Source organism: Ambystoma mexicanum, chromosome 1q (genome assembly GCF_040938575.1).
Source record: "Ambystoma mexicanum isolate Mex_15411 chromosome 1q, UKY_AmexF1_1, whole genome shotgun sequence".
In the NCBI taxonomy this organism is placed as follows: domain Eukaryota; kingdom Metazoa; phylum Chordata; class Amphibia; order Caudata; family Ambystomatidae; genus Ambystoma; species Ambystoma mexicanum.
This window is the reverse complement of record NC_090922.1, coordinates 403,631,817-403,703,905: the sequence shown is the minus strand read 5'-3', so window position 1 is coordinate 403,703,905 and position 72,089 is coordinate 403,631,817.

The following is a 72,089-nucleotide window of genomic DNA, read 5'->3' as shown; positions in this document are numbered from 1 at the left end:
GAAACGTACACATTGCTAAACCACTGGACTCACCGACGTTATCAAGCAGAGATGGTCTGTCTTTCAGTGTTCATATGCTTCTTCCCTGCAACCTGCCCTTAACCAGATGTGTGCGCGGTTCGGTGCACATGCATGAGTATACACCATTCTTCTTGGCGACTGTAGACTATGGAAGGTGCTCCAAACATTGTTAGTCGCCACCTCGGTGGTTTATGACAGTAAATTAAATGAAATGATATTTTATTTATATCGCGCTTGTAAACAAACAAGTGTTCCAGAGAGCAAAGGTACCCCTCTGCAATGCCTGAGCCTGAGCCCTGCAAGGGTGACTAGAGTTAGAAAGCAGAAAATAGAACAACAAACATGGACCATGTATGTTCTACTGGTTCCCACATACATTCCCCTGGGCCATGTCCTTTCAATTCAGTATCCTTCATATGTCTAAGATGCTCTGAACTCCATATTCTTCCGCACCATTTACCTGAATGGTACCAGGGTGTGGGTTTAAACAAATATGCAGTATGTCTGTTTTGATCAGGGATGTGTTGAATACTGAATGATTTTTCCAAGAGTTTGGCAAAGCTATTTTGGTGAATTTGTATGGGTCCACATACCAGGGTAATACAGTATGGATGGACGAAATACTCAGATGTCTACATGTTTTGCGTAGAGCCACACCTGCATACCATACCAGTATTCATTTTCCAGCCTGTTTATCATGGGCTGTCCTGGGAGTAGATACATTTTCTTTGTTGTCATTGTGAATGCAGAGTAATCAGAACCTACTGTCATTTGCCGCTGGTACCGGTGCAGGATCAGGTACCTGAATAGGAAACATACATGGATGATATCCTTAACAAGCAGAGAATTGCAAAATACCTACTGAGGAATGGTAACAATTACTGTGAGCAAATTCCACGGAGGTGGGTAATAAGCTCCAATCCTGTTGGTTTTTCATACAAAATATTATAGGCACTGTTCAAGTGTCTGATCTAAGCGTTCAGTCAGCCCCTCAGTCGTAGGCTGGCAAGCTGACGATAGTCAATCGTCAATGCCCAACAGGTTGTTTTGGGCCTGCCAAAAATGAGCTGTGAATTGAGGCCCATGATAGAAATCAGGACTGGGTGGAGGCGTGGAGGCAGTGTAGATTACGAAAAAGGGTATCAAGTATAGTGAAGTGAACACAGTGGCTGACAGTACTGCCTGCTAGACGAAGAAATGACCCTTCGTAGTAAAGGTGTCAACCGCCACCAAAATTATGTCACAATGCTTGACAGCAAATCCATAATGAACTCAATAAACATATGCCATGGATTCGGAGGTGTAGGAAGAGGGCGTTGAAGGCCCTTTGGCCTGCCATCCAATAGTTTACACTGGACACATCCGTCTTCATAGTACTCCACCCACACCAACTAGAGAGGCGGTCTGCTGGCATCCTGGATGCCCTGCCAATATGGAGTCATGGCACCATTGCAAAGCTAACCATTGTGACTATTCGGCAGGAAACCCATGGGCATGTTCACATAGTGGAGATCAACAAGCATCTCAATCTAATCAGAAGAGACTGTGTAGAGATTTTAAATAACGCCCTGGCATCACTCTTCCAGTAGCATAGCAGGTATGTCACACACACATATTATTAGAATATCAATGAAACCATATAACGATATGGTCATATCCTTGTATCTCTTACTATACAGGCAAACCTCAGAATGGCCCATCTTAGAGGAAGTGTATCACTGCCTGGACTGTGACCAGTAGAGGCATAGGCAATGTGCATAGACTGACAGGTTGGGGTGAGATTTGCACAACAAACACTAAGAAGATGAGGACCAAACACTTGCACACAAGGGCCTCATTACGAGGAGGGCGGTAAGGGGTTAACAGTGCCGGTAAAGGTGCTGTAGCCATTAACCCCTAACCGCCCTATTATGAGGTCCGCTCACGGGACCTGCTCAGGACGCCTGGTTTTACCAGACGTCCTTAGCGGGTCCCACGAGCGGCCCAGCATGCTAACAACGGGCCCGTCATTTACGGGCCCATTGTTAGCATGCTCACCATGCTCCCCATGGGATGGTCAAGGTCCGGGTTCCCTGAATGGGGAAATACCGGGCCCTCCAAGGTCGGAATGACCCGGTATTTCCCCATTCAGAGAACCTGGACCCAGACCCGAGTTTGTGGGTAGCCATGGCCTTATTAAGGGCATGGCTACCTCCAAACCCGTAATGAGGCCAAGGTCTGGGACATAGAGTCATGCCATTAACCGACTTGAGAAGTCTCACACACTGAATGCCATAGAGAAGAGGGCAGAACATACCTGCCTCCAAGACCTGGGCCAAAGTAGTCATGTCACCCCCTAAATAAGAACTGGATAGGATACGGGCAGCCTATCTGTTGTGTGCATAATGATGTTGGTCTGAGGATTTGTTGGAGAATTCGGTCCTGACCACTTGACCCTGCTCCTGGCAGCTCAACCTGATAAATCTGTTTATGCCCTCTGCATTATTAGTAGTAGTTCTTATATAGCGCTACTCGCCCGTGGGCCTCAAAGCGCATGTTTAAACCTGTTTCTTCCCTTTCCATGGAGAGCAGGACAAATACCTGCACTGCCACACACCACATGGACTTCAGGTATTATCAGAGCCTGTGCAGGATCTTTTTCCTCTGTACATATGTGAGAGTGTGTTTGCCTTTACACAGGCCAAGACGGTAAGTAATGATGAAATGATATGCAGAAAAGAAACAAGTGCCAAAGGGCTTGTCAGCAATTTGTACATGTGGTTGTGCTAAGAGACACCAGATTAGAATCGCTAGAAGGCACAGTGATGATGAGATGATCCCCTAGATGGTGGCCCATACCGCAAGCAGGTATTTATCTATCATGTATGTGAATGTGCAGGAATAGAAGGCAATAGGATGCAGGGCCTGTGTTTGGGGCCAACACTGAGAGTGGACGGCTCATGTGGCACTGTCAGAGGCATCAGCCTCTATTATACTCGGTAGTTTAGGCTTAATATGCTTCAGAACTGGAGACAAAGCAAAGGCCGCTTTTAAACAGTCACCATCCTCCTGGGTTTCAGGAGTGCAATGAAAAGGAAAACTGTTGTGGGTAAGGGGCCGCTGTGGAAGAGAAGCACTTGATAAGCCAGTGGTAAAGGTTATCACACTCCAGGAATTCTTGAATTGCCTTGACATTGGCAGGAGTTTCCAGCATTCATCTGTAACGGTGGGGCAGATAACTGATACCCTAAGAACTCTGTTGATGGGAACTGGAAGCAACGCTTTTCTAAGTTTTTGCAAAGATGATGCTCACATACTTATTGAAACACCATTTTGGCATGTATTATGTGATGGTCCAAGAAAATGTAATCGATCTAACTATTGTCTAAATATACTACTATGAATTGGTCAACTATATCTCGAAACACATCATTTGCAAAGTACTGAAATGTTGCAGGTGCATTTCGCAACCCAAAAGGCGTAACATCATAATGAAAGATGCTGTAACAAAGTGCTGAATTCTGTGCTCCACTCATCGCTTGCCTCATCCCCACCAAGTGGTATTTCCATGCAGATCTAACTTTGTGAAGATGGTAGTAGAATGAAACTGCTCGAGGAGTATGTTCATCTAAATAAGTTGGTACAGGTCGTTTAATGTGAAGTTGTTTTGACACAGTAAGGAAAGAAAATCTTAAGTTCCCTTCGTTGTTTGGGTTAAACAAACAACAGGTTAACAAAACAAAGGAGAGGCTGCAGGTGATTTCACTATGAATCCAGACTGTAAGTATTCGTTCAGATACTGTTGTGAATGGCAGACTTCCACCTGAGTTAGGTGACACATCCTCCCATGTGGGATACAGGAACCAGGGCCGAAATCTATTAAATAATCAAAAGTCTAGTGAGATGGAAGAGAATGATCATTTTGCTGGTCCAACACAGAGCATCACTCTCGGGGATGATGGAGGCCAATGACAGTCTGGATCGTCCTGGTGAGAAGATTTCCTCACACAACCCAAGGCATGTTAGAAGGCAATGGGCCTCATTACGACCCAGGCGGTAAGTTACCGCCTGGGCCGTGACTTTACCACATGGCGTAAACTACGTTTACGCCATGGTGGTTGGCGGACTTACCGCCCCATTCCGACCTTGGCGGGGCGGTAAGTCCCCAATCCCCATTTACCCTTCCCCATTCCCATTTTTGCCCCATAGGGCATAATGGGAGTGGGGAAGGCGTTAATTACGCCACCGTAAATTACGGTGGCGTAATTAACTCCATGGTCCCTTAGCGCCATGGATTTTAACACCTGCTAAAAGCAGGTGTTAAAAGCTCCATGGCGCTAAGGGACCTCGTACTCAGGCGGTAAGGGTCGGCGCTGTTTACGCCGCCGTAAAACCCTTACCGCCTGGGTCGTAATGAGGCCCAATATGTGAACAGTGGAACTAATGGTCTAATTGATCACAGGGTAATCTAGCTTCAACCAGAGCATCTCTAGGCTACTTCCATAGTTGTAGAGATATGTTGCGAGACCACCCTTAACCTGGGGATTTCCTCCACCCCACCAATCAAGGAGTCCCACAACAATTTGCTGAAGTTTTTTAGCGCCAGCACTATTGATGACTCATATAGAGTCACATAAATCCCCCCACCCCCTGTGCCAACAGTAAGCCAACAACCTGGCCGGGGTATAGAAAGAATATATATTTATTTAAATTATAAGCTCAACAAATAATAAGTTGGTTTAATCACGCACACCACCTTCTTTGTGGCACAAAACAAAGCTTCAATTATAAAACATATTTTTTAAGATGTTACTTTTAAATGTACTTCTTCTGCATTCACTTTTTATCTCACAAACATGGAACACAGGCTAAATAACTGGTTCAACCCTCTTGTCCCATGAGCACCTTTTGTCACATTAAAGAATACGTAGTAAAATGACTAGAACATAAACATCAGCACTTTTTGATAAGGCTATACTTTTTAATCACATACACGTTTCAATTTTCAAGCAATCTTACAGCAACATTTGTTAGGTTAATTTTTCTGCCCGCTTGAAATTGCTTGCAGTTTTGGAAAAATAGATTTGAACAAATGCATGTGACAAACAAAAACCTGTTTACTTTTCACCCAAAAGCAGTGCAAAACTCTTCCGCTATCAGTTTCACTTATTCACTCCCAGGAGAGAGTGTATATTGTTCACTGGAAATTACACTTGTTTCACTTTTCAACCCCCTCCCTCCCCAGCACCAAAACTTGTGCAAAACCTGTGCAGCAGTGATACGCAACACCCCTCTGTTTAAAGCCCGGGTCTAAGGAATGGAAATAGTTTAGAAGTTTTGTTTGAAGATCAGTACACATTTATTTAAATGCAAGTTTTTGAAAATGGGGTTCAGTGGGGAATTTCGTTTTAGGAACAAGTACCTTTTGGAGTGAAAGGAAAAGTTTTTGAATGGACCAAACACCATTTTTGTTTTGAAGTCAAGATTTGGGATGGTGACAATTATCAATTTAATTTTGGTGGCAAGTATATCTTTTGGTTAAAAACAAGTTTTGGTAAGGCGTATCAATTGGACATTTTGTTTCAAGGAATGTCACTCCTTTTCCTTAGAGAAGTCAGGTTTGAACAGGAAAATTCAAGTCACCCCAATTACTTTAAATTACTATCTTGCATCTTCTCCCTAGGAAAGAGGGTGAAACTTTCAAATTCTTCCGGGCTACCCCTTGTGTCAATCTATTTGGGAGTTAATTAAATTAATAAACAGTCAAATATGCTAAGGCTCTAAAAACTTTAACCCCACATCCACTAAAGGAAGAGAAGCCACTAATGAAAGAATTAAATACATCCCTGCACTGACATTTTGTCGGACAATCTACTTATTTTGGAAATCGGTGGGCTTGGCACACATGGAGACTGAGCAGGGTTTTGCTTTTTATGAAAAACAAGATTCTGGTCAGCACTTCAGTCAATGTGATACCTTGGAAATCCGTCCTCTATGGATTCTCCAGATAAGTATTACAACCTCTGGTTTCTGGTTTCCACAGCAATGGGAATCTCCAGCCCTCTTCAAATATTTCCACCAAGATGATATTTCAGCAGATCACCTTTTTGTGATTTTTGACAGCTCTTCCCTTTTCCATAGTGAAATATCTTTTTATTCTCTAAGCCCCTCCCATGGAAAAAGAATATTAGGCAGTGCCAATTTATGAACTCACAACCAGGATTGGATATTTACCTTTCTCTCCACCCCCTATGTCCAGCCCCTCTCTAAGGATCGGCTCAAGAGTCTAGGACAGAAATATTGCAACTCCCCTTTGGGATTCACATTTTTTTCCATGTCCAATTTTATCAAAAAGTCCCTACATGGGAAATATTGCAATTTACTAATAAATGCCATAATATATAGATATTAATATTCCTTTCCACATGCCGGATCAGTGAAGCTTGTTTTCAAGGTGTCACCTCATTGCACAGGTGCAGTATGATTATTTGCCATTTTCACAAAAATTATAATAGTTATGAAAATGAAATGTATTCTCTAGATAGCTAATTTTGTCACCCATCAGCTCACCAATACTTAAATTTAGGACATTTTCAGTGCAGTCAGAAACATATTTTAGCTTGCTATTACAGTTCCATAAGTCACATGTGGATACATTTTATTTTAACACATTTTCCATGAACCTATCTTTAAAATGACATGTGAATGGACACAGTGTGAATTATCGCTGCTGACAAAATCACTAGTTATGATAGTCCATTTAAATGTATGGGAAATATTCAGCATGTATGCAAATCCTAACACTCAATTCTCCATGTAAGTTTAATTTCTCTGCAAGCATGTGACCAGAGCCTCTTGGGCTGAATGTTAGTTTAAGGCCAGGGTAAAAGCAATTCGCCTTTTGTTCTTTGAGAGTTGATGGGCTGAGGAGATCCTTATCATGCAGCAGACAGTTCACCTCTGCCCTGTGATTCCAAGAGACCTTGCTGACATCTGGCATTTTGTCCTGCAACCTGCAGTTGACTGCAATTTTGATCTAAAACCTTATATTTCTAAGCATTTTCCCCATCCAGGGCTGTGTTTGTGTTGATCTGGCCTGGCCGTAAACACTTTGTTGAACATCAGCTTCACAGAGATTTCCCTACCAGATAAGGAGCCAGGCAAGCTTTGAAAATCTGCCCAACAAAACGAAACACGGGCTATCTCAGGCATAAATGAGATTTACATATGGCCTATGTGAACAAAATAGCCTTTTTCAATTGGGACTGGTATTTTGCATGTGAAACATATTATGCATTTTAATACCTTGAATCTTGCCGGCATGCAGCAAGTTTTTTCCCTGATATCTTTATTTGTGCAGTGGAAATTTCTTTTTTTTCATGTCTTGATTTGAAACACACATGAAAGGCCATTTTAATTTCAATGCTTGAAAACCATGCTTTTCATGTAGAAGTGGCCCTTAATTTCATCTTGAAAATGCAAATTAAAGGCTGCTTTTTCAGTCCTACCTTTTCCTTTGTGATGAAAGATAGGCCTATTCATTTCCAGTCCTTGGCCATTCGAATAGCATTTCCATTTTATCACAACTCTTCCTTGTATTACTTGTAGAAACACACACAGGGCCTCATTACAAGTGTGGCAGTCTGGAAACAGGGGTGCCGGTAAGGTTATCAGCACCCTTGTTTCCGCACTGCCACACTACGAGTCTGCCTGCCACGGCTGTCACACCCGGCAGGTCTGACCTGCCGAGAGCAGCAACGCCGGTAGGCAGACATGTCACATACGCACCAGCACTGTTAGCATTGGTGCCAGTGCTTCCGTCTCCCCACTCCTATGGGAATGGAGAGTTACAACATCTGATGCTTGACTTCCCACGCCGCCTGGGCTTGTAATGTCCCGCTGGCACCAGGAAGTCAGGCACTGGATTTGGTGTTACGGGGTTGGCAACAACCCGCCTGTCACACTAGCGGGTTACCGCCAACCTCATAATGAGGCACACAGTCTGCACTATTAGGCCCATTTTCAGTGTGGAAGTTTTTGAAGTCTGGCAGGTAATTTTTCCAGTGGGCCTTTCAGTTATATTTGTTTGGCCTTGATTATACCCCATATAGGGTTTGTCATCAATGAGATCACAATGTATATTTCGTGATGGTTGCTATCAAAAATCAGTGTCAAGTTTATAGGCACTGAACTTAATTTCTTTTCTTTGAAAAGCAAACATTGGTTCTGGTTGATGTTTAATGAGCATAGGAACTGGCATCCAGTAGGCTAATGCTCTTTCCATAAACCTGTCAGCAGAACACAAGTCAATATAATCTAGCATCTATGTTAATTTGTTTCAGTAGATGGGATGGGATCTGCAGGAGAGGGGTAGAGATGGATAGACCACTTGAGGAGTCAGAATCAATGCAACATTTGGCTCCTCTTATGGATGAGTCACCACATTTCTTGACCCCCTTAGTAGGTAGCCTGAGCATTCTTATATAAAATGTCATAATTGTCAAGAATATTGGTAGGAAAAAGAAGGGAAGAGTAGCCTGCACCAGAGTAATTTGGAGCCCAGGTAGATGGTGGCTCTGGTGCGGGACTTCATACCCAGGTGTCCCGGTTCTGAAGTCAGGCACAGGGCTACCTTGATAAGCAAGTGGTGTGCTTCAGCTGGTGCCCCTGTGTTAGAACACTGGGCAGGCGTTTCTTTGTTCCACTGACTGCCGCAATCCTCGGCTGCAGTGGTGAAATCTTCAGACCCCCTGGCTGCAGTGGTGATTCTTCAGGCCCTCGGGTTGCAGCAGTGATGCTGCTCAATGTATTACAAGGCACCAGAGGAATGTTTCATTGACTCCAGGGCTGCCGCTGGGATTCCACATTGCAGCAATTGGAGGCCGACCTCCAGCTGTTCAGGCTGATTCATCTTCACCCCTGGACCCACGCGTTAAGTGGCCTTGCATTCTGTGCACAATTATGCTTTTGTTTTGTAGCAGGGGGCAAAGTATGACCATTCTACTTTGATTTTCTTGCAGTCACTGGTGGAACTATTCTGAACTGTGAATCTTTTGTGTGAATCCTCAGTGTAAAATGTGCTGCCCTTGTAGGGTGGGGCCATATTGGTGGAATTGGGGACTGTGGGGTGGCGTGATTGGACTTTGATTGCTGACTCAGGAGAAGTTTTCATTTATACTCTGGGAATGTGCATGCGGCTCATAGCAGAGTCTGTTTAATTATGGTCAAGAGTATTCAAGGACAGCAATGTGTTTGGATGTCAGGAAGGGTTGGAAAAGAATGGGACAAGTAATGTGTTCTGGGTACAGGAAGGTCTGGAAATAAATGGGACAAGCAATGTGTGTTTGGTCGATCAGAGAGGTTTGGAAATAAATGGGACAAGTAATGTGTTTGGTCTCAGGAAGGTATGGAAATAAGTAAGGCAACAGAGTGAATAAGACAGGGTTTTAGGGTGTTCATGTTTGTTCTCTATATATTTCCCCTACTTTTCCCTCTACCTATCCAATCATTATTCCTAACCCTCTTTCCATTTTTTTTAACCCCCGTACTCATCCACAACCCTTACCTAACCCTCTTCCCCACATTGGCTGCTTGGAGGGCGCATGGACTTTTAAAGTTGGCATCTCAAGTCAATGTGGGAGGGTCGTGTACATGCGGCTTCCGTGGTTTGGTTGAGAGTGCGGATATGTTGCTCTGACAAAAATGAGCACACATTGTCCTTCTGTCTCCTCTAACTCTTCTACTTGATGAGTGGACCTCAAATATCCCCTAGATACAAAGGTTCCACTGATATAGCTGTTGTTCATGAGACATCAGTCACAGAAACCTGTGCCTCCTTTGTTAGATGTAAGTCAGAATATTTATTTCTGCCCTCCTTTCCACTTGGTGGGAATCTACCTATAACACCAAATCGAACAAGGTAGTATACGTGGTTAGCTGGGACAAAATGACTGACCGAGCATTCTTGAAATTGTCTCACAGCCCTTTTTAGAATAAGGTCGCCATCTTCTCTTTGGGCCAAGACGTTTCAGCAACTAATTAATTGAATCAGGCCACATAGCTTCTGATAACCTGGTTGCCTGGTGATAATTGCAATAATTCCAGTTCCGAAGCTGGGCCCTTGTGTTGGGAACCCAAAACCTGGTTCATCTCAGCTCTAAGGGCTTCATAGTTATATGGATTGGAGTTGTTCTTTATCATTGGGTACATGGGTTAGCCCATAATGCTAGCTGCTCCACCCAAATATGACAGAACAAAAGATGTTTTAGCCATGACATCTGGAAGGCTGCAGCAAAATGTAACACATGAAGACTGTACTGGTTAATAAATATGTGGTAACTACAAGGATCCACATTGAACTGCTCAGTCCAATCGGGAAAGGCATGCAATCTACCAGCTGAGGAACTGGAAGGCCGCTGTCACTTAGGGAGCAGCACCCCTTATAGGTGTCAGGGATCCAGCCCTTACTGAGAGATCCTCCTCATGCTGGGGAAAGAGGCACCTTTTGGTGTGCAATGCATCTAACCTAGCATGGATGTGTGCATAGCTGTTGTGAACTCCATGAGCAAGTCAATTACTCCCCGTATAAGGGCAGCAACAAGATAAGCAACTGCGTCTTAGGTATTAGGGACGTGAACATCTGTCAGGTTATCCAAGGAGTGCTGATGATTTGTGTCTGTGTAGCAAGCTCCAGCCACCCCTCAGATGGCAATTCCACTTAGTAACTAATGCCTCTTGAGCTGAATGGCCACCACAAAATATGATCACAAATCAAATATCCCACATATCTGGCTGCATGGAAGAAAGAGAAGTTTCAATGAGTACCAGTGTGTAACACCTAAACCTCACCCTCAAACCTGAACACCCTCAATATCTGGTAACTCGAAAACTGAATTGCAAATCATCTTAAGGATGAAACTAAGGGACAGTAGGTCCAACAAAGATTATGATCTAGGCACAGTTCAGACAATTGCCACAGAAAAGAAGACCAAGGCACACTTTATATTGCAAAGGACAAATCCCACATAGAATAGAGGTCACAGAGAAGAGAGGCAGTGCTCCAGAAAACTTCCAACAAGACTCACAGGACAGAACAATCCAAAAGAGAATAATGAATCAGGAGATAAACTGGGGCACCAAAACCAAATCAGTATGTCCAGAGGGCCCGAGAAAAGAGGCAGAGCACAGAGGAAGCAATGCATCGGTGGAAACACAACAGTATGAGCAGGCAAACACAACCCAGCCAAGCTGAGCATAGGGTAGAACATCCTAAAACCATGTGATGCTAAACAACCACACTCCACACTCACAAATGTTGCCAAGCTGTCTTTTAGCGTTCATATGCATCTTCCATGCTAACTGTTCTTACCCAGACATAAACGTGGGATGTTGCACTGCACCATGTATATCCGTGAGCATGCACCATTCTTCTTGTGGATTGTAGTCTTTCACTTTTGGGGCATCGAAGGCCCAAACTTCAGAGTGGCCCCAACACCCTAAAATGATGCCAATCACTGCGTCAGTGGTTCATGACATTAGCACAGTTTATTTATGTATTTGTCTATGTATGTATTGTGTATTAGTTTGTTAAACCTAGCTCAACATTTAACAATGTCATTTAACTACTCAGGTTTTTATTTCGCTTCTCCAGAAGCCTTTTCCTCCACACACACAGTATACACAACTGAATAAAACAAGCTTCAAGGTACACCCCAACACCACATGCAATTTTAGACTGTGCTGTTTTTCCTTAGCATGTGTGTCTATGTTTGCTTTGCCAGAATACCAACTACCCAAAAACCCTGATTCTATGCATGCCTTGGTGACATAACATTCCCTTTGTGTCATAGATTATCCACCCTGGCTAACACAAAATCATTGGACCTGTTTATGTCATTCTGGACCAATGACATTATTTAAGAAATGGAACCTGAGGAGGGGCAGGAGCATTAACGGTCTGGTAATGACCTGGATTGTCAGTTATGAAAGCCCTGGAGCATTACCAAACCAGTAATGCACCCCCTACGAGGGCTCTATTGCTATTAGTACCCGAGCACTTTGTACCAGGGTACTAAAATTGTTTTTAGCACAACTTGAGAGATGGTGTTTTTGGCATTTCTCAGCTTGTACTGAAAAATACAAAACAAATGATGGCCACCATAGATCAGGGAGAAGGAACTACACGCAGTCCCTTCTCCCTTTCCATGTGTATGTTCCTAGCCAGAACATGTTCATTGATAAACCTTTGGTATTGTTCAAAAAACAGCTACTGCTCAAGCAGTATATTTCAAGCAAGAGAGCACAATATGGAATCAAGGTTTATATGTTGTGTGAAAGTACCACTGGGTATGCCTACAACATGAAAGTCCACACTGGAAAAGACTCGAGCATAAACCCTCCCGGCTGCCCAGCCCATTTCGGGACCAGTGAGAGAATTGTGTGGGATCTTGCCACATCATTGTTCCACAAGCGTCACCAATTGTATGTGGACAATTTATACACCGGAATACCACTGTTCAAGGAATTGTACAATGTGGGCACACTGGCATGCGGTAGAATCCGCAGTAACCACAAAGGCTTCCCCAGACAACTTGTGTGTAAGAAGCTGGACAAGGGAGCATGTATGGCATTGCGGCATGATGAACTGTTGGCACTAAAATTCTGCCACCGAAAGGATGTGCACATGATGAGTACTATTCATGATGAAAGTACTTCCCTTGTCACTTTACGCGGGCAGGCTCAGCAAGTGCTAAAACCCAAGTGTATTCTGGACAACAACAGGTACATGGGAGGAGTAGACAAAATAGACCAATTACTTGAGTTATACCATGTAGAGCGTAAGACTTGCACGTGGTACAAGAAGTTGGCAGTTTACCCTATGCATCTAGCTACATACAATGCATATGTTGTATATCGTGCAGCCGCTCTAGAAAACAAACAGACATTTTTGAAGTTTGAATTAGCAGTTTTAACTTCGCTGACCGTTGTGCATGTATCAACTCCCAACTTTGCAGAAGTAGAGGATGTAGCCAGATTGCTTGTAGAGAACGACGCTTTGCTGATTATGTGCCTGCCACCCCCAGAAAGACACAACCATACAGAAGATGTAAGGTGTGTACAAAACAAGGAAGGAGGAGGGATACTCGGGTGTACTGTCCCCAATGCCCTTCAAAGCAAGACCTCTGCCTACAGCCTTGCTTTGCTTTGTATCATACAAAGAAAAAATATTGGGAGATCGAGTGATTTCCTGAAATGCCCATCATTCCTACAAAGTGACCCAAAGACTCTCGATTCATGCAACACCCAATTTACTTGTGTCTTGGAAAAGACAACACCATTCAGGCTTCCTCCACTTGAGGCGTGCCTCACCTTCCATCAGCATTAGAATTGCAACTGAAAACTTCTTGATGGCTCTGGCCTTGGAGAACACCAATGAACTAGAACTGAAGTAGATATAATTAGCATTTTCCCTATACATGTGCAAGATCCAAGTCGAAATCATGGGCTCCCAGTGGCATTGATCCAAACAACGATCAGTATGTTTTGTTAGAAATTTTGAAATTGGGAAAAATGGCATGATCTGCTGCCGGTGGGGAAATTATGTGCTCTGTCTTATACTTTATACAGTTTAAGGAAATAGCTTGTAATCATGGTGTTCAGATATCAAACACAAATGCATTGGAATCACTGTATTTTGTTGTTAGGTGTAATTTTTCTTACTTTTATGATGGATGACATATGCATTTGTAATTTGTAATTGAACGTACAAATGTTATGTTTTGTTTTTTTATCTTTTTTATATTATAAAAATATAATCACCTAATCACCCTTTTCTGTGATATAACTTATTTTAATATGGGAGGTATCCTACAACATTTCTACAATGTCAGTACTAACACAGTATATTCTCCTAGTCTAAACATGTCTGTGTCCCTAAAGAATACCTTTGTTTACTTTTATCTAAATCCCACCTCTATTACCCAGTTAACTTTAAACTAACTATATGCCTCAGATAATTTTACAGCCACTATGAGAAATTGAAAGAAGATCACGCTTTGAGGTAACCCACCAGCCCGTTTGTCACACTTTATTCATGTGTGGCTTATACTCAACATTTGTTCCATCGCTCCCATCCCATAACATTTCCTGGTTCCCCATTTGTATTTTTACACATTGATTTCCCTCTCTTCTTTATTCATTGTGTATTTCTTCCACCTGAATCATCTTGGTTTGGACTCCATAGATTGTCTGTCCGGTCGTTTTTGTCCTCTTTTTAGGCATGCTTTGCAGCAAGTTCCTGGGACTTTCACTGCATAGGCCACTTAGTCCATTCAATGATATGGGAGTTTTCACAGGAGTTTGTCCACTGTCAAAACTGCACAGCAGACACATTTGTGTATGGGCATCTGGTTAGGTCCCTTGACACTTCTCTCTGCTCATAGGTTTGAGTGCCACCAATTCTCGGGGTATATATAGGGTTCTCTTTCTCCCCGCCTGTAATATAAAACTGATTGAGTTTCCTTTGAAAAATAAGTGTCTCTATCGTCATTTTTTTTCCTTTCAACCCAACCCTTTAAAACCCATTTAGGTGTTACCTTTAAACATTCCATTCCTTCTACTCCTCAACTATCCAGAAGAGACCACAATACTCCAGTCCTAAAAACACTACACTGGCTCCCAGTAAAACTTTGCATCACCTTCAAAACAATGTGCATAACGCACAGGGCAATCAGTGGACAAGGAGCAGAATTCCTACAAAAGAAAATAACAGTCTACAAACCAACGAGACCCCTCCGATCAAGCAACGAAATCTGCCTGGAACTCAAACCATACCTTAAGAAAAAACTTGGCGGCACCTCCTTCTACCACTTAGCCGCAAAAACCTGGAACAACATCCCAAAAGAAATAAGAAACACTGAAGATCACCTAAAATTCAGGAAATCACTAAAAACCTGGCTCTTCAACACCACAGACTAAATCTGGAAACCAAAACTGGAAAAAGGATGGCCAATCCGGAAAGGGCACGGACATCCCCGACCCGAAAGGGTAGCTCCCACGGCACCTGGATGGGTGACACCGGATAGACTGGAACACAGGTGGTATGCACGATGACTGAGCCAACTCCCCCAGACAATCCCACCAACACTTTGGCCCGTCCCTTAGTTAACCGCCAGGTACCACAGTGGTGTGGAATTGACGAGATATTGGCAATCACCACTCTACCTGAGAGGTTGACATTGGCAGGTGCACTGGCCACAGGAGTATGAAGGGAGGATAAGGGGAGCTATGGGAGAGCATGTTAGAGGTGGGGGCCAGAGGAATAAGGAACCTTGTATGCCAGTCGGACCCAGATCAGGACAGAGCCGCACCAGGGGAGACTGCGCACGCCGAACGCCTGAATTCAGGATAGAGATGCAAACTAACCAACACTACTAACAATTTCCCTTTCTGCATACACCTCTCAAACTCCAAACCAAACACAACCAAAATCTACAGCACAACAAACCGCACAAACTTCACTACATTGCAACAGCAAAACAAAAACACGCATAGTCTTGCACAACATTACACGACGACTACCGGCCGCAAACACCCCAGGCCCAGCCAATGGCCGCCAACAGCACATCACTGCTCTCTTGCACTTTTCCTGCCTCCTCCCCCTGACTCAACCTCTCCTCCTCTTTCAGAGCCGTCAGAGCACCAGGGGACCACTCCGGTGGTGATAGTGCGCGGTACAAATGTCCTTTAACATTAACATTAACATGGTGACCATTCGGACATCGGAGACGGAGCACGAACATTACTGTTCCAGGCACTGGGCGAGGGACTACGAAGCAATAGGTAAGTGGGGAGGCGACAGGGGGCCTAAATGTGTGGAAAAGGGTGGTGGGGGAATGGGATGCAGGGGTGGCCTCCTGCTCTGGTGAGACTCAGAGCGGGGTCTTTTCTGGTGTGCTAAAGACCCTGTTGTAAGCCTCCTCATTGGCTTGGAGGCTGCCACACCCCCCTCACCGGGCAATAATGTGAGTTAGACTGTTCACCATTATCAACACTCCTTCTGGCTGTAACTCTTCCAGATTACAAGTGGTTTGAAGCTAGAGTTACTCCCAATTCATGGAGTCAATTGGGGGTTTGAGTGTTATCTGAGGACTGTAAATCCAAAAATCCTTGAATATTTTGAAGTAATGTAAAGAAGAATCCACCAGCAAATTGATATAGGTTTGTTCTCCGCTCTTCCTCCAAAGTCAGAATTTGGCAGGGTTGTAAAAGTGTCAGTAATTCTGTTACCAAAACTTTTTTTTACGACTCCATCGAACTCATTATGAGTCGCCATGTCTCTTCTTGCAGCATCTATGTTTCAAGACGCAGCAGCCTCATACTCATTTCTCAAGAATTGCCATCAATTCATAATCATAGAATTTCTTTTCAACAGCACAGTCTGCTTCTAATAACCAGTGTATTGGGTGTAGGGCAGTGCTGGTGCATGGTTGAAACAGTGTAAGAATGCATTGGGTTTTATAAGGAGGATAACATCCATTTCATCCATTAGGGTCAGCGATGTTCTTTTGACAAGGTGGTTGAGTGCTTTGTAAATGTGGCTTAGGCGTGCATGTGTAGCAGAGAAAAAATATCCACCAAGCAATAGAATTCATAGCATCAGGCAGTGTACATTTACTAGATACCACATTTGGTTATGTACACCTAGAGGTATTTACTGGCTTTTCGGGTACTCTGACTGAACCCAGTATCTACTACAGCACTGCAGATGGATGCAGAGCTAATATGTCCCCATGCTCTGGATGCTCCCGGCGAACCCATGCCTTTAGAATGTAATTATTTTGGTAGAGGGTAAGGGAAAAGGCAGGTTTACAAGCTGCCGGTATATCACTAGGACGGCAGTAATGGTACATTTCCATTTCTATGGAGTCCCACAGGACTCCATGGAAATGGGGACATGGAAGCACCGGCACCGTTGCGAATGGTGCCGATGCTTCTGTAACAACCATGCCGGTAGGGGCATGAAAAAACCCAGCAGGTCAGGTCTGGCGGGTGATTTGCGACCCCTACCGGCACCCTTATTTACAGACCGCCATACTCGGAATGAGGGCCAAGATCTGGCTTTACCCTGCAAATGCATGTCAGTCATGCATTCTAAAGTTCTGTGGCCTGTACCAAGGAGAAGGTTCCACCGTGACACATCCTTGCAATGGGATGGACCGGAAACATAGCTCAGGGGCAACGTGCTCGCCTTAGAAGCAAGACAACGCGGAGCGGTCCGTGCTGTGCTAAGAAACCTCTGGGTATTAAGCGCATTATAAATACCTATCATATCATAAACCTCATTTTTATAGGGGAAAAGCCTGTGGCAGCAGAACAATCTTCAGAATGCATTACATTGCTGCACGAACACCTTTGCACCAGGTTGCCACTGTGTGCTAATCCACGATGCACGCCAATAAAGCAGTTGTGACTTGTATTCTTTTGCAGGCTATCCGTTTGCGGCACGTAGAGATGACTAATGATGGTCCACTCTAACAATACAAGACGGCTTGTGGAGGATTTTTCCAGAATATCAAGTATTAAAAATTGGACCTACGAGTCCAATTATCAACACCGTATTGGGAAAGAAAAGAAGGGGTGATCTGAATCGATGCTAAAGAATTATGCATTCCTTTGTTTACGTAGCTTCTGTTCCTTTCCAAGTTGGGCTTCTTTGAATTCTCTGATAATGTCATTTTTCTTCGGTCACCATTTTTACATCAAAGTGTGAACAGGATTCATTAGTTAATGCACCGGGCTGCCGGGTACACTTTCTGAAGTGAATAAACATTACGTCATGTTTGTATTTTCATAAACCTTATTTTTTTCTTTTTTTTTGTATTACCTAGTGTGTGCCAGTTTAAGAAAACTATTTATGCTCGTTGCGCTTTTGATGAAGAGCAACGCTTGGGGGAAGGGTCATTAAGAGTAATTGTGTAGGATTTCTTTATTTAACAATTGTTTTAGGATTATGTCTCTAGATCACTTTTTAAAAGTGCTGCTTGTGTAACTTTGCACTTCAATTGAAATGATGTCCATTCTAAGAAACTCAGACCTCGACTAGTGAGTTCTACAGCTTTTTCTTTCGAAATTAAATTGATGTGCGTATTTATGTTGCTCCTCCTTGAAGCAGTGCGCTTGCAGTTGCTCTGTGTTGCTGTACTGCATCGTTACACCGAGCAATAGGCTTGGGCCCTGTCTTCAAAGAACTTGTTAAAAGCGTTAATCTCTAAAAAAAAATGTTATTGAAGATAAGGAACATCAACACGCATAAGGCATTTCTCAAAGGTCGCAGGTGTAGAAAGGTCAAAGTGATATCTTGTTCTTCAAAATATTTCAACAGATAGAGAGAGTTTTGATTGCCGTATCTGCTTTTTTTTTCAAGGCAGGGCACTTTGAACCTGCCGCCTTGTGCAGACCACTTGTGCTTTTTTTCAAAGCAACAAAGGTTGGTCAGCAGATAAGAATTTTCGACCACTGAAGGGCAGCTGCGCTCCTTTCATCTTGCCTCCCTTGTGTACATGAACTGTTTTTATAGCCTGGCCCTGCTAATCATGGCGGCTCCTTGTTCTTAAAGGTACACACGCCCACTTCTAAGGTTCTTGCAGCAAATATGTACGTAAGCGAGTATGACAATTTATAACTCCAGCAGGCAACGCGCATTACCTTGTTATGCATTAGTTATTCTTTCTTTTCCTTTCAGAAAACATGAAAGCTTTGCATCAATATTTGAACTAGTTTTTCTTATCGCAAAAACGTGTTTAATATGGTCCCAGTGTTTACTCTACAGTTAATAAAGGTATGCCACTACCCTTGTGTCTATGGGTGCGGAAAGCAGCGGGGAGGCTGAGAAAACGCCACTTCGCCAGCTGACACTCCTTCAGAAGTTTGCCTGGAAACGAGCAAGGCTGACATTTTGATTATTGCAACTTCTCCATGCTTTGGAAACTCTGGCTCACTTGAAAACAATCCCATTCAGAGTTAGTTTGTATGTCGTAAACAAAGGTGTAACAGCAACGCCTTGCTTTACCGCTCTGGTTCATTTTCAGGCACTTTGGAGGCGGAGGGGGGTTATTAGAAGGTATAAACGTGACTGCCATGATTTGCGCCTACATGTTCAATGTAAAAGTTCATTGAATGCCTGCATGTGATTTCAACAAATGTATTCATTCCTATGGAATCCGCCACCATTTAGCAACTGCTAAAAAGCAGACGGATTCCAAAGGAATCCCTTGTTAATGCGTCTGCGAAGTGTAATTTGCAGGAATTATTTATATATTATTTTTCAAACCGCGGGTGTAAAACGAAAGATCAAGGGCAATTTTGCCTGTTTTTCCTCTTCACTTTTAAAGACTGTTTTGTAAATGTTGAAAATTGCATGCCGGGTACCCAATAGCACAGAAGTGCTAACACTGTCGTCCCCCTGCATGCAACTTACACTTCATATAAGATGATTGCTGCTGGCACGGCCGAATGGGAGTCATTTTGCAATGGCCAAAGCATTATGCCAAGGTGTAAACCCAAGGCAAAACATCGTTATGCCTTGCTTTACTGCCCTGACACATGTTCCTTCCATTTGAAGGCAGAGAAAGGGCCCAAAGCGGTATTAACATTACAGCCTTGCCTTCCTTCTCCAGTTCACGCCGGCATGAGATTGCCATGCAGGCATGACACAAATTAATTCCTATTGAATCTGCCTTAATTTAACACCGTCTAAAAGCATGAAGATTCCCTGAAAATCCATTGTAAATGCAGTGTTCAAAGCTGAATTTTCCGGTGACATTTAAAATCGTTTGTAACATGGAGCTTAACTCGGGACTAAATTAATGTCAGCTGGTTGTATTCTACTTTTCCACCCCATATAGCAAAAGTTGATCTTTTTTGTTTTTTTGCCAGAGACCCGCTCATGTCAGCGGTTCGCTGCTTGCTATACCACTTTTTCTAACATGAGCCCAACTACTTTTTCATGAGCCAAGGAGAGGCAAGGGTGTAGGGAGCGTTCTTATCAGTCCCCATGGGCGGGTAAGGGCGGGCAAGTCTAAAATGCTCATCTAGAATCATGGTTCAAGTCCTTGACAAAACAGAAGGAATGAGCCTGAATCCGTGCACACCAGGTGCCAGATCACAGAAACTTTGCATGGGTGCAAGTGCATTTTTTCACAGTATTAGCAGGGTATTGTCCTAGTGCAAACCACATTAGGGACATTTTAGAAAACATTTGCACCATGAAAACTACAATTTTTCATGGTAAAAGCGGGCTAAAAACCTATTTTGTCAATGCATTTTGGCACTAGTGATAATACGGAATGGTATTGGCACTAGGGCAAACTTTACCCTGATGCAAAAATGCTTTGAAAATTTGTATTTTTTTTTTGTTGCACTAAGTGCTAATAGCATGCAAAATTGCAAGTGCACTGTTACAAAGTTTCTGTAATCTCATCCCAGTAGTACTCTGCTAGTAGGAGGGAAATTCAAACCAAGTTCAAAAGAGCCACTTGTGGGAATGAATAGGCTTATTATATAAGTTTGAATCATTTACTTGTATTTCCACAGAGTTCCTACCTGCTCAAACCCGAACAAAGGACTAACATCAGAGTTAAATAAATAAAATAAAATTTTAAAAAGGAACATCATACCAAATAAAAATCAGAATTTGCATTAAATTTAAGGGGAGTTGGTGACCATGCATAGTTGTATTTCCAAAAGGTTTGGGAGGATGGGAAGGTTAGGTGGGGGTGGTCGTTGCATACTTAATTTAAAGAGAAGGAGGACACAGACCAGTAATTGGTGAATGCGGACAGAAAAGATACAGCAAGGAAACAAATCTAGCTTACATGAAAATGTTAAAGCCCTACTACTAACCACACAAATGGCTCAAAGGCCTTTAAGAACCAATGGCAGATGCCAAGCTTGAAAAGGGCTTTTGAACAGAGGATTGGTTTTGAGAAAACTACACAAAACCTAAAACTCAGGTCTTTTTGGACTAGCTGCGACAGCAGAAATTGCAAAGAATTGTGAGAAATCTACAGGCCAAGAGCATTGGATCATTTTACAAATAGTAATATTTACATTTATTTATTTGCATTTGGTTAGATATAAACCATTGCAAAAATCAAATCAAATACACACATTAATTAAAATACACACATTAAAAATTACATTTAATCACAATTCAAATTCAATTCACAATCAGGTATTGGGGGCTAGGGAGGGTGGGTGAAGTTGTGGGATTGTTATAATGAAATGCCAATAAAGCGTGTTTTAAAAAAAAAAAATCAATTCACAATGAATATATAAATACATTTAGAACAATTAATTCATCAGAATAATTCATATAATTTCATTTCACCTCATAATAGAAAAATATAGGAAGAGTAAACATAAGCAGAATAAGAAGCTTTTCATTTTCTTCTACACAATGCAATCTCCAAAAATCTTTAAATTGTCACATCCAAAGATAATTAATGACTATTGAAAATGTTGGCCCAAAACCACTCTGTATTAATTAAATGTACATCTTGCATGAAGCGCTGAAAAAAGTTAAAACGGGATTCGACCCAGGCAGAGCATTCCAGCGGCTCTTTTCAATATTTTGGGAACAATATCTACATACGCTCAAAGATCGCTTGTCTTGCTCCTCTAACTTCACCAGTCGAGAGGACATTCAGTTTGAAGCATAACGTTTTGCAGCGTTGCTTCCTTGAACGGTGCTTTTTTAAGTACAAAAGTGCATTGTTATATGCTCTTATATATCATATTTAAAATTATTAAATAAATGTCTCAGAGCTCTCTCTACGCCAATCAAAATCAAAGATGCATTTCTTTTTGTGTACATACACTGCTGCCAACTTATACAGGGTTGAAGCCATTCTGTCAAAACTCTCGAGTAATTCAATCTTAAACTCTGCTAATATACAATTCACAGGCGGAAGTAAGAGGGACCTCAATAGTTGCAACTGTTTCCAATCTGCCCTTGCTTGTAAGGATACAATACCTACCTCATGCCTTAACTGGTATAGGCATCCCCTTTGGAAGTGGAAGTAAACATTTCATACCAACGACTCTGCTTTATCCCACGTATTTGCCAGCAAGGCTGGCTCCACTCCATACAAAAGTCATGGGACCATCTTTTGATTATAGTATTTGATCATGGGAATAGCTGAATATCTCCCAAACTTCCTATCAAATGCTAATGTTTCAGTGGTGTTCAACCTGGATTCTTTGGTCAGCTGATCACAATTGTTCTGTTTTTATTTCCTAGAATCAATATCAATGCCCAAATATTTAAATGAATGGACAACTTCCAGTTGTTCCCTAGCTATTGACCACTTACATTTTCTGACCATAATTTAGCACTAGAATTTTAGATTTGTTTACATTTACTTGCAGATCCAGTGCTGCAAAGTATGCATAATCAGTATGAATGCCCTTTGAAGGCCTATGGGTGCCAAATCGAACAGAACAATGTAGTTGGCATATGCCAAATAGTTTATGTGTATGTTTCTTAGCCTTGGGCGGACATTTATAATATTTTTAAATTTTTTTCCTAGAGCACTGGTATATAAACTGTACAAAAAGGTAGCCAACACACAACCCTGGCTCAGCCCACAAAGGCTGCTCACCCAAACTGTATAATTTCCATTTTGGTCCAGACGCACCCTCCCCTTGGAGAATGTAGCGCATTCGATATATCCACCAAGGCTATCAGGCATTCCATCTCAAGTTTTGCCCACAGCCATTTCCGATTTACTCTGTCAAATTTGTGTCAGATATCCAATAAAACACAATAGAGTAGCCTTTTTTCTTGTTTGGCCTATAAAGGATTGATCACAAAAAAGGTATGTGTGGTGCTCAATCCCTGTTGAAAGCCAGATTGAAATTTGTCAATGACATTTTTCTCGTTTGCCCACCTCTGGAATTGAGCCAAGATGATTGTCCCAAAAATCTTGCTGTATGCATCAAGGAGGGAGATAGGGCGATAATTAGATGGAATGGTCCTATCTCCCTTTTTATATATTACAACAATGTTTGATTTTTTCCAGGATGGAGGCAAGAGTTTTGTTTTTACAATTTCACAAAAAAGGACATATAGAAAGGCTGTCCAAAGGTTTGGGTCTGACAAATAGGAATACCAAAAAACAGAACTAGAACAAAGTATTACTGAAGCAAAATGAAAGGAATCTAGAATAGAAATACAATTGAAAATGAAAACTATAGAGAAAAAGGTGGAACCATTAGGCAGAGAAACCAGTGTGCATAAATGGGTGCCTTTTCAATGTCACCTTGAAGGCTAGGAGTATGGGAAGCTGCTGGATGTGAAGGGGTAAGGAATTACAAAGTCTAGAATTAGCTATGAGTGTCCGGAGGGAAACAAAAAACAGACATCAGTAACCATGAAATGCCGTAGTGCAGTAGATCCCTGCAACCAATGGATATTTTCAGAATATCCCACACATGGTGGATAACGGACATTTGTGGGTGGAGTCTTTTTTTTGTTTGGACATTTTGTATTCCAATTAATGAAACATAGCCATATGACATTAATTTGAATTTGAGACATTTATAATCGCACACAAGGACAAACTTAATTGTATAGAGGTGCAGATAATATATAAAGATACAGAGCAGAACATCAACAGTTTAAGGGGCCATGTTTTCAAAACAAGGACATATTGGAGACCTCCAAAAGGGGCAGCCACTATTGGTCCCTTATTTTAACAGAAATGTTTTAAGGGCTCTAATTTCTTGAGGGATCATATTCCAAAATTTAGGGTCGTAAACCTTCTGTCTCCCCTTGTGACACAGCAAGATTGAGGCATTTTCAACACCAGTTTGTTCCCAGAGCATAATGTTCTGGTCAGTTGATACCAACTAAGTTTTTCCCACAAATATCAAGGGATAGAACCCTTCAAACTCTTAAACATCAGATAGGTCACTTCAATAGGGAGTAACAATTATGCATGCAGAAAGGATTAGGTAAACCAACGTAATATTAGAGAACAACTACAGAAAGAACCAAGGCTTATGAGTATACAATAATAGATATATCATATTTTGAATAGGGGTAGAGACATAAGGACGAACAGGACAGACACAAGGGAGGATGGAGTGGGAGGAAGGATACATGGGATAACCTAAACAATAACATGAATGTTTAGTGAGAAGCGACTTCAGTAGAAATAAAATGCAAACAATCTTTCCATGTCAATTCGTGTTTACGCAATAGATATGGAGAGGAGGCAATGCATCTTTCTAATCTGTGAGTGTTACAAATAGAATTCCGCCAGATTTTATGGTTAATATGATCAAGCTTGTTCCAATTAACTGTGATGGTTTGGTGGCAACCAAAATAAAGAGATCAAACAGATAACAAGTATTCATCTCTAAATGGTGGGAGTGACAACAACTCTGTGATGCAGGCGGTATAATGTTTTAGTCAAACTTGCACAGGAGGTGATCAAAGCATTTCTTTTCAAACACATGGCCAAAGTTCTCTTCCATAGTTACAGAATAATCTTGTTGCCAAGCAAGCTGTGACCCCCACTGAGGCTCGAAAAAGGTTTTCACCTAGAGAGTTTTATAAAACATTGAATCAGTAAAATAATGGTTATGCATATGTTGTTGTCTTTCATCGCTTAGAGGAGGTGTGCTTGCCAATAAGGTCTAAAACGTTATCCATCAAAGCATGGATTAAAATAGAGTATTGATGACGAAAGGGAATTGGACTACAGAATTTGCCTCTGAATTCATTAAAGGCAATCATCGAACCACAGATATTGCAAGACAAATTGGGGTGAGTTAGCAGAGTATAAGTACATTCTAATACGTTTGGCTGAGAAGAAAACATTGGTAGATTTGATGAATCTGTTCCTACTTGTAAGAAAATAACATCTGTCTGTAATAAAGGCAACGCCATTTATTTTCCAAACGTACCGAAGTCGGTGTAGTATTGTAGTCCATAGGTGCAAATCATAATTGAGCTTGTCTCAATACAGTAGCAGAATAGTACTTTGTAAAATCTGGGAACCGAACACCCCCATTTTTACCAGGTCTCTTGAGTTTGCCCAGTGAGATTCTATTTCTTTTTATTGCCCCATAGAAATTTGGCCAGACATGAATCGATTGCTTTGTAGGACTTGGAGGTAATATTTAGACGAAGCATACATAGTGTATACCAAACCTATGGGAACATCATCATTTTGATGGTCTGGAGCCACCCCACCTAGACAGCTATAGCGGGGACAATGAGTCAGTAAGGTCACGAATTCCAGACAAAACATTGTTAATATTTTCTTTAACAATATCATTTGTTGAGGATGCTATGTGTATGCCTAAATATTGAATCGCCCCCCCCCCCACACTTGGGCACCATTTCATACAATAGGGTTGGATGTGAAGTTAAGAACAATGGATATTAAGGGGCAATATCACTAATTTATTCATATTAAGCCTGTAGCCAGAGGCTAATGACAAGTGTGTAATAATGAGCAGCAAACTTTGCAAACTTGAATTGGGATTTTTAAGAAGTGGATATTGTGATGCTGGAAATGCATTGGAGGGACAGGGCCTCCCTGTCCTTGTCCTGTAGTCCTTTTTCATTTGTGTTCTGTATTGCTTTCTGCCCAGGAGTCCATATGGGACTCCTGGCAGTGCAGCTCTTCCTGTTATTGGTTTGGGGTACAGACCCATGGGATACCCTTATGGCACCCATGGGTGGGGGTACAACCCTGTCCCCCTAGTGTATGTTTTTGGGCACCTGTGGGTGGCCCGCAGAGCAGGGTATGGGCTAGTGGCAGCTCCATGCTGAATTGATGGGTGCTCTGAGTATCCTCCATTTTGGGATACCCAGGCCCTGCCATTGGAATCGGTTGATTCCTGACAGAAAAAAAGATGGCCTCTGTGGCCTCTTGCTTTCTACTGCCTGTTACCTTGTTTTCCCAAAGTCCTGGGAAGCCCTGACTCTGTCCCTTCCCCCTGACCGGCTGTTGGGTGGAAGTTCCATATATGGTGTTGTTGTGAAGTCCAGTCCAGACTGGCTGGAGCCTTCCCAGTGACTGTATGTTGTGGGTACACCCTGTGGGTGGGACCTGGGTGATTGGAGTGTGTGACCAATATGCACTTCTTGTTGTGGCTGTCTGGTTTCTGGTATGAGAGACAACGACTGAGACAGCCCTGCCCGAAACTGACCTGAATGCAGTGTGTAGTGTTGAATGGCTGGGTACTTGTCCCAATCCGCATTCCTTGTTGTGAGTGTCTGAGTGGGAGGAGGATGGCCTGAATGCACTGTGTGCCTGATTGGCCGACTGACTGCATGAATGCCCTTCTGTATGATTGGCTGCTGAGTGTGACCCAGCAGTGTGGATGAGAGACAGAATAGTATATCTGGGGACCTCTCCCCACTGGAAATTGTTCAGAAGCTGTGCCTACACTTGAAGAGTAACTGGAACTGCTGATCCTCGATGCCCAGCTGGAAGAAGAAGACTTGCTGTTGCATTTGCTTCGACCTGATCTGAAAGCTGCCAAATTCGTTGAAGACTGATCCGAGAGAGGACCTGGTAAGGCGCCCTCTTCCCGTGCTCCAAGGGACCATCGAGCACCGCTAACCTTCGCCGAAGCTCCCTGGAAGTCAGACCCTCGAAAGGCTGCCGACCGGAGATGGGGACCTTTGAGGAGAACGAAGTGAAGCACCAGGACTTTGCCGCTGTCGAAGTCCATTGCCGTCGACCAGGGTTCGCAGGTTTGTGTAACCACTGAAGGCCCATCGAAGTCGTGTTGCCCCAGAAGAGGGGACCGCTTGACGCCGTGCCGCCGACGACCGGAGCCGTCCGCTCCTTTGCCTAAAACTGTTGAATCGAAGGACTCCCTTGTCCGCAATGTCGACTACTTTGTCCTGCCGGAGAAAGTCAAGGCCGCCGACGCACCGAGGAGAATCCGCCAGTGGCTTTCCCGCCACCTGAAGGCCACAAAGACTTTGACGACTCCACGCCCTTGCTGGGCCTCAGTTCTTCAGAAACTCTTTGCGGTCCTGAACAATCAATTGCCAAGGTGCCCCACACACCTCATCCTCGCAGGACGTCGCCGATGAGCACCGCCTGGATCGACGCCATGGTCTCGGCACCCTCGAACTTCTCATAGACTTCGTTGATGCCAAGTTCACCTTCTTCGACGCCACTCGATGATCCGTGGTTCCTGCTTTAAAGGGAGTCACTCAAGAAGGATCTGTCCATGCTTCTTCGAAGAACTCTACTCCACCAGGTACATTTGGGGGTAAAACATTATAGGAGAGAACAAGACTATTGAGCAATATATGGACTGGGCTTCTGCTATATCTTTATTTTACAGGTTGCCCAGGTGGGGGGATCGCCATACAGAACTGTGTCTAGGTAACAGGGCCAGTATTCCGCCAATTGTGTCAACCATCTTGCTTTCCTTCCTATCTCTATTGCTGGTTTCCTTGTTATTGATCTGTTGGCATTATAACAGTATAGTTGATGCACTTTAATGAGATCTGATAATATTGGTGGTACCACTTTAGAATTGTATATATTTACCATAGTTGTTTTCTGAGTACAAAGTGCATTATTGCGATAGTACAGACCTTTGAATATTAATTATATAAAGACTGTGTTTTCAGTAATACAGTTTGTGGACATTCCTTTGTGGGGGTATGGGGACTACACTGTACATAAGAACCAGCCTGCATCACCTCCTGAGAAGCTAGGCCTTGATTGCTCGTCCATTGCTACTGTAATAGAGAATCCTGTCTGGGGTCCTCTGTGCTTCTCCTCTACCATATAGAGAGCAGAAGTACAGACACCCCCTCCAGTCTTTACAGATATCATCAACGTAAACAGCTAATTCAATCTGTACATCCCCGATGTCAATACCCTGAATCGTTGGATCTATTATGGTCTCAAAAATTCTTCAAGGGCTGGAATAAACAAAAGGGGAGCAAGAGGACACCCTTGACTAGTAACTCTGTACAGTGGGATGTAAGAAGACAATTGTCCATTAATGAAGATGGCCATTTTTGGGATAGAGTAGAGCACATTAATCATAGATATTAACGAATCCCCCAAACCATGCCACGTAAGCTCATCAAATATAAAATCCCATCCAACCCTATCAAATGCCTTTCTGCATCAATACCAATAGCTGCAAAGAGGTATTTTGAATTATCTATAGCATCTAGAACATCCCAAAATTCTCTCAAGTTAGAAGAAGATAATCTCCCTTTTACATCACCTACTTGATCACTATTTATTAAATTGGTTAAGCATGGAAGGAGTCAGGCCAGGATCTTAGCAAACATTTTGCAATCAGCATTGATAAGAGAAATTGGTCTATAGCTTTGAGGGAGCTCAGGGTTAGCAGGACCTCTGTAAAGGTGCCTTCAGTCTTACAGAGTGAAATACAGAATGAAATACAATGAGAAAAGAGTTCCTGCAGTTGCAGGATTAGAACATCTTTGAAATGAGTAAAGATATTGATACAGAGCATGTCTGGTTTTGGAGCTTTATCTTTTTTGAGGTCCCGGATTGCATAAAGAATTTCATTTTGAGTGATGGGATTGTTCAACGAGGACAAATCAAGCACAGGGTAGGTTGAGCGAGATAGGTTCCTGAGGAAGTCTTTACTATCGGGATTGCTTGGGTTAGATTCTGAAGTATATATTTTCTGGTAGAATTTGGAAAAAATAGCAATAATATCCTTGTCCAGAAATGTTCTGTTATTAAAGGTATCCTTTATCGCTGCAACTATGGCTCTGTCTCTTTTAATCTTAAAATAGGAGGCTAGTGATTTGCTAGTCTTATTAGAGAATTGATATATCTTAGCTTTGTACTTTAGAAGCGTAGCACAAGAATAGTCAAAAATTAGTTCATTATGTCTAATTCTCAACTGTATGATGCTATTAAGGATATTCTGTGACAGAATTTGGATATATTTCTTCTCAAGGACTTTCAGCTGTTTCAAAATAGTTCTGATTCATGTTTCAGTTTCTTCTTTTTCCTGGCCACATATCAGTTAATTTGTCCTCCAAGTACAGCTTGTAACAACACTATTTGTAACATTACTCATAAAAGAACTGTCCTAGAGGACAATCCGCAGAAAATTAAATACCTGGCTTTTCAATTAACTCTGCTTCTCGTAAGACTCGTCACTGTTCCTAATGCATTTCCCCTTTTTTTCTTTTTCCCCTCAATGTAACTAGCACCTAGATACCCAAGGGTTTTGAGCGATGTAATAAATGCAAAAATAAATAAACAAATCTTCACTTTTATTGTGTGTGAACAAATTGGGATTTGCATTAATAAGGAACAGTGTAAACAAATCCTCTCTCAAAAGTGCACAGCTAAATCTCCATCTGTTTGATTTATAAACTTCATGTGCGATGTCAAGCTTAATGTGAACAGGGGACCGGTCTGATAGGGTGATACAGTTCATACCAGTATCAATCAGGCTAGAAGACATAACATTTGAAAGAAAGATGTAATAAATTCTAGAGAGTGACTCATGCGGGCTGGAGTAAAAAGTAAACTCTAAGTCTGAACAGTGAGTTTTTCACCAAGCATCAATAAGTCCCAAATCAGAAATAAAGTTTAGGAACTGCTTCTGTAATTTGGAGTTTTTGAACCACACCTTTGACTTCCTGTCAAGGAATGGGTCGATAATTTCATTGCAATCACCACATACAATAAGGTTATGAACCTTGGAATGGAACAAGTAGGCTGTTAACCGCAACCAAAAGGCAGGATCAGGTGAGGTGGGACCATAAAGATTCAATAGGTAAAACAACTGAGTTCTTTTTAATTAAGAGAGCACCTTTTACCTTTTTATGGGGTTATGAAGACCCTTAAAATTTCAGGATTTAGCGACATGAGCACAAAAGACTGTAGAAATGAAAAGCATATTGATGCATAATTGAGGTGGGGGAAAGCATCAATCAACTAGCAATATGCCTTGTCATTGAAGAGTGATAAAAAATCAATTTGCGAGGCACAGAAAGATTATCCTGAGGGAAGAACACGAAGGAGGAGAAGAGACAAGAGGGAAAAAGGGAGACACACGACAACATGAGTGTAATCCATACAAAATAGCAGCTTTCAACTAGAAATAGCAATGCAGCTAACATGAAAAAGTCACACCGAATCATGTTGATCCACAATATAGTGGGGTTGGAGAGCCTTTTTGAGATGAGGTGAACTGCAGCACCACTCCAACACATGATCTCCTTTATACCCAATGACGTTTTTCACCATAAATTCCTATACAGTATATTTGGGAGGAGGGATCGAAGTATCGATGTCCTCCATCCTCCTGGATTGAATAAAATGTCTCAGGTCACTGGGATTTTCAACCATAGCTGTATGACCCTTGACGGTCAGCTCCAAGATGCAAGGATGATTAATACCAAATCTTGCATTAAGCTGCCATAGCGGTTGTCTAAAAGCAAGATGTTTTTTTTCTTCTTGCAGCTGTTGCATCAAACACATCTTGTGAAATATAAATCCTTCTGCCATCCCATATGAGTTGTTTAGCTTTTTTCACTTTGTCAATTATGAGATGAATATGAGTGTAATCCAAAAGAGCAAAATGTTCTGGATGAGTTATTGATGTTGCGTTTTGACCTGACACCACCCACACAGTGCGCTCTGAGAATATTTCATTGTAAAGAGATCAGAAGATCCAGGAGCTTCGGGAGTACGGTGGTAAGAAATAAAATAGGGTTGTCTTTCTCAGCTCCCTCCAGAAGACCAACAATGCTTAAGTTATTCATTCTATTTATATTTTCTAAGTTTTCAGATTGTTTCTGCAGAGCTTTAACTGCAGTTTCTCACAACGCTACTCTGTTAGTGACGTCCTCTGCATCACTTACTCACTGCTCGACTTCAGTTATTCTTGACTCATATGCAGACTATTTTGTCATCTAATTGTTGCAGCTTAGTATTGATGGATGCAGAGATTATCAGAGAGGGGAGAGAACAAGACTGAGAGCATATGCAAAGGAGGGACAATACAGGTAGCCCTGGCAGATTGAGAGGAGATGCATCGAATTTTTGTAAATGAAATAAGAAGTTTCCAAAGGCAGCTAATCAAGAGACAATATTAAAATCATTCCATAGAGATACATTGTATTGTGGGACTTAAAGTATAATTTCCCAAAACCATCTGAGAAAGAGACAGAGATGAGAATATTTGCACTTTGGGGATAGAAATCTGACTTCTCAAAACTCTCTGAGAAAGCACTGGAGTGAAAACCCAGTAAGTGGTGAATCTCAAATTGAAAACATTGCACTTTGGGAGTTTCAGTCTGAGGAAGCAATGACTGGAATAATATTGAAGATCGAGAAATGAAATTTGAGTTCCAAAAACCATCCGAGAAAGAGAGTGCGTGGAACTGCATTGCATGCTGAAAATTGAAGTCAGCATTTCAAGAATTCTCTGAGAAAAATACTAACAAGAGCAACATAAAATATTGGGATTTAAAGAATTAGGTCCCAGAATCATTTGGGAAAGATAATGAATGGAGTACACTACATACTGACAAGTGAGTTCACAGAAACTACTGAGCACCCAAGGACAAGTGGGGCCAGCACACTGCATCAGAAGGAGTTTCAGAAAAATGATTAAGGTCTGCAAATTAAGAATGTACACCAAATGGAGAATACATTTAGAATACCCCCAAAGATTATTAATGGGAGCTAATAAGAATGGGCCAAAAGGGTTAGAAGAGTGACAAAATCAGACTAGCTCAAAATATCCTAGTAGAAAAAAGGATTGAGGGCACTAGTTAAAGATAAGTGAAACATTTTAGCTGTGTGGCAAGCCTCAAGAGGGCAATCAAAAGATAGAGTTGATTCAAGATGGCAGCAAGATCTTAAGGGACGTTGCTCTGGATGAGCAGTGACTTTGAAAGGAGAGCAACTCTTGATGGATGCAAACCCAAGGATATGGTGGTTGCAGATCATACATAAAACTAGTGGAAGCAGGCAGTGTGGCTGGGTATTTCCTGGGATTAATCATCTAGTAGTAGGCCTAGAGAAAAACGGATATGACATAGAGGCCCCCAGACCAGAGAAGAAACCCTCATACAGTCTTAAGTATATCCCATACTTCTCTGGCACATGAATAACTCCTTCATCTGTGATCCAGGTGACTTAAAGCATTCCGAACACAGATTGACTGCCCTTTGACTTCAGGCACCTAGAACATCATATGACACTGTACTGAAACTGTATTGAGGACTTCAATGGAAAACCACAATACATAATGCTAGATACTGGAATCTCCAACAGCTAATTAATCAAACTTCATGGTAGCTTGAGGCATCTTTGTGGTGGGTCTTGTGCAGACTCAATGGTCTTCTACACAATCTATATTTTAGGTGATTTAACCTTGTATTGTGACTAAGAGTGTCCAGGCTAGTTTTCTATTCAGTGGATATACAAACAAGTTGATATTTGCTGAAATATTCTGGTAGGAAGTCACAGAAGGCCTAGTATAAAGTCATAAAGATTACATCTGGAAGCGTATATAGGCAACTACCCTTCCCCTCTTCATGAAATGGCCCACATTGCACTACGAAAGTTGCATGGGGGGGTCTGGCTGTTCAGTGTGTAAGTGGTTCGATATTGGGACAGCATAGCACAGATTGCTTAAAGTGCTCACTATAAGCAGTTGTAACATGATTTGCCTAAAGACACAGGAGCCTTTGCATTGCAGCTCAGATCTACTCCACTGCTTGATTTTGTATGGTCATTGATAGGGTCATTCGGGGTAAAGCAGCAGTGTTCCTAGATGCATCCCAAGAGAGCCCCCCAGCTCCCTCCATGTCATGACTCAGAGCTGGTGGAGAACGGCAGACATACTGTTGGCCCCACAATGATGGTGTTTTGTGACCAGAGCGGCAGCCAGTCATGTCAAAGATGAGTTTTGGTATGCATGTTCCCTTTCACTTCCTGTGTGTCTCACTGAGTGCCAAATGCAATGACAAAATGGGACGCTGGGGTGAAGATCTCAAGCTGCTCCACAATAGTGGCTGCCTCTGTACTCCTTCCCCCAATTCTCCGAATCTGCATTGAGAAACAATGGCTAGGAGGAATGCAAATCAAAATAAGACTGTCCACTCACACATTCTGCACCATAGGTGGAATGTCTAGGTTTTTATAGGCTCAAATAGTGGACTGCTAGATCTACTAAATTCTTGCAGCAGGTGCCTTCCTATTGGTCTACATATGATTATTCAACAAAGTTATCTATTCTTGCTACGCTGGAATAATCCACTGAGAACCAGTCCAAAAGTCTTAAGTGTGAGAAAATCCTTTGACAGACCCCACCAATTTTATTAATTCCTGTCTTCAGCCTGACACAGACTCCCTCCCTTTGATTGAATCTGATACCAGTGCTGCTCTAGCTCCTCCCATTGACGTGAATAGGCACTACAAGATATTGTGGAGGCTATAGGCCTTGGCCCAATATGCAGCTCTGGGATGGCCAAACACCACTGGAGAGCTAAAATTAGCTGGATGCACTTTGGAATTACATGGCTATTGTTGAGTGATTCTGTAGACTAGTCGGTGAGCATGTATCTCATAAGTGGTTTGATAAGTAGACTGGCCCAGGAGACAGTAAATCGATATGATTCTTTTTCTCCCTGAATTTAAATGTATTTAACATTAGCCTCATCTGCTGCTTCTGGGTCTGCTGAGCCTAATGTCGAGGAAGAAACCATCCTGCTTGCAATTTATTGAAGCAGGCCCATATAGACCCGACGATTTGAGTCTGCACAAAATTATATTTTTGGAGGTGAATAATCTATTGACTGATTTATTGATTTGCTGTGCTTATGTAGTGCACAATACTCAGAGGGGTCTTTTGGTGCTCACAAGAACAACATGCACACTATTTAATTTTCTTTAACAAAAAGCTGATAAATCAGTCTTTAATGCACAAGTAACTATGGGTCCCTTCCATATGAACAAGTCCTGCTGGAGCTGCGATAACTTTGGTGAACACTTGAGAAACTAACCTCTGGACAAATAGAGCCAGGAACAGATTGTGCTGCCATGCTGCTATGTATCTCAAGAACATCTGAAGACTTCTGGAAATGGCAGCATGTTTCCCTTTCAAGTCAATGAACATCATATACTAGCAACCAATAGAGCAGCTGCACCAAAGATGGAAATGAACACATCTGAATAGATAAGTCTTTCAAAAACATTTTGGAATGCTTAAGATGAAAACTTGTTAAGACACATTACAAGTATGGTGGTCCGGAAATAAGGGTGCCGGTAGCAACCTGCCTGCACCCTTTCCGGACCGCTATACTACAATGATGCTGGTAGGGGCCACAGATCCCCCAGCAGACCTGACCTGCCGGGGGTTCAGGCTACTACCCACATGGCTGTCACGGAAGCAGAGGCACAGTTAGCAATGGTGCTGGTTCTTCCATGTCCCCATTTCCATGAAGTCCTGAAATGGGGAGTATCCATTACCGCCACCACGTCTGATATCCTGGTGGCACTGGGTTATCATGCAGCAGTAATGGTATAAAGAGGCTCATTGTGGTATCCCTTCAGAGAGGCTTGTCTCTTACTTATATATCTATGTGAGGGAGATTTCAAGAGAACCTGAGTTGGGGAGTTTGCAAGAACTCTGATGTATCATTTTACCTCAATTTCCTTCCTGTAATTAATTAGTGGTAAAAAAAAAGAGATTCTGCCGATAGGCTACATAACGGAAGGATTCAAAGCCCAATCTGACACTCGGCCTGCCCACGAAAAGAGGTATGATGCCTCCATAAAGAACTGAAGTTCCCACAGTTGGAACTGAGTTTTTGGGATTGCCACATTTGGTAGGAAAGGGCTTGATTTACATGATCTGCTAAGTGAAACCATGAAGGTTGGTCTTGTTTGTAATACCAATCTTGAAGGATAGCTGCAGGTCTGTGGACAAGTACTTGGATCAAGGGGAAGGCGCTAGGGTGAAGCTAAGAAGGTGCATTTCCTATTGGCAGTACTTGAAGGCAGGTATCCAATCTCATGACGGTATGCATTTCACAAACTATGTGCAACTGTGCTAGTTCTTCAACTGATTAATTCAAAATCATTTCAACTATGTTAACAACAGTGCACATAATGCACGTCTCTGATTAATATGTCATAATATCTGCTCTGAAAATATAAATAGATAATAGGTCAGAAGGAGGAAAGCAAAGACAAAATAGGAAGATGTGGTATTTATGTGTTGATACTAACATAACAGTTGTATCTGCCTGCTGGGCTTTTCAAAAGTATATGACACTTAAATAGTTACCAACGGCTGTCGGCATCACCTAGGTTATGAGGGAAAAGCACTTCAATGAGATTAGAGAAAAATGTGAGAGTCCATCTTCTGAGGATGAACATGGCCTAAATAGCCAACCAACTCATTGGGATCTACAATCACGTTTTAGCCCATTGTGCCTTACCAGCACAGAGGAGAAATATGAATTTGCATATCAGTCACCCACCCCCACAAGGACAACGCAGCACTGATATCCTATGCAATCTTCCTACCTGCAAGAGTACCAGTAAGACGCCTAGATACGTGTGTCTGTCTTTTGGGGCGTCATCAGTGAGGTCAAGCTCTTCCGCTCTAAACAGAAAGAGAAAGGAGTCCACGTCTGGGTTTGTTTGTTTGTTTATTTATTTTGTATAGCGCTCCTGACCCAGAGGTATATGGGCGCTTAAGCATCAGGTTACAGGCATAGGTAAGAACATTTGTACATTTGTGCAGCATATGTATAGTTACAAAAGCAGTTATGAAAGCAGTTACAGTGAATTTTTTAGAACTTAGGCTGAAACCCAAATTCTTTCAACATTGGGCAGATATGTGAGAACCCCTCTACTGGGGATGAACACAATTTTAAAAGAGTGTTCCGGGGAAGGTGCCCACTAAGAAGGGTCTACAATAACGTTTGAGCCCATTGTGCCAGCGAGAAAAGAAACATCCATTTGTGTATCCGTCTGATCTCCTCCACAAGGGCAGTCCAGCGACCAGGATTAAATTCAAAAAAACAAATAAGGTCCTACCCTGTAGCAATTTAAGTTAGACAAAAATCATGTCACCGTTGTTTAAAAAGAATTTAAAAGCATTTATTAAATCATTACGTACAAATATCCTTACAAAACACTATTTCTTAAATCAGATTATCACAAAATCTTAAACGAAAACAATTGAGAGTCAGCTCAGTCATTCCTCTCCCCACACACACTGGACTTCATGCCATTCATACACATCAAACAACAAAGATAAACAAAAAAAATCTATTGTAACAATTTACTGGAGCTATTTTACAATTGGTCTCGAAACGCAAGATCGTAAGCCTCTAATCACTGGGTCAAAATTCAAATGTCTCTATTCCGTGTGCACCGTAGTGTTCATCAAAAACATTGGTACATAAAGAACAATTAATGTCAATCATCGGCTCCTTCAGCACACATTCACTGATGGAAGATTGTCTGTGTGGTTCTTATCGTCGACACGAGTTTCGACTAACGTGGTCTGCTGGAAACCAGCACGACCAGTCTCTTCAGGACGAAAAAGCCAAGGTGGAGTGGGGAGGGCCTCTGGACGCTGTAGCGACAATCCTTGGTTGCGAAGGAAAACCTCAAGTGATGGATGCAGCAGAATGGCTGGAAACGAGGGTGCCACGGTGAATGGAAGCCCTTTATCATTGTGCCGCCACGACAAAACGCACCTTTCTCTGATACTTGGGGTCAGGAATTGCCAATGCGACCCATGGCCAGGGCGGTCCGGCTCGACACTCGCCCGGGCAGGGCAGGCAAGTCAATCGAATTACAGTTCAGTGCTAGCCAATTCTCCTCTAAACCAGAGTAAAAAGAGCAATCTCAAATATATGTTTCTGCATTGTTGGGCGTTGTCTTTGTGGGCTATATGGGGACTCTTCTATTAAGTGCTATGTAGAAATGTGAAGGTGCTTTTGTTAGTAGTAAGTCCCTAATACCTTACAACGGAAACAAGGAGAAAAAAGCCTTCTTGTGCTCGCTAAGTAAAGCATAATAGTGTTGCAGAGATTTTAACGATACACTGAATATAGATGTCATGGGGCTAGGAGCATAGTTCTACGTTTTTCAGGGGTTTGGTCAAGGTTAAATTCAACTGGAAAAAAACATTATAGTGGATCCTCCAGAATCTGCTTTCCCTGGCTCCTCTTCATCGTCATTAGTTAGTGTAGAAACCAGAGACAAAGGTCGATTTATGTAAACTCAGTCTAAAAAAGTAATTAGTGTGCCATATTTTGTCTTCGTAGTTGGAATCAAAATTACCTCCTACAACAGCGCCCGCAATTACTCCCAATGGCCTCACGCTGTACATTCACTAATTGCACTTCACTTCTAGTCACTGCTTTAGCGGAAACCCATACAATGCGTTTGACATGTAATTCTCAATAACAAACATGTAATTGCACTTGTGGCGGCAACTAGGATAGGCTTGATAATCTGTTTATTTATTCATCTCTATGCGGGATCGAAATTTCTTGCATCTGTAATGCAGTGTCCTAAGATATGAATAAGATTTTGATTGAGATATTACAGAGGTTCTAAATAAGCAGGGTACTTTTGATAAAAAGGATACTAGGAAAAATTGGAGAGACATGACCACCAAGCACTAAAGATTACCAAGATGGAGCTGATATTTGTATCCTTGTATTTTATGTGGTCCAATATATTTGGATTAAAGCAGGGATGGGCTTGTCTATCGGGAACTCTGTTGATTTCCCGTGGGTCACTGTATCCTGGACCTCTTTTGTGTGGTAAACTATTTTATTTCCAAATGTTCTCATAGGAAAAGGGTTTGGCTTTCTGAAAATGTGTAATATGGTGCCACTTTGAACACTATTTCCAGGGCTTCTTTTGGTTCCCAGTGCACCCCTGGACTAAGGGCTTTTTTAATCTTTAGAGATAAAAGTGACCTGACAATAAAACAAAATTAAAACGCATAATTGCATCTCTAGTGATTCAAGAAGTGCATTTAAGCATGTGCAAATATATCTGAGCTTGTGCTTTGTTTCAAATTAAGTTTTGGCATGAAATGGTTCATGGTCGGTTTGAAATTCACATTTCTTAGTGCATTGGCGGTTCACAGGGAAAGTACATTCTTGTGCACCTGAGCTCATGGAAAAGTGCAAATAGGACATGGGTCTTTTCTGATCGCTGCCTGCCTTGAGTTTTCAGTTTTCCATTTCCTGTTCAGAGTACCTTGCATTTACTTTATAAAACACGCCATTTAGGTAATGTGCCCTTTAGGGAAAATGTAGTGTCTGGTTATAGTCCTGCTTGTGGGTGCTTGGTCAATACATATGTAAGACTTGAGTACCAACCGACACCTAAATACGCATGGAGGGCATGGCGAAATAGTACCTGTGCTGTCATCCCGATCCTACCACAGTTCACAGGTCTACTTTGTGAATATAGCTATCACCCCTGCGTCTGGAGGTGTACATGGCCGGTAACAGCCCAGCAACCAAGGCAGGGGCTGTGGGCCGTTTCTGGCCATATACCGGACAAGGGGGTGATTGCTATTCGCACAGTGGGGCTCTGTCCGGGGAGCAAATATGTTTTGTTTTGTTTTCATGGAAGAAACGGGCTCCACCCTCATTTCGCTAGACAAATCTCCCAAGAAAACAAACAAAAACAAGATGGCCCCATAGCACAAAGCCCCGGTCCGTCAAGTAAGTTGGAAGGGATGGAGGTTGTTGTTGGGGGAAGGGTACAGGATGTCTCAGACGATTGGGAGGATGGCGGTGGTGTGGGGAGGCAACAGTAACAGGTTCTCAGTTGCCGCCTCACTATCAAGATGGTGCCCTCCGGCCAAGGGCCTTGGGTGGCTGATAAATGCGGGCTGTACACTGTATGTTCCCGCCTGCATTTCCAGCCACCGATTGGCTGAGCACCCTTCCCGAATGTGAATATGGAGATTTGTGTGTTGTGCTCTCAAGATGCAAGAAACGATACGCACTCTGGTCTTTGGATGTTGCTTCCAGAAGGCATTGTCAATCAGGGCCATTATCTACTCATTGACCCCTTCCACCCACCTTTATGCCTACAATGCATATGTGTTCTTTTCCTTAAGCACATCATACACATATAATTCATACTCATGTTTCTAACTGCCCTCTGACATCTAATCCTGATGCCATATGCTGAATAATGTTCAATCCCTCTAAGATTAATAAAATATAATTTCTCTCTTCCATTGAATCAGAATGACTCCAGGAGTCCACTCTCTGGCAACACTTTGACAGCAAAAGTAGGCTCCCTGAATTAATTTCTTTGATTTCCACTACCACCCACTACAAACATTGCAGAATTCACAATCTTCTCTCTGTGGCAGACTATTGTGCAACTACGTATACATCTTCCTCACCCTACTTTGCAAATTTCCTAAGGACGATTTTAACTGCCCTGCCCCATCCCCCTCTCTCTAATTATTTCTCTGTATCTCTCTTTATTATCTACCCACCACCTTTAGTAGCACACCTGGCATTTCATTACATCAATTACCCCACTTCATACCCACCAAAAACAAACTATCTGTCACAGATACTGTAATGTGTCCTCATGCTTATCACGCGGTACCTTTGTCTTCTCTCAAAGGACCCCATGGGCGGCTCAAAATCAAAAACCTTCCCCAAATTCCTAATACTGTATTTTGGATAGTACATTATCCACTCCTAACATATTTGAGAGGGAAAGAATTGACAAATCTAAATTTCTTTCGGATACCATTCCCACTTCAGTTCTATACAAAAAGTTAAAATTAGGCAACTGCAATTGGACCACAAAAACACCATCTGAATCAACCTTAGAGATTCCTCGTCCATTAGCTTTTTTCATAGGGTCATCAAACTCCACCTCTTCCATTTTGAGGCACTCCATATGACATCCTCCTGCACATCTCACAGTAGATATCACTTGGACAAACACATTATTATCGCTATAAGAACTACTCTGTAGCTGAGGAATTATTATGTACCTCCCCACCTTTCATTATCCTCGCCATATCGTTGTCAAAAACTGGACAGTTCTCACGATAATCCCCTCTTAGTCTGGAGCTAATTTGCAACCAGACTTTCCTCACAAGAGCGCGGTCTGTAGGAGTACAGTATACCTAACAGACCAGGGGCTTGGGTGAAAAGTCAGGGGCAGCAGCAACAGAGCTAGAGGAACAACAACAACAGCAGTTCAGTATTGTGATCAAGGATACCAACCTTGCCAGTCACCACCCCCTGTTTCCCACTCTTACCTGCTCCCTGAAGAAAAAGACCTGAAACCTACTTGGCCTCACAGGATGAAGTAGAATGAAAACAAGTAGCACAATCTCAGAAGGAGTCCTGTGATCCCAATAGCACAATTCCACGGCAGTCCTTTATCTTCCTGCACAGCGTCCCGATGTTAGAGGGAGGAGTGACCAATGAAGAAATCAGGAGAGCGTCCACAGTAGTCACCCTTGAGTCCAAACTGAAAGATCCTTGGAGTTCAGCAAAGCGTCCCAAATAATAAACAGGTACGTGAGTCCGTGTATGGGGGTGTGGAGAAAAGTAAAGAAAGGGTAAAAGGCAGAGGGAAGGAGATTGAAGGAGGGGAAACCAAGGTAGGCAAAAAAAACAGTTCAATCAGAAGTCGGGAAGTACCCGACCAGGTTCTAGAAGTTGCGACACCAAGGCACAGGAATCCTAAGTATAGACGTATGCCAGACACTAGGCAAAAAGGGAAATCCAGGTAAGCAATGCAGCATCGGGGGGACCGGGAGTCAATCCAAAGGAGCCGGGCACCAGAAACCAAGGGCAATCCGATAGAGTAGTCCGTAAGAACAGGCCAAGAAGTCGGAAGCAGGATTCAAGACGGGAATATCAGGATACAAAGCGCTACGAAACCGGCAACAATACACAGTTAAGGAGCACCCGATCTGTGTGTGAAGTCAGAACAAATAGACTACTCGCGTACGGACGCGAGCAAACGGTCCGTGATCTCACGTGACCCTAGTGTCCAATTCGACAACTAACAAGGAATGCTGGAAGCTGTAGTCCCCACAGGACCCCTCCGCTTTCGGCGTTGACTAAGACGCCAAGGGATTTTCCAGGTGATAGACGGGGTGTTCATACGCCGCCTTTGCTGCATATGAGGTCGGGGCATGACAATCGTTCTGTTTGTTGTTAGACAGCAGTTGATATAACATCTGTTTGCCACTTCTGTTTTGATTCACACCAATTATATTAACACTAAATTAATGTTCCCTGCATACTTAACAGATCATAAATATATCAGGAGCTGTTTTATATGGCACACATGTCAAAAGAAACATGTGCATAAAATATAAAGCAGTGAGAACAATCAAACGCAGAATACATTTCTGTGAACAAAATGAGAGTATAATGAGTAAGCCTTTACTGGAAACAGTATGAAATCTATATATCAGGGAAGAGCAAAAACTAATCTTTGATATGGGTGAAATGTGACTTATTTCAGGAGTCCTCCATCTCCCTTATGCTGTTCAACATCTTCATGTGACGGTTATCTAAGTCTGTCTAACAACATCGTGCTCACTTCTACAAGTACACCTAAAATTCTCCTTTGCCTAGAAAATTATCTTGGATGCCAGATTAACATCACTGCATGTTTTAAGCACATCTTTCATTAGACAGAAGAGACGAGATTCTGCCTGAACAATTTTATTAGGAGGGAAAAAACAGCGCATCCATTTGACAGGCCTAACAATCTGGGGATACATTCAACTTTCCCCATTGACGACAAAAGCATATAACATAATTGTTGGGTTGTAAGAGATGGCCCCCGCCGCCTTTTACTTAGGCTGTGACATTCTCAATCGATTTGCAATTAATTTGGAACTAATTAATTACAAAGCCGTGTGCTGAATGGGGTGTAACCCCATGGGCTATGACAACACCGAGAAAGCATTTTGGTCAGCTCAATTGCTGCCATGTGTGGTTGAAGTTCAAATGGAAGATGAGGTCACCATCCCAGGACAGGTACAACAATTTACAATTCCCCTTCAAATTAAGCAAGGACAGAACCTCAAAAACAAGGATGCTTATATAAATTTGAATTTTCACCTTAAACAGCAAGGTTTGTATTTACATCCAATACCCCTAGTTGACCTAGAACATGACACCATTTGAATATTGGTGGATAACAGCGACCCTAAAACTATCACTTTGGGCACAGACACCTTTATTGGAATGGCGATTGATCCCCAACATTATTCTAAAGACATAGTTAATGAGATCATGGGGCCAATTCCAAATGACTGTTACAGTTTTGATGACGATATCCCTCCAGAAAAGATTTTCACCTGGCAATGGTGGAATTTCTTGGTGTACTCCTCCTGCTCTTATGGTGGAGAAGAGGTGGCCTGTGACATCAGGAAGGATGAGGTGGTAATTCAAGTCAACAGTGACTACCTCCCATCCTGGAAACCTCATGTCCAGGCCAACAGCATAAAAAGAGATCTCTCCACCCAACTGGAGGATAGCACTGAAATTGCCAAAACCAAGGTCTTTCCAGGCTTTGAGCATATGGACAAAGAATGACTCACCGATGCTTGTGAGACCGAGGAGCAAAAGGAGAAGCTGAAACACAGGTGTTTTTGGATTTTCAGGATATCTTTGCTGTGGATTCATATGACTGTGATCGCATAGAGATACTTTCAACCTCCATACCTATGGACCCTGAGATGGCTCCCGTGTTTGTGAAGCAATACCGGTTGCCTCTGGCATATGTTTAGTCACTCACAGAGATTATAAAAAATTTAGAATCCTGTGGGATAATTCGTCCAGTCCACAGTACCTTTAATAACTCAGTACTGCGGATACTGAAAGCCAATGGCCAATGGAGGCTTCACGCAGACCTTAAGGAGTTAAATAAATGGGTCCACATATCAAGATGGCCCTTCCCTACATCGATCAGTGATGGGCCCAGATCCAAGGGTCAAAGGAGTATACCGTCATTGACCTGACCAATGGTTACTGGACAGTACCTGTGAGTAGGGAAGACCAGTACAAGCTTACCTTCACCTTCGGGGGGTAACAATACACATGGACCCAAACCCCCTTTGGATACATAAACTCTGGCAATTAATTGAACATCTTCCTACATAAGGCCATGCCCGACTTGGGCGAAAAGGGAAAACTACCGTATGTAGATGATGTCTTAATCAAGAGCTCAACTGTGGAGGAACACATAGGTCAAATACGCTATGTTCTGACCCAGTTGCAGAAAGCCAGAGCAAAACCATCCTTTCAGAAAGCGCAGTGGTGAAAGACTCACGTGAACTTCTTAGAGCATAAAATCACCCCTGATGGTCTCAGTCCCCAGACGAAAAAGGTTGAAGCATTATTGAACTTAAAATACCCTATGACTCTGCGAGAACTATGAAGCATTCTGGGACTCACTAATTATATAAGAACATGCTTAGAGGAATATGCAGAGGTCACGCAACCCTTGGTCCATTTATCAAAGGCCGTGGAAAGTGGGAGTGGGGTACTGAACAATCTGAGGCAGTAAAGAGAAGCTTTTTTCAAGTGCCTTGTTTAGCTTAGCCCATAAAGAGCAAGGATTTTTTCTTCGAGACAGGGTTCTCAAATACTTGCTTAACTGCAGTATAATACCAAAAGCATGACAAGATCAACAAAGTAATCTCGTACCCAAGAAAGACTTTGTCCTCTTTGGAAGAAAAATTCAACGATTGCGAAAAGGCACTCCTGGCAATGGTGTGGGCATTGAAGAATTACCGCTGTTCATACAAGGAGAGCAGATCATTGTCGAGACCCCTAACTGCCCTTGCAATATCTCCGAAGTGACCAAATCTGAACAGGGAATGTGAGTAATTCCAGAATTACTTCCGGGATTCTGTCCATGCAAGGATTACCTGTGGAGGTCAGATATGGCCAAAACAAGAAGAGTCCCCTAGCGCAAGGTTTGGCTGACTAGCATGACTGTGCTCAAGAAAACTGTCTTGAGGACGAAAGTCTAAAGACCAAAGACAACATGGAAACGTACCTTATTTCCCCACACACAGTCTATGAGGAAGACATGTGCCAGGGGATACCCACAGTTTATGTGAATGGGTGCTCCTACCATGTTGAAAATCATGGGAAAAAATAACTAGTGGCTGGGTGAATGTTGCCCCAGAGACATCTGCTTGATTCAAAATAGGCCCCCAAAGTCATCAGATGGCAGAGTTGATGGCGGTACATCAAGTTATCCTCACTGCCATGCAACACCAAACTCAAAGAACTGGTCATAATCACTGATTCAGATTATCTCAGGAATGGGTTTGAGAAGCAGCTGGTTAATTCGAAAAATTGAGGCATGCTGTGTGCAGATAACAAACCGCTCAAGCATGGGAAATTAATCCAAGCATATGATAATCTGGTCACCTCTTATGAAATCACCATCTATTGGAAAAAGATCAGCGGTCACTCCAAAATAGAGGGACCAGACAAAACTGGAAATGACTTGGCTGACCAGTTGGCCAAAACGGAGGCATCCACAGGGATCTCATAGAAACCGCATCCCTGTTGTGGGAAATCCAGGTCACTGCTGTCACCAGGTCCCAAACACATGCCCAACATGAACTCTCAACTGCCCAGTGGAGCAAAGAAACCCCAGATGCTGATTTGATTACGGCACAAAAAGGGTACCCAATTATTGGGAAATGTAATCAACATATTGAAGACCCCGTGAATTTTCTTCTGACTGAATCTGATTATATCGGGAAAGAGGATCTCTGGTTGTTGATGACGTTTTACAAAATGTTTCAAATCCAAGATGTTTTGTTGGTACGGAGATCCATATCTGGATGTGACCAGTAGGTGGGACCTACCTCATTTCGAAGCCTGATGTTAAGCCACACCAATGATGTCACAGTGGGTGTCATACCACTTTAGAAATCTTGCAAGAGGTCGCATACTGGTCACAAATGGGTCAGGACCTCGACCTATACTTTAAGGGGTGTCTTGTGTTTGCTCAGTTTATGCCAAGTTCCCTCACACACTGATCTCCCCTACAGAAAAGAGGAATGACACTGCCTTGGTCAGATCTGCAACTTGATTTTATCATGCCAGTGATTTGCTCCTCTAGAGGAAACAAGTACATTTTGACTGTGACATGTTTGTTTACCAAGCAAGTGGAATGTCTTCCAGCCCCAAATTGCAAGGCAGAGACAGCTGCCGCTCTAATGATCAATCACATCTTCTCTCATTTCGGCCTTCTCCAAAGCATTGAGTCAGACAGAGGAAGTAATTTTGCCAGTGAGGTGATGACAAAGATGTGAGAGATACTTGGGGTATACATTGCCTAACGCCACCTCTAGTGGGGGAGTTGAGGGGTACAATAAAATGATTGCGGGCATCTTGAAGAGGTTTGTGGTAGACTCTGGACCTAGTTGGGACATCCAATTACCGCTTGTCCTGATGGCCATCAGGTCTAGACCATCTTCTGCGACAAAAATGTCACCATTCGAGCATATGACTGGACAAAAAATTGTGCTACCTCAGCATCTGCTCTACAGAAGTCAAGAGCAGACCTTGATCAACGTGTCCACGACCCATGAGTGCATTGAGAAATTATGAAAACACATTCAGCATGCTTTTGCTTAGGCTCAGCAAAATTTAGAGAAGTCGGCATAGGGGATGGAAACCCACTATGACTTAAAGACCACCAAGAAAGAGTTCAAAGTAGGAGACAGGGTCTACCTGTACAATTTCCAAAGGAACCAGACCAAGGAGCCAAAGTTCCTAGCCTCCTGGCGCAGTGCTTTTGAAATTTTCGATAAAATCTCACCTGTCGCCTTTAAGATCTGCATCCCTAAGGAGAACAGACAGAAGATAAATGGGTTCATATCAATCAGTTGAAAAGCTGTCATCCCAGACAGAACTTGCGACTGATTGAAGAACCCAATGAGGGTAGAGCCCGAAAACCATCTGAAGAGTAAACATAAAGTATGGGAAACTGGATGGAGAAGGTCACACATGTACAGGGATTAGAACAACTTATACTTATTAGGAAGTTATCAAGAGTAATTGTAATTGTCCAAAAGTGTGATGCCATGAAATGCCATGTATAACTCATTGGGCCTCATTACGACTTTGGAGTTAGCCATGCCCTTAACAAGGGCATGGCTGCCTCCAAAACCGTGTCTGGGTTCCCTGAATGGGGAATTACCAGGCTAATCTGAGTTTGGAGAGCCCAGTAATTCCTCCTTCAGGGAACCCGGGGCCGGACCTTCCCATTCCCACTTGAGCCCCCATAGGGCCCCTAGGGCTTAATGGGAATGGAAGCGGGAGCTAACAACGGGCCGATTACGACCGGCCTGTTGTTAGCTCCCTGGTCCCCTCGCGGGACCCGCTATGGATGTCTGGTGAAACTAGACGTCCAGATCGGGTCCCGCGAGGGGGACTCGTAATATTGCAGAATGGGTTTAACGGCACCGCCACCATTAGCAGCGCCCGTTAACCGATTCCGCAATACTTATAATGAGGCCCCTTGTGTTGTTGTCAGTTTGCATGTTGATCATACTGGGGAAATTAGTGCTGTATGAAATACTTAACCTCTCTTTTGTTCTTGGCAGATTAAATAACCTCAACAGGCAAGAGGTGGAGCTACCCAAAAAAGGGAGGGGTCGAGGACCAAGACCCAAAATCCGAAAAGAGTGGAGTGCAGACCAGAGTGCCCCTCACTCAGGAAAAGGAAAAGAGCAAACATACTCCAAAGAAGTAACCCAGGAACAAAGAAACAGACACCCCACTCTCTACTTGCTCCTCTCTCTGTCTCATTTGTATCAAAGAACCAGGAGGGGGATCTGTGGGGTGAAATATACCACTTGAATGCTAGAAATCAAGAGACCAGAGTGATTTGCAAAAGCCCATTGTATCTAAGGCCAGCACAGAAATGATGATGTCAGACAAGAGGCCTATTGAACAGGAAAGAAAGTGGACTTGAAGTGTCAAAAGTGCGAAGATATGCACAATGCATTTCGGCAAGGAAAAGGAAGACATGTGGCTGACAATCCATGGGGAGCTGCACTGTTACTTAAGGAGACAACAGTGGGTACATTATCTTCAATGGAATTTCAGATTGTGCTCCAGGCAGCTAAAGTGAAATCAAGCTCATTGCATTTACAATAAAAGAATTTGCTTTCATCCTGCATTACCAAGGTATTGGTAATCTTTCTGGGCATATGTTTCTTAGGTTCTAGGTTACCAACCGCTTGTGCACAACTTCCCCCTATCATAAAACAAATGACAGGAAGACACTGTATGCAACAGCGCCAAAACAGTACAATGCCAAGGATCACCATTAGAACTGCAAAGATTGCCCAGCGCCAAGATCGTAACAAGTCCCAGAACCATGTGCCAATATCCCAGTTTCCCTCTGGAACATCTACTTCAGTACTTAAGGTGTGCAATTTCTTAATTGCCTTAAATATGGTGGGGAGGAATTGGGTGCAAAAACACAACACGCAGATCCCAACATTTTGCACACGCCACCATGCTCAGCTAGAATGATGACTAGCGCTCATCCTATTTTGAAGAGTCACTAATCTAATAGCCTTTTGCTCTACTGTCATGTTGTATAGGATGTCAGTGGTTCCATTGATGGTTTTCTCTAAAACCCTTGCCAATTTTCTAATATCTTGGGAATTTATAATCTGTCCCCAAAATGGCACAAAGGATTTAGTGATGCCACCCAGAATCTGTGAGGGAGTGTCACCATCCTCATCCCGCCTGGGACGAGTTCTAGAAACTTCATCAGTGGTGGTAACATATACACCTGGTAACAGTATACCTAAATAACTAGTACCCTCCCAATCTCTTGGCAACCAAAGATATGCCCAATTACCACAAAGTAAACAGGATCTCCAACATATAGAGGTCTATCTTCAATAGTTAGCACAACATTGTTTGTACATCCCTCAAATGTACCCACTGGTTGGGAACCCTCTCTTCGTATGGAACATGGAACAGAGTTTGGACTATGGTTAACAGTATAGGAAGGAGGCATGGCATCCCTATTACCTATGGGGGCCGTTTTAAAGGTAATCATTGATTGGAAAGGTTTGGAAAGTCTATCAGAAGGCCTAACAGAAGCAACATTTAGCCTGCTCCTATTCGCAAACAGAGAACATCCTAAAGGTGCTAAAACCCGTTTTTCAAACTCATTGAGATTAGTCCCTTCAAAATTCCCAGTGACACTATCGTTCCATCGGCCAAAGAATAATGCCCTAAGTGAAGCATAACATGCAGTAGTTAGAGGGAGTGGGTGTATATAACAGCCCAATCCCTTTTCCCCATGTTGTGGCAGATGTGAACATATCCAACAATTGGTCTTATTTAGAATGGCATGGGTTGTGTTCATGATCATCAAGAGGGTGTTGTTATGATAACCCCCTCTATGTTGGAGGTCTTGAGGATGGAGGGTGTGCGAATGCACATAAGGTGGAGACACAGTGGAGACACTTGAATTTGGCGATTAAACATCAAGCGGATGTGTACTTTCCAGATACCAAAACCTGAATACCAATGTAATTACAATAAAAGCTGTTATTGTGATCAGTATCCATTTGGTCCTCAGGGACCATGACCCTTGATGGGTGGACTCCTTATCAGCAAAATGATCAAGATCCTTTTAAGTACGCGTGGCCTCTAAAATAGGCATAGTTTCTCAGCGTCCGTTAAGAAGCCTCACTGTTAGGCTTTTTTTTGTTCATCAGTGGGTGGCACTTGACCATGTGGCCTATCTGGATTTAAGGTAACTTTGCCGGTCACTGCCTCTTATTGTATGCAGCAGAGGAATGACGAGGGACTGGCTCAACGGTGGTTTCTTGTGGGTTTCTTGTGGGCACAGAATCCTAGCTGTACTTTCTATTCTATTACATTAATGTAATGTCAGCAAACTCTAAATCTAAATCCTGTTCCGTGGTCGCAGATCGTACCTTGACACACCAGGTACGGAATGGTCAGTGAACAAAGTGTCGTCATTTCCTGAAGAAGATGGAGAACAGAAACAAGATTGATCGACGGTGAAGAAGAAAATGAAGAAGCAGCAATCTCCCCAGGCCCCGGGGGCTCAGGAAGGACTTTTGTGACACCCTCAGTGTTGATCAAATCATGCTTGTTGTGAGAATCGGGATTATCAATTCCCTTCTCCTCCCCTTCGTTATAGGGCAGAGGAAAAGGAATCCTCTTCACATGTGTCACGTGGATCCAGTGTTTCTTTCCGGTCACTCATACTGCAGTTTGCATAGCCAAAAGGATCTGGTGTGGTCCTTTCCAACGAGGTGCAAGGCAGGTGTCCCTCTCGAAATTCTTCACCAGGACCCACTGATCAGGTTAGAGTTGATGACCTGGATGCTTGTGTTTTACAGGGAGGGCTGCTTGTATCTGTTGGTGAATCAAACGCAAGTTTTGAGTCAACTGATCACAATAGTCAGACTTTTTACAGGGAGGGCTGCTTGTATCTGTTGGTGAATCAAACGCAAGTTTTGAGTCAACTGATCACAATAGTCAGACAAAAGCGGATATTCGATATCTTTCAACTGCTTGGGTCTCGGAGCATTCCATACTTTGGCTGGTCTCCCCATGACAATCTCATAGGGGGAGAGCCCTGTCGTTGATTGTGCAATCATTCACATTGATAGTAAGGCTATTGGCAAAGCATCACGACATTTCAGATTGATGTGCGCACACACCTTGGCAATTTTGTTCTTTAGAATTCTGTAATGGCGTTCCACAAGGCCGGCACTCTGAGCATGTCTGGCCAAGTGGAACCATTTATCAATCTGTAATCCCGCACATACTTGCAGGATGACAGCAGCGATAAAATGTGGAATATTATCGGACCAAATTACTCTCGGCAAGCCAAAACTAGGAAAATATTCATTAAGCATGGTCTTTGCCGTTGATTTTGCTGTGGCATCTTTCAGTGGGAAAGCCTCAACCCATTTGCTAAAGGCAGAGATCACAACTGGGACATATTTATAGTTTTGACAACGTTCCATCTCAATGAAATCAAAATGGATCACCTCAAAAGGCAATGGGGGGGGACCAAAACTGCCCTTCGGTGTCGGTGTTCCCTTCCCAATGTGATGTTACAAGCATATCATGCAACTCTGGACCAGACCTTCAGGAGTTTTCTGGATATTGGTGTTATGTCAGACGGGATCTAACTGTTGGCACATCTTTTTGCCACATATGTGTGTTGGGCCATGAGCCATGGTGACCATAGCAGTGCCATAGGCATTGGGTAGCATCCAACTTTGCTTCTCATTATCCAACCAACAACCCTCATCATCTATACCTGCTGGATCCTGAGCCCACTGTTTGATTTCTGCTGGGGTAGCTTCAGCCTGAATTTCTTTTATGCAGCTAATCCCTTGGTCCATCATACACATCTTGTTGGATCGAGCCTGCCTATCTTTGAGTGCAAATCAATAGCAGCCTGTTTGGCTATTAGGTCAGCAAAAGTGTTCCCTTTTCCAACATAGTTCATCACTTTATGGGTGTGGCACACTTCATTATTGCTAGTTGCGTAGGAAGCGCAAGTGCTGCCAGCAAATGGACTATCAGAGTGCCATGTTGAATGTGAGGTCAAGAATCCTCTCTCAGCCCATAGTTGACTAAAATTATGAACCACCCCAAATGCATACTGACTATCTGTATATATATGTACACTAAGCCCTTCGGAAATTTCACAAGCTCTGGTTACCGCAATAATCTCTGCGACCTGTGCAGAATTATGCAGAATTCGTTTAGTCTCCACAATAGTGCTTAACGTGGTGATTGCATAAGCAATGGTGGATGTACCCTCAGGAAGTTTAAAACAGGAGCCATCACATTGTGGATCCATTATAGGTGTATCAATTAAATCAATTCTGCCCTTAGTTTCTTGTTCTGTATTAAAGATGCAATGATGTGACATTTCATCACTGCAATCCTTCTCTTGTGGAGAAGGCAATAGTTCAGCCGGATTCAATGAACAACATCTCTTAATTTGGATATGGGGAGCAAATAGAGTCAGCTTGTATCTTGTTAATCAAGCTGATGTGAGATGTTGCATTTGCGTTCTGTTTAATAGAACGTCTACGGAATGGGGTACCATCACGGTTAAAGAATTACCTAAAACCATACCCTCACTTTGTTTCACGGATGCAGCAGCAGCAGCTACAGCTCTCAAACATCTTTGCAAAGTGCATGCAACTGGGTCTAACATGGAGCAAAAATAGCTGCACAGCCTATTCTTGCCTCCATGTTCCTGTGTCAAAACAGCCAAAGCACATCCATCACGTTCATTCACATACGAAGCAAAGCCTTTCTTGTAATTTGGTGTGCCCAAAACTGCTGCTGAACACATCGCAGCCCTAAGCAGATCAAAAGCGTTCTGGAAATCCATGTTCCACAGTAAAGGCAAAGAAATGTCCTTCTTTGTCAGTGCCAACATAGGGTTTATCAACAAAGAAAAATTCAGGATCCAATGTCTAAAATATGAGGCCATGCCTACTAAAGCCTTCACCACTTTCTGTTTATTTGAAACAGACATATCAGAGATGCTTTGTATCGTTCAGGTGTCAGTCCTCTTCCCTCCTTCAACAGGAGATAGCCCAAATAGGTGACCTCCTGTCGACAATACTGAAACTTCTTCAACAAAGCCTTATGCCCATGCTCTGCTAAATGAATAAGCAGCAACACGGTACCTTCTTTGCAAGCAGCTTCAGAATCAGCAGCTAGAAGTAGATCATCAACATATTGCAACAACGTGCATGTGGAAGGTAACTCAAACGTATCAAGCTGTTCTTTCAATGCTCTACTATAGATGCTTGGACTCTCAGTGTACCGTTGCGGCGCACGAGTGAATGTGAACGAGCGTCCCCCTAGGGGGAACGTGAACAAATATCTGCTATCAACATGCACAGGGATACTGAAGAAAGCATTTTTCAAATCCACAACACTAAAATGTGTAGCCGTGTCTGGAATCATGGGGCCTCATTACGAGCATGGAGGCATCCACCATACCGGGCTCCAGTACCGGGTTCCTCCAATGAGGATTTACCAGTCTATTCCAACCATGGAGGACCCGGTAAGTCCTCATTGGAAAAACCCATCCCCATTCCCATTTGAGCTCCCATAAGGCTCAATGGGAATGGGGAGGGAGCTAATAACGGGCCCGTTAACCTCATAATAGGGCGTCCCATAATGAAGGGTGACGGTCCCATACCGGCACCCTTCTTTACGGGACTGCCAGGGTCGTAATGAGGCCCATAGTCAGAATTGTGGTGACATTGGGTTCAATCGGAAACTGTGGAGAAAAAACCTTATTAATTGCCGCTAATCAATAATAAAACGAAAAGGAATCGCATTATCCCCTTTTTTATAAACTGGTAAAATCGGACTATTAAACATACTTCCTGCCATTTCCTCAATTACACCACATTGTACGAAATCAGAAATAATACTCTTCAAAGCCTGTTCACCTTCAACCGAAATCTTATACTGCGAAATATGTGGCAATTTAATACCTGGTTTGAACACAATTTTAACAGATTCAATTTGTAAAATTCCAACTACATTATCATTAACTGCCCATAAACATGTAGGAACCTTATTCAATTCAATTGGTAAAGGCTTAGACAAAAATTGTGGAACAGAAGTTTGTTGGGGCGAAATCGTTAAGTATACTCCATCTAGAGAACAGTAAATCACAGCATTCAATTCCTCTTATAAATTCAATCCCAACAAATGTTCGCCTCAATTTGTCGTCAATAGAAATGGACAAGAATCAGTGAAGGGTGCGAGTGAAATTGGTACCGGCAGAGAGACCGGACCTACCGCTGGTGTACCAGAGAAACCTAGAGAAATGTTGTTCTCCCCTGACAGTGGAATATCTGGAACCTGTGAATGATCAATAGAACACTTGTGTGCTCCTGTATGTATAAAAAAGAAATGCTCTCTATTCCCCACCTTCATTTCAACGCAGGGCCCTTTCTGTTTGATGGGAATAAGAATCGGTTCGAGACCCTGCTTCGGTCTTTCCTAACAGAACAGTATATCGTCAGATCCAAAATCCTCAGAAAAATAGACATTCAAAGAATTATCAAAAATATTCCCACTAGTAACACTCTGTTGCTGATTATCTTGTGATGGTGTCTGTTGATTCTGTGCAAACCGACTTCTACCAGGACCCCCTATCCCAGGACGGCCTCTGGATCGTCTACCCATGGCACCATATGTACTATTTGATCTCTGCTGAAGGATCGGGCATTGTGCTCGCCAATGACCCTCCTGTCTACAATATGCACGCTCGTTCATGTGTATGGGACCCAGCTGTGAGCCACCCTGTGGTGTAAATTGACCTCTGAACTGTGTATTCCCACCTCTGGCTCCTCTAGCTATTTGCTGCAATAATATTCTAATTTTCAGATCTCCCTTCTTCTTTTCCACCTTCTCCTTCTCTGTATTAACCCTACTTTCATAATACTGAGTCATGTGTAACAATTCAGATTGTGATTTCACTTGCTGTGCACTCTCAGAAGTCATGATCTGTGATTGGATTTTAGGCAATAATCCACGCACAAACTTATCAACGAACAGCCTCTTTCCTGGCTCTGCACTTATGTCTTGACCACTAAAATCCGAAAATACTTGCTCAAATCTGTTAAAATACTGAGTTGCACCCTCTGGGTCTCATAATGAGTTGGGCAATAGCCCCGGCGCTATTAGCGCGGGGGCTATTAGCGCTAGCGCCAAACCCCCCGGCACTAATAGCACCAGATCACGGGTTTGGCGGAATGGTTGGTTCCCATTCCCCATTGGGCAGATTCGGGAATTCCTCATTCCCCATTGGGCCCAATGGGGAATTTATGCGCTGTTACCACTGGCAGATTTCCCGCCAGTGGTAATAGTGCCGGAAATTGGCAAATTTGCGGCAGATATGCCCCCAGTTCAGAACTGGGGGAAAATCAGCCAAGGCCATGTTCTGGCAGACCCTTAAATGTGGCGCTAATAGCGCTACCGCCACATTTAAGGGTTACCGCCAGACTCATGATGAGGCCCTCTGACTTCAATTGCATGCAATCCGTAGGCTTATCCCATATGATTCTTTTTTCATGAACCAGAATTTTCAATTTAATCACTATTCTATCTGGCAACATCAGTATCACCTGTGGCGGTTTGGCATTCCTTTCCCCATCTACTCGTGCTAAGGCATCACATGTATCACCCATCCCTGCCTGATCGTCTACAGTTCTAATCTGCTTCCACAAATCAGCAGGAAGGATCACGGGAAACAACACATTTATATCAACCAGCAAGAAAACTGACAAATGCAAAACAGATTCAATTTCTTTATACAATCCTCTTGGATTCTTCCTAATATCTGGAATTGATTGCCTAATGGTATTCACTTCCTGTCTAGAATATGGAACATGGACAAACTGTGAGACATAATGTGCTACAATAGTAGTGGCAGGTGTTCCTGCTGCAGCATTAGCAGGAATCTCTACTTTTGGAACAAATGTCCGAGGAACCTCCCTCATTGGCAATTGTAAAGTAGGCAAATCCGAAAGTCTATTAAGCAACAAGTTTAAATCAAGTGACAAAGTAGTCAAAGCAGTATCGGTCGAAAATTCTCTTTTATAAATAACCATCAAATCTGCCGGACAACATTCCTTTCTCTTCATAAATTCATCTTGTAGATACTCTACCATCACCTGTAACAATTTCCTTTGCATTGCCGGAGCATACTGACTAACTGTGTCATGCACTTCAATGGGAGAAATTGAAACATCCGAAATCCATCTAAGAGTGTCTCTTGTGCAAATGCGCATTTCTTCACTCATTGGCTTAAATGGAGGAAGAAATTGCTTCTGCACATATGAAGCTTGCCGTTCATTGCCATCCATTTCATCTTCCTGTATTCGCTCTAGCTCCCTTTGAAACTAAAATACCTTCTCTACATGCTCATATACTGCAGTGTCCCTTGAGCGGGCAAGGACATTCAAATCCCTCAAACCCTGTGGGACATTCATGTCCGTTAAATCACTCCATATATCAACTGAATACGTTCCCATCCGTTCTATCAAAATATTCTGTTCAGGAATACCCTTTTGGTCAGAAATCGCAACTAAAACTGCTGATTCATCACCCTCTTCTATGTACGTTTTAGCCCACGTATACAATTCTCTCTTTCTGACTTTAGATTCTGTGCCATGAGTCACTATTCTCGGATCAGCTCCTGCCCTTTCAACCACTGCAGGTGGAGCAGAAACACCTGGCAAAGAGTCAATAGATAGCGGAAAGGGTGCAGATGCAGGAGGGGGAACAACAACGGGAGGAAGAGGAACAACAATGGGAAGAGAAGGAACAACAACGGGAGGAGGCACATAAGGAGGTGGTGCAGTTGAAACAGTTCTACGTTCATTCAATAATTTATTAAGTAACTCATCTGATGTATGAAAATCCTGAGAGGGATTTATCTTTTGCACATCTAGTTGAAAAGCGCTATCCATACTTCTAATGGATTCTGACTGTACCTGCTGATCATGCAATAATGCTTTATCAGTATTTGTCATGTGTCTACGTGCATGCTTTTATCTAATTTTGAGTTGCTGCATTGCTTCCTTCATCCAATCTCTAACTGCATCAAATGCTGCAGGCCTAGCCTTTTTTCTCAACAATACAGATTCTAAATGCTCTAGGCGGGCAATTTCAAAAATACCATAGACTGGCCACTGAAGTTCAGAAACATATCTGGTCTGTCTGTGCCAAATGTCATTAAATAGGATAGTTCCTAGCAATACTTACAATACATTAAATAAGCCGGTGACCCATTGGGTGGCACCAGTTGGCCTCTTTTTCAAAGATTGTCTCTCTCTGTGGAATATTACCCTGAAACAGGATGACAATTTCCCAGGCATATCAAATTACTGTCTTTACCTGGCGTCGTTTGTATTTGCAAAAACAAAACTGCAACCAATATCAGGACTTTTAAGAATCGGGGCACGACTCACCTGATTGCAAATTTCAAAGAGGTCCGATCGGATTACAAATCGTTGTGGCTGGTGTTTTTGCAAAACAGGTCTCGATATGGGGACCCTCGTCACGATGTCTTACTAAACGCTGCTCGCGGTCCAGGTATTGGGTGTGCAGTACTTCAGAGGAATCGCGTCTCACTTTGTAGGGGCCCCCATCAATCTCTGATACAGGTCCGGCAGCCTCGTCTTCGTCTAGCAATGTGTCATCAATCCTGAGGGTCCCTATTCAGCCGCAATCTGAAAGATTAAAAGAATATCGAGACTTAATACCACATAATAGAAATACGCCAGTCACGAGTACTAAGGTACAAGTACACTCTATTTTAACAGAACAGCTGTCTTGCTCTCAACACCCAGCAATGTGTGCAAGCAGACACTGTGAGATGAGAGAGTGCTGGACATTTAAAAAACATGAGTATTTATACAGTTTTCTCACAATCCCAGACACATCGTCCAGCCCCTCTTCATGTAACACATTTACCTAGGGTACATAGGCTTTCCACATAGCTAATGCATGTTTAAACATCTTTGAATAGCTGGTTGTTTTCTGTTAAACACTTCATATGTTTTTCAAACATTGGACACAAAGGTAACAGTCCTTATTTCATTTACTTATATTTGTCTACCATTTGTTCCTAAGTTTAAAGACAGCTTAGTTTCAAGGAGCGAAAACAATGATTTCTGCAAAAGCACATGTTTAGCTATTCTTCATTCTGTTTCGCTATTTGAACGTGGAAGCCACTGTTTGTACAGATGGCATCTAAATAACTGATTAGCACGTCTCTTGTTTAGCTTCAAGGTTTCCTTAGTGCAAAACAAACAATCCACCTTAGCAGCTTCAGCATGCTTATCTACGTTGACACAGTACAAAGTTAATTTTATTCTGCTGGAGCCGAAAAACACAATTTCTAACATGGGACAGAAAGCAGGAGATAATCAAAATGGCAGATAACTTAAAATGGCAGCATAGTCAACCTATTTCAGGTTCATTCAAATGTGATTTACAGTGCTTACTATCAGGCTGTATTCATGCAAAATATACTTTTACATGGTGTCATCATCAATCAGGGCCATTACTTAAAAATATAAGACAGAAATAAACTGCTTAGATGTAAACCATGGTAATGACTGATAAGTCCAAATGACTGATAAGTCCATGGGCCTCATTACGGCTTTGGCGGTAGCCATGCCGCTATTGGTGGCATGGCTGCCTCCAAAACCGGGTCGTGTTCCCTGAATGGGGAATTGCTGGGCCATTCCGAGTTTGGAGGGCCTGGTAATTCCTCCCTCAGGGAACCCGGGCCTGGACCTTCCCCATTCCCATTCGAGCCCCAATAGGGCTCAATGGGAATGGGTGCAGGGAGCTAACAACGGGCCGATTACGACCGGCCCGTTGTTAGCTCCCTGGTCCCCTCGCGGGACCCGGTAACGACGCCTGGTTTTACCAGGCGTCCTTACCGGGTGCCACGAGGGGACCTCGTAATCAGGCGGAATGGGTTTAACGGGTCCACTTCCATTAGCCACACCCGTTAACCCATTCTGCCAGGGTCGTAATGAGGCCCCATGTCTTTTCTTGCAGCAGAAGTGACCTTGAGGTCCCAATTCCCATAAAAATGTCCATTAAGAGTTGCCTTTGTCAGAATAAAAAGTATATCATGCCTCCTATTGTAATAAATATATTAATATTAGCCTACGCTAAGCTGCTTGAAAGTCATTTGCGAGATCTGTGTTACCTTTAATCTATGTAGGCCACCATTTTAGGTCAAACCGCCATTTTAGGATTTATGTGGAAAAGTCACCCAGTGAGCTAAAATGGTGGACGATGTCATTGCAAAATACAACATGGCCGTCTTGACCTCTGTACATCGCTAATGTGTAATCTGCCTGCAGGCTACTTGATGAGGTCATGAAATGAGACCTCGTCCTAAGTTGACCTATTTGTAAAAGGATTACTCGTGCAAGTAAACCAATCCACGAGTATGTATTATGATAATGTATTTACACATTGGACAAAGAACATCTGTTTTACTGTATTGTATTAATGTTTAAGAAGACCTGCAATACGAAACTTAGAATACACAGTTAATGCATACGCTTATTGTTACATGTAATAAAGAACAAACCAGTTAGATGCGGTTATTTGAGACTCTGCAACAAACCCTAGAATTGGTAACATATAAAGTAGAATATTAACCCGAAGAAGGGTTGGCCATAGCGCTCACAAAATGTATAAAAAGCGAATGCATTCTAATGTACAGTCTCTCACTGAACACACTGAACCACGCTGGAGTTCGTTGTGTTGTACTGAGGGCCGATAGCTATCTGACTTTGCACTGTTTTGTAATTGTTTTCGATAGAGAATAAAGTACTTTGAAACCTGTGTTTGGTGTATTTCCTTTTGGGGGTACTCAGCCTCGATATTTTGTTTCTGTTTTCACAGTTGGCGCACGAATAGGGACCCTCAAGATTGATGTCGGATTGTTGAAGGTTGACACTTGCTATCGGACCGGGATTGGACGGTGTACAAAAGTAAGGGGCCCCTGGATGAGACGCGACACCTCAGCAGCGCTGCACGATCCGATTCCTGGATGACTAGCCTGTGGTCTGAGACGGCATCTTGACGAGGGTCCACTTATCGAGGCGGGCAGATTTGCCAAAATCACCATTCACGAGGTAAGATTAGTTAGGTAAGAGTCTTAGAAGTACCGATCGGTCCTCCTTAGGTTTGGCCAGGTGAGTCATGACCTGATTCTTAATTTAACCCTGGCAATTGGAATTTTGGCGCATTGAATCTGCAGACACAATTACTGACCAGGTAACACCAAGAATTTGAGATATGCCTGGGAAATTGTCTACCTGCTTTAGGGCATTATTCCGCAGTGATAGACAATCTTTGGAATTTAGCCGTCCGGCACCACAGGAGGGGTCGCCGGCATGTACTATGTACTGTAAGCATGGCATTGGAAGTATAGTATTTAATGATATATGGCACAGACAAACCAGACATACCTCTGAACTTCAGTGGCCAATCAATAGTAGTTTTGAGATCCCTCGCATTGAATATTTGGAGTCAGTATTGTTAAAGAAAAAGGCTAGACCTGCAGCATTTGATGTTTTACAGAATTGGAAAAAATAAGCGTTACAACAGCTTAAGAGTAGAGAAAAACATGCGCGCCGTCATAAAACGGTTGCCGAAAAAGCATTATTATATGATCAGGATAAACAGGCTGAGTCGGCTAAAAATATGGAAAGGGCTTTTTCACTTGCTATTCAGAAAATCTATCCTTCCAAAGATCTCCATGATTCTGATGAGTTTTTTGAGAAAATATTAAATGAACAAAGGCCTGGTGCCTCTGTGCCACCTCCGTATGTTCCTCTTCCTGCTGTGGTACCTTTTCCTGTTGTTATTCCAACTCTTCCTGCTCAACCTGTTGTTCCTATTCCTTTGACTGTTGTTCCTCCACCTGCTCCTCTGCCTTTTCCTGTCGCACCAGTTATAGCTCCTCCATCGAATTTTCCTATCCCCTCTCTTCCAAGTGGTCTTAGGCCGCTTGTAATCGATCATGGTGCAGGCTGGAAGGTTGTCACTCGCAGTACTGTACCACCGGAGAAGAAACGTGAGTTAATTGCATGGGCTAAACATTGTATGGAGAAGGATGATCAGGCTAGTGTTTTTTCCACACTTTCTAATACGGATAATTTTCCTGAGAAAAATGTTTTTATTGAAGGTTTGGGGATTCAGTTATGTATAATGTGGGGAAGATTAAATAATACGGATGTTCTGCAAGGGTTAAGCGATCTAAATACTTTAGCACTTTCCAGAGATACTGTGGAGAAGGTAAATGAGCATGTCGAAAGGCTATTTGAATATAGAAAGGAGTTAGAAAGGATACGGAATGAGGATGATGAAGAGGAAAGTATGTATGTACAGAAACGGTACCTTCCGTGTCGTAAACCGATATCGGAGGAAATGCGAATTTGTAAGAAAGATGCGATTAGATGGATTTCAGATATATCGATAACTCCAGTTGAGGTATATGACACATATAGTCAATATACGTTGGAAATGCAGAGAAAAGTGATACAGGTTTGACACTTCTTCGACTGCTTTAGCGCTCAATTTGGCTCTGTTGCTTAGTAAGCTTTCGGAGTTGCCTACATATCAGTTGCCTATGAGAGAGGTTCCTCTGACATTTGTCCCGAAGGTTGAGGTTGTGGCCGATGCTGCACGAGGTATAGGCGCTGTGGACATTCTCGCACATTATGTATCACAGTTTGTTCACGTCCTGTTTTCACGACAGGAAGTGAACACCATTAAACAGTCTATTCCTGATATTAGGAAAAATCCGACAGGGTTCTATAAAGAGATGGAATCTGTTTTGCAATCCTCAGTGTTCAACTTGGGTGACATTGATTTGTTGTTTCCAGTACTCCTGCCCATAGATTTATGGAAACAAGTTAGAACTATTGACGATGTACCCGGTTTGGGAGATACATAGGCGAATTTAACTAGATTCGAGGGGGAAAGACCAGCTGGTGAAAGACCACAGGAGGTGATATTAACCTGGCCTGATAGAATCATTGCTAAATTAAAAACCCAAAAAAAGAATTATATGGGACAAGCTTACGGCCTGTGTCCAAGGAAAGTCTGAGGGTGCTACCAAGTTCTTTAATCGGTTCGAACAGGTATTTCCGGATTTCAGTGGACAAGACTTAGGCACAGAGTCTGGGAAAAGGTTATTTGTGGACACATTTGTATGTGGATTGCTGCCTGACATCCAGTCACAGATTATGTCCTCTGAGAGCGCTTGGCAGGCGAAATCGCAATCACAAGTACTGCATATGGCTCAGTATTATGAAAATCGTGTCAACAATGAAAAAGATAGGATTGAAAAACGGAACGGTGATTTAAAAACAAAGGTGCTATTGCAGCAAATTGTTAGAGGCCCCAGAGGGGGTAACTCTCAGGTTAGAGATCAGTATGTACCACAGGGGAATGCGCTCTTGGGTCCTGTGAACATTAATCAATGTGCTTATTGTCGACGAGAGGGTCATTGGTGAGCACAATGCCCCATCCTTTAACAGAGGTCGAATAATAACATGGGTAGGCGATCTAGAGGTCGCCCAGGCGTAGGGGGCCCTGGTAGAGGTCTGTTCACACAGGACCGTCAACAACCTTTTTCGCAGGACAATCAGACTCCAAGTGTGGATACTAGGAACATATTCGATCATCCTTCTGCTGCATATTTGTCTGAAGAGCTTCCTTTTGACAATATTCTGTTTCGCTAGGATTGCCCGAAGCAGGGTTTGGAACCTACACCTATTCCCATCAATCAGAAAGGTCCCTACGTTGAAATAATAGTGGGAAATAGGAAACATCAGTTTATGATAGACACTGGAGCGCAGAAGTGTTCCATTGATCGTTTACGGGTTCCAAACGTTCCACTATCAGGGCAAACCAATGTTTCTGTAGGGTTTTTCGGTACTACAGTTATTTGTCCGGTCTCTATGCCAGTACATATTTCTTTGGGTCCTTTTACGGACCACTGTCCTTTCCTATTGACCTCGGATTGCGGGGAAAACTTGCTGGGATTGAACTTGTTAAAAGAATTAAATGCAGTGATTTATTGTTCTTCTGATGGAGTATGCTTGACAATTTCACTGCAGCAATCTTCCACCTCTCAATTTCTGACTAGACCTTTGCCTCCAGAATTCATTGATGTACCAGAGAGCTTATGGGCTGTTGACGACAATGATGTCGGTGTTTTCAAATTGAGCCTGTTAAGATAGTTTTGAAACATGGAATTGAGCTGCCACGCATTCCCCAGTATAAGATTTCGGTTGAGGGTGAGCAAGCTTTGAAATGTATTGTTTCCGATTTTGTGCACCGTGGTGTGATTGAAGAAATCTCAGGAAGTTTGTTTAATAGTCCGATTTTACCCGTGTACAAGAAAGGTGATAATGTAATTCCAATCCGTTTTATAATTGATTTACGTGCCATTAATAAAGTTGTGGCACCGCAGTTTCCAATTGTGCCTGATGTGTGTAAGAATATTCAATTCAACACTACAGCTAAGTCAATGCCTAGTCTGGGATACTGAATGGAAACCCTTATTGATATATCTTTATGTCCAGTTCATGAGTTCTGGATGACTACCCCTATATAACACCCCTCTCTTGGAACCCCCCTGACCCCACTGAGCCAAGAAGTAGTTCTGTTTTGCAAGTTTAAACGGTTTATTTGAGAATGTAAACAATATATATATATCACACTTTATAATGAATTAACAATTAATATCACACTTCAGAACATGAGCAGTTAACAACAATGGGTAATGTTCTACTAATAAACTGATTTGATTACCCAGGAGTAGTATAAAGGATGAGGTAGCACGCTTGGGAATAGGAACAGAAGAATACGGTGGTAGAGAATGCTTTATCTAGTTTCAGATGGATGCAATGTTGAATGAAAATGCAATACAGAAAATACTCAATATGATTTCAACAAAACAATGTAATCACTTTTCTCTGGCAATCCACTCCCCCCCTTATGCAATGTAAGGAAATGAAGAGTAGCACACAGTTCTCAGACATGCAATCAAATGTAATTCAGTTCACCCTAGCAAGCATAGACTACAGATAGAAGTTGAAACACGGCCCAAAATGTTTTTATATGTGCTGGCAATGAAGTGAGGAATATGCTGAAAATGGTTCAGGCTCACTCTAGCAATGATTCAGGGATGGTTCTTAAGAGGCAAACGAAATTTAGCAGTTCAGGCAAAAGCAGCTATCTTTTTACAAGTAAAGAAATCGGGCCAAATCGCAAATCGCGGCAAAATTCGCAAATGCGTGAATCGTGATTGCGGAGAAAGTATAAGGAATAGGAAGTCAGTTTTAGGCTTGTTGGAAAGGTAAGATTCTAAGCTTTCAGAGGAAAGTTAAACCAAGTACCTAGCCCAAAGGGTTACAGAGTTATGAACGATTTTGTGAAGGTTGTTTTTCGGATTTTAAATTTTAAAAGTTCAAAGCGACAGGTTACAGCTTGCAGCTAGAAAATGACAGGTGACAGCTTTTAAAAATGACATGTGACAACTTCTAGGAGGCAGTTCTGGTTAAATTAAAATAGTTTGGATTAGATTATTTTAACTAAGAGATTGGTTCTGCACAGTTCTGCTAGATACTCACAATATATTTTTGAATTAGGCCTCGCCACGGATCTGGTCAGGTTTTGGACTGGACTCCAGTTCTGGTTTCGGCACTTCACAGTGATCTGGATCAGCTCTCTGGTTCTGCTAACAGCGGTCTGGGTCACTCTGGATCGCTGGCCTCTGGTTCTGGATACTGCTCTGCTTTCTCTGGGTACAGCACTGCTTCTGGATCTTTCTGGCACAGGGTTTCAGGCCAGAATCAACACCTGGGTCCGGCTGTGAATAGTCTGCAAATGATTTTTGGGCCTGCTGACAAATACTTTTGCTTGCAGTAGGCCTTCTTGGTTCAAAGTTCTGTAGTCTCTGTTTAGCTTAGAAGTCTAAGTGTAGGATCTCTGGATGTGAAGTCGTCGGTCAGCATGCTCCGCAGCAAATGGAATTGAATGTCTCTACCTGTCCCAGCAGTCTCTTTTTATGTGTTTTGAAAGTGGGTAGAGAGGCTAGCTTTCTAGGCCCAACCCCTTCAGAGTTCTGATAGGTTGGAGAATTCTTTGCGTTCTCACTGGAGAGCAGGATTGTGTGTCAGAATGATGTCATTTAATGGCTTGCAGAAAGGACACTCCCCTGTCAAATTACACACAAATCTATATTTGGCCTAAAGACATATTTCATAGATACACAGTGGTTTGAAATTACATGCACCCATCACGTATCACATGAGGTATACTCTGTTCAAACTCTGATGTTTCTAAGAGCTCGCATTCAGAAATGGCAACATTTTGCGTTTTTCAACTGGTTTTGCAATATTGGTTTTTCATTAAAAGTTATACACATATACACAGGCTGTCCATACCTACTCCAGTAAATTCCCATATCTCTAGCTCAAACACAGAGTATGTGGTGTCAATAAATAGCGGGGCTTTGCCCCAGAACATCACACAAATTGGAGTTTGGGCTTGAATCGAAGGTACATTTTTTAAATTAAGGCTCTCAAAGTTATACATTCCTGTCATTTGATTACAAAGAGTTATCAGTGTTTCTGTAAAATATATATTTTGCTTACAATTCAGTTCTCAGAGTGTTGGAGTCCGCCTCCAAGACTTGGGTGGGTCAGTGACCATGCCTCTGCTGGCAGGCAGGCCTTTGTTGACAGGAAACAGTCAAAATCAACATATTCTATTCAAGTGCAAGAGCCTATTGTGTGGTCTCCAGGAGGCACCCAGCCAGTCTGCCTTCTATCAATCAAGAGGTCATGTGAGATTCTAACTCCTGGTGTGAATCTCTGGAGGTGAGAGGTTTCCCAGCCTCTGGCCTGTTAATTAAATCAGATTGTCTTCTGGGAACAGCATGTGGTTAAGATTTTAATTAACTCCCAGCCTTTGATGTAAAGGCCTCTCCTGCAACTCCTGACATGCAGTTTCCCTGTCAGAGTTTAGACCGCTAGCGCCGCCCTCAGTCAAAAGCAATTTGTTTTTGGATCAGTCTTGAATTCAAGCATTTCAAACAAGAGATATTACATGGAAGTATATTGTCCAGGTTCAACAAATGGCATTGGTGTAGTTCTGCAGTAAAATAATTTTTTGCCCATAAATTAGCAATGTTTGACCTGAAGAAAACGAATTCCCACCAGTTATGGGTAGCTTTCGGCAATCAGCATTGCCCATTTTACAATGGTTTTAGGCTCTGTGTCCTTCTGTGCTCACAACATAGGCAAAAATGGGTGGCACCTTGGGTGACCACCTTGGTGTGCGCAACTGCGCGGTTCTCCTAGATCCTGGCGTGGATGTGGGCGGCGACAGCTCAACCCCACATCTACCCTGTCTATTGATTTATTTGTATTCCGGGATAGGATAATGGGCAGTGACGGCTTAATCCCCATGTCTATCCAGTCTATTGATTCAGCATGGGTCAAAACCCTGCACAAATCCGCCCCGCCCGACTACGCTTTGACCCAAATCGAGGGGAAGTCGGGTGCAATGGAGGTTTTTAGCCCTTGCGCTGGTATGTCCTCATTATCTTCTTCCAATTCTGCAAATGGCACAGTTCAGCATCTTTTCCTCCCTCCAGTCGATCAATCAGTTCTCCTTGCTGGTCCTGATGGGAGGATTGGGCGGTACCCAGGGCCACTCGGGTCTCTTCTCCCGGTCTCCAGATCGTCCTCCTTGGCCAGTCTCCAGGTTTTCTTTCTCCTAGGATGACAAAGGAAGAGCGGCAATACCTATTCATGGACATTTCTCCCCCACCATTGATATAGTGGGGTGGCATATATATTTTAGAACTCAACAGATATGAACATGCAAATTTTTTTAAATTAAGAGACAGGAACACATAAACTTGAGAAACACAGAATTTGATAGGCTATGTGTAGGATCTTTTAGGGTTGGAATTGAATTACTCTGGAACGGTACCCTCTGGGATTACCGAGGACTCCTCCAGTTGCTGCAAAGTGTGCCTGGGATGGCAACACTTCAACTGGTTTATGTGGACCCACTTGTCTTCCCCCTCTGCCAAACCGCCTTTGGGAATGCAGATCTTGTAGGCCACAGGGGAGATCTTGTCTATAATCTCAAAGGGTCCCTTCTATGTAGGCAAACATTTTCGCTGTTTGGCCTGGTTCCTTTGGAAATTGTATAGATAGACCCGGTCCCCCACCTGATATTCCTTCCTGGAAGTTTTGAGGTCATAGTGGGTCTTCATACTCTCGGCTGATCTTTCTAGATTCCGCTGAGCATAGGCAAAAGCATGTTGAAGGTGTTTCCTTAAATTCTCCACATACTCATGAGTTGTGGAGGCATTTATCAGTGTCTGCTCTTGGGTCCTGTAGAGCAAATGCTGAGGAAGCACCATCTTGCGCCCAGTCATCAACTCGAATGGTGACATTTTGGTTGCAGATGAAGGGGTAGATCTGATGGTCATTAGGACCAGAGGTAATCGGATATCCCAACTTGGCCCAGAATCTGCCACAAACATTTTTAAGATGCTCACAATTGTCCGGTTATAGCGTTCCACTGCTCCAGAAGAAGCTGGCCTGTAAGCAATGTGTAGCTTTCTCTTGACCCCCAGTATCTCCCACATCTTTGTCATTACTTCACTGGTGAAGTGGCTACCTCTGTCTGACTCAATCCTTTGAGGTAGACCAAAACGGGAAAAGATGTGGTTAATCATCAAGGTAGCTGCCGTTTCTGCCTTCCAGTTTGGGGCTGGGAGACATTCCACCCACTTGGTAAACAAGCATGTCACAGTCAACATGTACTTATTCCCCCTAGCGGAGCGAATCACGGGGCCTACAAAGTCGATTTGTAAATCTGACCATGGGAGTGTCATTCCCCTCTTTTGGAGAGGCGCCCGGTGTGTGAGGGATGTTGGCTGAAATTGTGCACACACAAGACAACCCTTCAAATATTGGTTGAGGTCCTGCCCCATGTGTGGCCAGTATGCAACCTCTCTTAAGATTTCCAATGTTGTGTGAAACCCCCTATGACCGGCGGTGGCCGCATCATGGGCGTGACTTAGCATCAGGCTTCGGAATGAGGTAGGAACCACCCACTGATCGTGGCCAGCTTTGGATTTCCTTACCAACAAACCGTCTTGGATCCGGAACATTTTTGGACATTTCATCAACACTCTTAGGTCCTCTTTCCCAATGTAATCGGTATCCGTCAGGGGAAAGTTCTCAGGGTCCTCAAGGTGTTGGTAAAACTTACCAATAATTGGATCCCCCTTCTGAGCTGTAATCAAATCAGCATCAGGGGTCTCCTTACTCCATTGGGCAGTTGAAAGATCATTGTGAGCATTTGTCTGGGACCTAGTGATAGCAGTGACCTGGATTTCCCCTAACAGGGACTCTATTTCAATTAGATCCCCTTGGATGGCCCCGGTTTTGGCCAGCTGATCAGCTAAGTCATTTCCAGTTTTGTCTGGTCCCTCTACTTTGGAATGACCCTCGATCTTTTTCCAATAGATGGTCATCTCATTCGAGGTGACCAGATCGTCAATGTTTTGGATTAACTTCCCATGTTTCAGGGGTTTGTTATTAGCGCATAACATGCCTCTGGTTTTCCAGTTGACCAGGTGCTCCACGAACCCGTTCCGTACATAATCCGAATCTGTGATTATGACCAGTTCGTGGAGTTGATGCTGGACAGCAGTGAGGATGGCCTGATGCACAGCCATCAATTCTGCCACCTGACTACTTCGGGGACCAATTTTGTATCCAGCAGAGGGTTCTGGGAACTCATTCACCCATGCATTCCCTACGCCGGCCACCAGTTCTTTCTCCCCGTTGTTGTCAACATGGTACGAGCATCCATCCACATAGACAGTGGGCATTCCCTCACACTTGTCTTCTTCAAAGACTTTGTGTGGGGAATTAAGGTATGCCTCCGTGTTGTCCTTGATTTTTAGACTTTCGTCCTCGAGACAGTTTTCTCTGGCACAATCATGCAAGTCAGCCAGACCTTGCGCGAGGGGACTCTTCTTGTTTTGGCCATACCTGACCTCCACAGGAAAGCCTTGCATTGACAGAATCCAGGAAGTAATTCGGGAATTACTCACATTTCCGGCCCGGATTCTGTCACTTTGGAGATATTGCAGAGGCTGGTGTGGAGTCTCCACTATGATGTGTTCCCCATGGATAAACGGGCGTTAATTCTTCAATGCCCACACCGTTGCCAGGAGTGCCTTCTCACAATCGTTGAATTTTTCCTCCACAGAGGATAAAGTTTTGCTCGCATAGGAGATTACTTTATTGACCTTGTCATGCTTTTGGTATAATACTGCCGTCAAGCACGTATTAGAGAACCCTCTCTCCAGGAAGAACTCCTTGTTTCTGACAGGGTAAGCTAGGCAAGGCGCTTGTGAGAGGCTTCTTTTGAGTTGGCTTACTGCCTCAGCCTGTTCTGGACCCCATTCCCACTTGACCCCCCCCCTTCAGGAGATGTATCAGGGGTCTAGTGATCTCTGCGTAGCCCTCAATGAACTTTCTGATGTAATTAGTCAGTCCAAGGAGGCTCCTTAGTTCCCGCAGAGTTGTGGGGTCTTTCAGTTTTTGGAGTGCTTCCACCTTCTTTTCCTGGGGACAGAGACCCTGAGGAGTAATCTCATGCCCCAAGAATTTAACACAGGTTCTACACCACTGTGCTTTCTGAAAGGAAAGTTTTGCTCCGGCGGCCCTCAACTGTGTCAGAACATAACGGATCTCCGCTATGTGTTCCTCCACAGATGAACTTTTGATGAGGACATCATCTACAAAAGCCAGGTTACCCCTCGCACCCAGGTCGGGCATGGCCTTATGTAGGAAAATGTTGAATTCATTGCCGGAGTTGAGGTATCCGAAGGGAGTCCGGGTCCATGTGTACTGCTGGCCCCCAAAGGTAAAAGCCAGTTTGTATTGGTCCTCCCTACTGACAGGCACGGTCCAGTATCCATTGGTCAGGTCTATTGCAGTGAATACCTGTGACCCCTGGATCTGGGCCAGCCCTTGGTCAATGTAGGGCAGAGGCCATCGGGAAGTATGGACCCGTTTGTTGAGCTCCCTGAGGTCGGTGCAGAGTCTCCACTGGCCGTTTGGCTTCAATATTCCCAGCACCGGATTATTGAAGGTGCTGTGTACTGGACGAATTATTCCCCGGGACTCAAGGTTCTTAATTATTAATTATTTCAGTAAGAGACTCCATGGATGCGAGAGGCAAATGATATTGCTTCACAAACACTGGAGTCATTCCAGGGTCCATGGGAATTGTTGTTGTGTGGATGTCGGTGCGACCACAGTCATATGAGTCTACCGCAAAGAGATCTTGGAAATCCAAGAAAACTTGTTTCAACTTTTGCTTCTGTTCCAGAGTCACACAGGCATCAGCTAGGTTGACTCTCTCTTCCACCATCTGCCTGAAGCCTGGAAAGACTTCTGGTTTGGCAATCTCAGCGGCCTCCTCCAGCTGGGTGGAGAAGTCCCTGGTCAGAGTGCTGATTTGGACTGGAGGCCTCAGGTGGGAAAGGCAACCCTCATGGACCTGGAAAATCACCCCATCCCTCCTGAAGTCACAAGTCACATCCTCCTTACCATAAGGGCAGGAAGTGTACACCAGTCCTCACTGTCACTGTCAAAACAGTCCTTGGGGATTGGTCCTAACAGTTCATTTCCTAGATCAATGGAAAAATGTCGGTCATCAACCGCCATTCCAATAATGGTGCTTGCGGCTAGAGTAATACTCTTTAAGTCGCTGTTATCCACCTCTATTGGAATGGTGTCATGTTCTATGTTGACTAATGGAGTTGGGTTTACCCCCAACCCTTGCTGGTGGAGAGAAGCGTTTAGATGTATGTAAGCATCAGGGTTTTGCAATTTTTGTCCTCTTTTAACTTTCACTTCCAGGGAGAATTGTCGGGTCCTTTCTGGGATGGTGACTTCCTCTTTGATCTGAATTTCAACTGCATAAGGTAGCAATTGAGCTGACCTAAATGCTTTTTCTGGATCATCAAAGCCCATGGGATTCTCCGCTAATCGGGACCAAGCTTTGAAGTTTATTAGGTCCAAACTAATGGCAAAGCGATTGAGAATGTCACTGCCTAAGTAAAAGGCGGCAGTGACGTCTCGCACGACCCAACAATTATGGACTATGCTCTTGTTGCCAATGGAGATTTTGAGCATACACCTGCTTGGCAGGAGATGTTTGGAATTAGGTGCTTCCAGGTCCATTTCCCATTTGTCTATCAGTTTGAATGTGGGAATGGCTGGATCTTTTGGGAGTTGGCGGAACATGGCTTCTCTGATGAAGCTCTTACCGTTGTTCACACACACTCGAGCGAGAACAGAGTCCTTCCCATCATTTAACTGAACAGGGATGAACAACTGCTCTCCAATTTGCTGAATATCAGCCAGGCTCTGAGCTGATTTCACATCTTTCTGGACTATAGAAGTGGGAGTTTCTGATTGTGGATTGGTGAAGAATTTCAGGGTGTTTCCTTCCAGTGCGGAATACCACCTTAAACTGGAAGGAAGGTTGATTTTCAGAAATAGAGAGGACCCCCCTCACCAGTCTGTTGTCCTACTGCTATTACTGTCACGTCTGGAATCTGGTTGTTCTGGAAGTGAAATTCTACTTGGTCAGATTTTTGTTCAACCATGTGGCAGGTGACGTTTAAACTAACATGGTTGACACTCTGTTTTAATTTTATTGGTCGACTAGTCTGGGTCCAGAGGACCTTGTTTACACAATCTATTAGGGGTGACAACCTTCTCAGGAGGTCATTTCTTAGTAAACAAGGGGTGCCCTCTGCAGTCACTACTATAACCGGGTGTTTCACCTTGTGTCGCCCAATTTTAATGTCCAAGTTTGCAGTCCCCTCAATGGGAATTTCCCTCCCGTCAAAGTTATGCAGTTGTCCCGGAAGAGAGGTGAGAGGAATACGGTAATTCTCCCCCCTTCCTGCATTTAGTTCCTCAAAGGCCCTTTTGGACAGAAGGGTAGCTTGGGATCCAGTGTCCACCAGTGCCAAAATTGTACCCTGCCCCTGTACTTGTACCGGGGCATAGTATCTTCCCTCCTTCTCCTCAAGGGGGCACAGATAATGCACATTTTTAGACAACTGGTGGGCTAACTTTCTGGTTTTGGACATTGCTAGCGAAGAGATTTGGGCAGAATTCTGTGGAGAGTCTTGGGAATCTGAAAGAAAAAGTTGGCAACTGGAGATCAGAGCCATGGTGGGTTCCCCTGGTTCCGGTTCCGGGCCGCCCCCCCTTTTTGGAGGCAGTCACCAGGATGGGTTTGAACCAGGGGATTTTGGTATTGTGGGTTCTGGGATGAGATGATGGGCGGCGGTAGCTCAGTCTCCATATCTCCCCAGACTGAATTGACATCCCTTGGGACCCATTTTTCCTTGTGAGGAGTTCCCCCATCTCTGAAGGAGAAGATCCTTTTCCCAGGATCTTCTGAGGATCCCTCTCCCTCAAATTGGAAGACCTGTACCTCCTCCACAAAGTGGGTCTGTTTGGGTCCTTTGTTTCTCCTACCCCCCCTCTGCTCCTTGGGAGGCAGGCTTTCAGGGGCAGGAGATTTTGTTTCCGGTTCCTGGTTTTCCAGGGGCTGTTTACAAGTTGGGAAGGAAGCTTCCTCCAAGGCTTTACACCCCCCTTCCCCTTATGCCTCCTCCCTGGGAACCGGTGGGATATCGGGGTGCTGCCCCCGTCATTGTTCTGGAGCACCAGGTCCAGAGTTTGTGGCATTCTGCGGTGGCATGCTCATTTGAGGGTTCGGTTGAGCCCTCAGTATGTGACCCAGATCCCGTGCCATATTTTGGACCTGGCGCTCTAACTGGGAAACCCGCTCAGGCTGATACGGGGCTCTATTTTCTCCCCTGGGCTGATCCCGGGAAGGGTAGATATCCCTTCTCTGGCAGTACCCCTGGTTGGGAAGATTTTGGTACCCCTCCACCCTTGGCCTCCCCTCTCCCGGATTAGGTTGTCTGGGCTCAGGGAATTGGGGAAAGAAGGATGGATGATTTTGGGGCGGGAAATTGGGTGGATACCTGGGGAAAACGTTCTGCCTAGGATTTGGAGAATTTCTGCCCTCCTGGGGGAAGTTAGGAGGGAAGTTCCCCGGGTCAGGTGCTTGGCTGGATCCCCCCCCTTGGGCTGGAGGAGTCCACACATAACCCAGGATTGGTCGGTTTCCCTTGTAGCGGGGACTTACATAGTCAGGGGAGCGGGGGACCCCATTTGTGGGACTACCTCCTCAACTCCCTGTCTGTGACTGGCCCGAGGGCCTTCTGGGCTGTGAATTATTTGGTGCA